We start from the raw sequence: 72,089 nt of genomic DNA on the forward strand, positions 1-72,089 counted from the left end.
TTTTTCGAAAATAGAGAAAATGATAATCAAAGACAAAAGTTATAGTGTCAGACTTTTCCGAGGTCAAATGTCTAATCAAAATTAACAATTTGATATTTTCTCTCGAGACGTTTGTGCGCATGGTGCTTGAAAAATCTCACCCTTCACTTTCCAAAGTAAAAGATTTTCCCTAACAAATACTGTCAGTGCCCTCAGTAATAAAGTAAACCTTTACACTGGGGCAAATCGGTCTGGCCAGAAGTTTTCTCGCTTGCACTAGTAGGTTGATCCCTAAATCCATTGAAAAAAAAGGGGAGAATAAGTCAACTAGATTCAAAAACCCGAAAGGGTGATAAAAAAAAGGATTTGGAAACGAATAATGTCTCAAGGATAGGGAACCTCTCTACCAACCAGCCTAAGCATACAAAAGAAAATCGAACCCATTTGGGCCATCCTTTTAGCCGACCCTTTCATACCCACTACTTCTTCCAAACAGAGCCCCATGCCAAAAAAAACAACAACAACAAACACTAGGACAGCTTTGCGGATCTTATTTGAATTTTTTTCATCCGAATTATCATGGATTCATCATCATACTCATTACACCAAACCGGGGAAACTGTTTAGGTACCTCGTGTTTCGCTTTGGCACTCATCTACTTTACAGAGCGTATGAGGTGACATGTTAGCATAGCTATCCCATTATCTTCCAAACCATTCTAAACAACTCCCATTCTTCACTTGCGAGTGAGTTCAAGCATATGTACGTTGATGTCTCGGGAGAAAAAGTCAAAATGTATTAATCTCAAAGTTAGATCTCGGATGTATGACATTTCTCACTTTTCTAAGCATTGAAAATAATGACCAATTTGATGACTGCAAGTAAGACAATTGACTCGAAAAAAAACTGAAATCGCTTTTTTTAAAAGCTTTTGCTTGAGTCCGATTTCATTACACAAAAAAAAAAGGATTTTTTTTTAAAAAAAAAAAAAAAAAAAAACATTTGTTTTTCAAATGTTTTTCTGAATCAAACTTTCTCATATCAATTTTTGTCCCACAAAGCCCACTGTCCACATTCGCCCGCAAAAGCCCAGTTTCTACATCGACCCAAAAAGCCCAGTTCCTTCACTGGCCCAAAAAGCCCAGTTCCTTCACTGGCCCAAAAAGCCCAGTTCCTACACTGGCCCAAAAAGCCTAGTTCCTACACTGGCCCAAAAAGCCCAGTTCCTACACTTGCCCAAAAAGCCCAGTTCCAACACTGGCCCATAAAAGCCTAGTTTCCTACACTGGCCCAAAAAGCCCAGTTCCTACACTGGCCCAAAAAGCCCAGTTCCTTCACTGGCCCAAAAAGCCCAGTTCCTACACTGGCCCAAAAAGCCCAGTTCCTACACTGGCCCAAAAAGCCTAGTTCCTACACTGGCCCATAAAAGCCCAATTTCCTACACTGGCCCAAAAAGCCCAGTTCCTACACTGGCCCATAAAAGCCCAGTTTCCTACACTGGCCCAAAAAGCCCAGTTCCTACACTGGCCCAAAAAGCCCAGTTCCTACACTGGCCCAAAAAGCCCAGTTCCTACACTGGCCCATAAAAGCCCAGTTTCCTACACTGGCCCATAAAAGCCCAGTTTCCTACACTAGCCCATAAAAGCTCAGTTCCTGCACTGGCCCAAAAAGCCCAGTTCCTACACTGGCCCAAAAAGCCCAGTTCCTACATTGGCCCAAAAAGCCCAGTTCCTACACTGGCCCGCAAAGCCCAATTTCTACACTGGCCCGCAACGCCTAGTTTCTACAATGGCCTGCAAAGCCCAATTTCTACAATGGCCCGCAAAGCCCAATTTCCACAATGGCCCGCAAAGCCCAATTTCCCTAATGGCCCAGTTTTCACCTTTGCCATCAAACCGAATTTTCTCTAATTTTTTTTTCAGCTAGTATCATCATTTTCACTTCTTATTACTTTTCTTCATTCATAAAAAAATATATGGAAAAGTTGAGTCAATTATTTTCGATGCAAATCATCCATTTTATGAGATTTCAAAAAAAAATGTAATGGATGTCATAATCTCTTATAGTCAAATGATTAAATCACATTTCCTTAAGAAATATCTGTGTGTGCGTCGCTTGAAAACATCATCCGTCAGCCATTGCTATACCAAGAGATTGACCCAATCATGTTCTTGAGCCCAAATAATAAACACAAAGTTTTACACTGGGGCAGATTTTCCATTACCCCCACTGGCTTTCATTTGGGAGATTCCTGAATCCGTTAGGACAAAACAAAAACAAGAAAAAATGAATGACTCTTGATGAGATCATTTAGTCTTGTCTCCTAATTAATCTGTTGAAGATAAAACAATCAGAATTTGAAATGATGTGTGGCCATCTTTCTTCATCCAAAAACAAAAAAAAAGATATATCCTTTGATACCAAATTTGAGCCAATACGAATTTTCTTTTCAAAATTTACCCAAACAAGGGTTACCATCACAGTAGAAGTCGACTCAAATTGCAAAAGAACACACTTAGTGATCAAACAAAGAGAGTTCATCAAAAGTGAAGCAAAAATAGAAAGAATCACGAAGTGATAAACAAAGAGTGAAATTTACAAATTAGCAAAGAAAGTCAAAACAGATTTGAAGAGTAGCTGATACAAGGTGCAGATGGTAACTTTTGTTTCAAATAAACCACAAACATTTATTTGGGCCTTTATATCTTTTCTTTCAATACCCTTCAGCCCAAGCCACATTACAAGCCCAATAAAAGTCCACACAGATTGAATAATGATTGCTTAAATTTTCATAAAGCTTAATTTTGAGACAAGACAAAATGGCTAACAATGGAGTTAAAAAAAAAATTGAAAAAAAAAACAACAAATGCCCTCGGAAGAAGGGAACTCCCTATTAATCAAGATTATACAAAGGAAAATCAACCCAATTGGGGCAATCCTTTCAAGCCAATCATTTTCATATACATCACAAATTCATATCCCATTCGAACTCTTCCCCGTTCTCCAAAACTAGGGGCAATTTTGTGAGTTTCATGTGTTTTGGCCCATTCAAAATATTGGGCAACTTTGTTAATCTTTCATCTGAATATTCAAAGCTCATACAAAGACTGGGGCATCCCTTGTTGGGCCTCGCATGATTTTGGTTCGCCCCGAACTTCAAAAATCCATCACCACCAAAATTGGGGCAATTTGTAAATCTCACATGATATTCTCACTCCCTGATTCATGACTTATTCTCTCACAATTCACAGATACATTTGTCCATACCTACCTTTTTACCATGCCCCAAACTGGAGCAGCTTCTGAGTATCTACTACCTCACATTGGCATTTGTAGCCGTTTTAAGGAGTAAGAGGCCCAAGTAGCCAACCCGATACTCTCCAAATCCTTCCAATCATCCTCCACACATTTATCCCAACCCTTGATATCAGGCGTGCATACACTGATGTTTCAAAAGAAAATGTTGAGCACACAAGTTTGGACATTTGACTTTTAGAATTTAACATCCATCGTAAAAATAAAATGAAGGTCTAAATCTTCATAAATTTGATGATTTCAAAGAAAACAAATTGACTCAATAAAAAAAAGTGTCATAGTTTCATAATCTTCCAGTAAAACAAAAACAAAAAATCACAAGTCAACATCATGTACATATTTTCATAAACTTTGAATTCATTTTCATGAATGTTTATCAAATCTTCTTCCTTCAAAAAGACAAAAAAAATCATCAACATACAACAAAGTTTTCTCCTCAAATTTCAAAATTTACATCCACCATATCTCTCTTACGTATCGAGATTTCAAATCCTTGTACAAAAATGCAACACTTTGTTTATTGATTTCAAAACTTTCAAAAAAATCATCAGAGTCAACATCATGTACATATTTTCAAAAACTTTGAATTTGTTTTCGTAAATATTTATCAAATCTTCTTCCTTCAAAAAGACAAAAAATCAACATGCATCAAAGCTTTCTCCTGTAATTTCCAAATTTACATCAACCATGCTTCTCATTTCAAAAAAATAAAAATGGACACTCATTTCTATCTCAAGAAAAAAAAATCAATAAATTTCAACATCTCAAAATTTCAACAAAATCCAAATTTCAAAACAATCAAACAATTTTACTTTCTGTCATTGGTATCTCGACCCTCTGCAAGGCAATGGTCGAGCCCAATTTTACTTTCTGCTATTGGTATCTCGGCCCTCTGCAAGGCAATGGTCGAACCCAACAATCAAACTCATATCATTCATTCCACAGGGTTTGTACACCCTCCACGAGGTTAGTACACCTCATATCATTCTTTCCACAGGGTTTGTACACCCTCGACGAGGTTAGTACACCTCACATCATTCATCCATAGGGTTTGTACACCCTCCACGAGGTTAGTACACCTCACATCATTCACGCATAGGGTTTGTACACCCTCCACGAGGTTAGTACACCTCACATCATTCATTCCACAGGGTTTGTACACCCTCCACGAGGTTAGTACACCTCACATCATTCATCCATAGGGTTTGTACACCCTCCACGAGGTTGGTACACCTCATATCATTCATCAACTTCATTGATAACAGTTGAAAAACTGTTATTTTTATGATAAAAATTGACACTAAAAGTAACCTTTATACTTAGAAACTAGCTTGAAATCATGCTTTTCTTCATATTTTTAGAAATAAGAGAGCTGGACAAGTTTATGCTTGATTTCAGTGTTTTTGTGCAGGTTTTAAGGTGAATTTGGTGAAAGAAGTGAAGAAGGAGAGAGATGAAATCAGAAAAGACATCAAAAAGTGCAAAAGGAGAAGTCGAAGTCACCGCTCAGCGGCAGTTTACCGCTGAGCGGCACTCAGGCACTCACGGGAGATCCGCTGAGGGGCAAAATGGCCGCTGAGGGGAGAAAGCAAGACACGCACTTACCGCTGAGCGGTATTTTACCGCTGAGCGGCACTTTAATGGGCTTGGACCTAAGTTTTTGTAATTTACGAATGGTATTTAAGCTTTAGGGTTTCCTAGGGTTAGGTATCTTTGGCTGGAACGAAGCAAACACTCTCTCTTCCACCCCTTTGAAGGAGGATCTTTGATGCTGAGGCTTTCTCTTCACCTTTTTAGGGTTTATTCTTTCATTCTTTCATTGTAATTCATCTAGGTTCACCATGAATATGGTGAACTAAACTCTGTATGTTTGTTGGGGAATCAATGTAATCTTGTGAAGCTCTCATATATGGAATCTGTTTTTACATCTTTTAATTAAGACTTATGCTTTCTTTCATCATTAGTTAGGGTTTTTCCTCTTTGCTTAATGCTTGCATTGTTTAACTCATTCGATGCATGATTATTGGTTTTGTCGATACGGGCATGTACGGGGAAGTCTAGATCCAGGGAATTTCTCCCAATATGATATTGGTTGTCGTTAAGCTCCTGCACTTATGAACTGATCATTAGGAATGCTAGGAATTGTATGAACTCGTGATTAGGGAGAAGCCTCCTAGAAAGGTACTTTAGAGAGTGGCATTAACAATGATGATTTGAAGTTTGAATTCCTAAAATATATGAGAGTGGATAAGATGAAATTGATCCCCAACAACATATTCATACATAAATTTCATTGAAAGTGTTTATCTTTTGCTTTTTGCCATTGATCAAAACTTCATGCATACATATTTAATTTTCGTCTTTTGCATATAAAACCCAAATATTTCGTCTTTAAGTCTTAGCTAATCAAGAAACCACACAACTAAACTAGGTCGTGAGTCCTTTGGGAAGAACGATACTTGGTCTTACCAAGTTTATTACTTGAACGATTCGGTCATACTTGCCGATTGAAAAACAAGTTTTTGACATCATATTTGGTGTTCATAAATTTGTCCATCAAGTTTTTGGCGCCGTTGCCGGGGACTCGTGGTTTAACTGGTTAATTTGTGTGATTATTGATTATCTTTGACTTATTTTTTTTTATTTATTTTTAATTTAAATTTCAAATTTTTTATTTTATTTTATTTTTCTGTTTATATTTTTTAGTTTGTATTTTATTTGATTTTATTTTATTTTACTTTTCTGTTTTCTGTTTTTATTTTCTGAATCTTATATCTTCTCTTATATCTTTTTGTGCTAACCAAATCTTTTCTAGGGTTTTGTGTTCTTGTGTATGCAGGAGGCAATTCGAACTAGGAGCAAGAAAACAACAGAACCTCTGCTTGAAGGATTAGAAGACAGTAGACGGAGGAGAAGAATCAGAACATCTAGAGAACTTTTCCCTCCTCCGGAAACTCTGTTGCAACCATCACCACAAGGTTCTGACAATAGCACAGAAAATATGGAGAACAATAATATTAGAAGAACTCTTGCTGATTACACCAATATAGCTGGACCTCAGCACTTTAACAGCATAGCTAGACCTAGAGTCAATGCAGCTAACATGGAGGTCAAACCAGCACTGATCCAACTGGTAAAGAGCAATCAATTTAATGGGTTATCTCATGAAAGCCCATATGAGCACCTTACTACATTTAATGAAATTTGCAACACAGTCAAAATCAATGGGGTGCCAGACGAAGCGATCAAACTTAGTTTGTTTCCTTTCTCATTGGGAGGCAATGCTAAGCTTTGGTTGAATTCTTTTCCAGAAGGAAGTTTCACAGAGTGGGAAGCAGTGGTAACAAAGTTTTTGAACAAGTACTTTCCACAATCAAAGGTGACAAAAGGCAAGCAAGAGATATCTTCATTTAAGCAGGGCATGGAAGAATCACTGGGGCATGCATGGGATAGATACAAAAGTTTGCTAAGAAAAACACCCATGCATGGTTTTGAAGAACAGGAAGTAGTCTTAACTTTCCTTGGAGGGCTTGGTTCACAAACCAAGATGATGCTTGATGCCTCAGCAGGAGGCAATATTAAATGGAAGACTCCAGAGGAAGCCACAGAAATTATAGAAAACATGGCTACTAGTGATAATGAGCTGCACAGTGAGAGAGAAGCTCCTATGCAACAAAAAGGGGTTCTCCAATTACAGACACATGACGCCTTGCTAGCTCAAAATAAAATTCTAACTCAACAGCTGGAGACTCTGACTAAAACTCTTGCACAATTACCTAAAGAGTTGAAAACTGCTGCACAGGTACAAACCCAGTTGTGCGAATTATGTGGAGGTGATCATATCAATGGTCAATGTGCTTTTCCAGTGGAAGCCGTGGAGGATGTTAATTTCATGGCTAATCAATTTCCATACCGTCAAGGGAATTACAATCAAGGGTGGAAACCACATCCAAGCATTGGTCAAGGACAAACTGGGCAAGCAAATCAATATAATAAGCAGCAGCAGCAACCAACCTTTTGGCAACAGTTATCTATGCTTAATGAAAGATCAACAAGGTTGGAAGAAACTCTTCAGCAATTCATACAGAAAACTGAATCTTCTCAAAAGAGCACTGAAGCTGCTATAAAGAATTTGGAGATTCAAATGGGTCAGACTACCAAGCAATTGGAAGAAAGGCCAAATAGAAATTTTGGGGCTAATACTGAGGTTAACCCCAAAGAAGAGTGCAAAGTAGTAAAGAGTGTGAATGAAGAGATAATTGAGTTAGAAGAAGGAGAAACAGAAGAAAGAAGAGAAATAGAGAGCAAAAACATTTTTCCTTTTCCAATAAATCAAGAGAAACAAATGGACTTCACAGAATTATTCAGAATGGTGGATAATGAAGCACCTTGGGAACAAATTCTACAGAAAATTGCAGTTTACACAAAATCTGATGAAGAAATCTCTACAAAGAAGAAACGTAGAGATGATGAGGCAAAAGAGTGTATAACTGTTAAAAAAGAGTCATTCCCTCCTAAAGCATCAGATCCAGGCAGTTTTTCTATCCCTTGTACTATAGGGAAGAAAAAGGTAAAGAAAGCTCTTCTTGATTTAGGTTCAAGTGTTAACTTGATACCTTATTCTTTACTGGAGCAAATCGGCAATGTTAAAGTGAAACCTGCAAAGGTTAAAATAGTAATGGCCGATGGATCTTCAAAGGAGCCATGTGGGGTTGTAGAGGACATTATAGTTTGTGTTGGCAAACTTCAGTTCTTGGCAGACTTTGTGGTGATGAAGATGGAGACCGAGAAGATACCTATCATACTTGGAAGACCGTTTATGAAAATGGCCAGGGCTATCATAGATGTAAATGAAGGTATAGTGGTGCTCCAGGACAGAGAGGAGAGAGTGGTGGTAGATGTCTTCAAAGATGAGACGCAAGCAAAGGAGGAAGAAGCTAGTTATAAAGCTGCATTTCGAGATGCACCCATGACTAGCCGTAAAGATGAAAATCTTGAGGTTTCAGGTAACCATTGTTTGTTGTTTCAGGTACCCCAGGAAGAAGAGATTGGAAGAGGAGAAGAAATTCCTAGAGACTGGAAGAAAAGAAGACTCCAACTTGGCACACCTGTTAGAATCAAGAACAAGTTGTGGGTTGTGAAGGGCTTTAAAGAGAAGGAGATGATAGAGATAGAGTCTCCATATTCTAGAAGAACCAAAACAGTTCAAAGGAAACAGCTGAGGAGTTGGTGGAATGACAACATCAACTATAAAGAAGATGGAACTTGAACTTTATTGGGTCAAGCTAATGACATTAAAAGAGCGCTTGCTGGGAGGCAACCCAGTGAATTTTTGATTTGATTTTGTAATTTTTAATTTGTGAACATTATTTTTGTATTTATTTTGTTGAATATAGCATCTACTGAAGGATGCTAGGTGGTTAAGTATCTACTGAAGGATACAATGGCTGTAACACCTACTGATGGGTGTTGGTAAGAAAATTTTGCACCTACTGATGGGTGTTGGTGGATTTTGGGTCAGGCTCGTGACGTTAAACAAGCGCTACCTGGGAGGCAACCCAGTTGATTGAATATTTCTGTTTGTTTGTTTTAGTTAGGGTTTGCATAAGCATTTTGAACATTGAATTGCAGGAAGCCAGTGGGGGGCATGTTTAGGAGGCACGTAGGTTAAGAAAAGAAGGAGAAGAACACATCACGAAAGTGCCGCTGAGCGGTACTTTACCGCTGAGCGGTACTCTCGCAGATTGGGTTTTAGTTCCCCTTAGCGAGACCCGAGCCCATTAGGGTATTTTTAAACCCTAAGCTGCGTATTCTTTCACACTTTCAGATTTTTCTCTGCACAAACACTCCCACATACCTTCTCCAAGGTTTTCCACATCTTTTCACTCTTCCCTCTTAAGAAAATTTCTCTTCCACTCACTTTTTCACTAGTGTGCCATCTAAGTTTGGGGTTGGAAGAGAGCATTCTAGCTTGGAAGCATTCTCATTGCATCTAGTATCTCCACCCAAGTAAGTAAAATGCATTTTGTTCATTCTAGGGTTTTTGATTTTGAATATGATTGTCAAAGCATGAAGATTTAGGGGTTTTGATTTCTTGGCATGATTTGATGATATATTTGATGTTTGAACCGATTAAACTGTATGATTATGAACTGGAAAACTGAAAATTGCATTTGGGTGGAGTTAGGAAAGCTTTAAAACAGGTTTTTCAAAAATCTGCAGAGTTACCGCTGAGGGGTAAACTGCCGCTGAGCGGCACTCTGCTAGATTTGATTTTTCTGTTTTTTTGATCTGGAATGTGGTACTGGTGGCGCTGAGGGGGAATTCTGGCCCTCAGCGGTGGCTTAGTTTCGAAAGGAGTTGTGTTCTGTGTTTTACTAATGATTAACATCATGTTCTGTGGTTTTGTATTTGTGTTTTGAATGTAGAAATGGCATCCTCTTCAGGAAAAAGATTGAAAACCATGGCAACCAAGAGAAAGGAAAAGAAACCAGAGCAACCCCACTCCAGCAGGTTCCTCTCTAGGAAACATGAGAAGCACTTTAAAGTGGTTCAGGACAGGAGACTTCTGATGGAGAGAAAGGTTGGAATGATACCTAACTTTGCTCCTCAATTTGGAGAGCAAGTGTTAGGGAATGATTGGGGAAAGCTAGCCACTTATCCTGCACCTGCCAACATAGTTGTGGTAAAGGAATTTTACACCAATGCAAAGAAGATTGGTGATTATCCAGCTGAGAATTATTTGGGCTATGTCAGAGGCCATGCTATTAGGTATGATCCTGATTCTATTAATAACTTCCTGGACACTGTGTGGGCTGGTGAGCAGTGCCAGTTTGCTCTTTGCATGGAGGAAGGTGCTGATTATAAGGATGTGGAGAGAGTATTGTGTGTACCTGGAGGACACTTCCAAAGGAATAGATCTGGCTCAGTGGTTAACATTAGGAGGACGGATTTGACTCCTCTTGCAAAGTATTGGATGGCGTTTTCTCATGCCAACATTCAGCCCTGTTCACATGTGTCAGATATTACTCTCAGCAGGGCATTCTTCATCTACTGTGCTATCAGAAACTTGAATGTTAATATTGGGCAGGTGATAGCTGATGAGATTAGTGTGTGCGCCAATACTTCAAACAACAAAGCACCACTAGGACATCCTTCTTTGATCACGCACCTTTGCAAGATAGCTGGGGTGGAAAATTCTGCTCCACCATTTGAGAGGCCAAGAAAAGCTATTGATGAGGCCTATTATAGACAGTACTGTGGAGGTGATGATGTAGCTCAGCCAGTTCCACCACGCCGGGCTCGTAGAGAGAGAGGGCCAGCACAGAGCCAGACATCTGCTGATACACATGAAGCAGAACCATTCCAGATGAGGGACATGTATATGTCTCTTATAGGTGCTCAGTTGCAGTCCATTCACAGAGGGCAGGTGGCCACTGCTGAGATGATTGTGGGGATGTATGATACACCTCCAGCCCACAGGTGGACTATGGATGAATTCCATAATGTGGTAGCTTGGCCAGAGGAGCCAGTGCATGGAGGAGGAGCTGGAGCAGCTGAAGCTTCGGCTAGAGAGATGGAAGAAGATGAAGCTGATGATGATGATGCATTTGAAGATGCTGAACATGAGGAAGAAGAAGAAGATACAGAGGACAGCTCAGACTGATGAGGAGCTGAGATAGCATTTACTGATAAATGCTATCATATGATTATGCTTTTGTGGTTTAAGTTTTCTGAACTTATTTGTTTTTGTTTTTAGATTAGGGTTTGATGTACTATATTTGAAACCTGGTTTCCTGTGATGGTTTGCTATTAACTGTGATTGTGTGATAAGTAATGCTGAATGATGCTTATGATTAATTGATGTTGAGATGATGTGCACATTAAAATGCTTATACAGGTGATTCACAAGCTTTGTGAACAAATGCATGATATCATGATTGTGATTGTGGAATTAAGCAGGATGTGTATGTCAAATGTGAATGAGCTTATATGTGAGATTTTGAGCTCCAGAGTTGTTATTGTTGAATGCTATTACTTTGAAAGCATGAATGATTTTGCCCAGGTTTTCTATGATTGAATCAATTGCTTGTTTTGCATCATATGATCAAGGCCATTTGTTGGAAACCTTTTTATTGGCCAAATTTGTAAAAATTAGCCCACTACAAGAGAACACTTTGTGTTCAATCCTTTTGAACCCTTAGCTTTGAACATACACTGAAACCTTTGATTGAAAAATCTTTACCTTGAGTTAAGTAGAAGATCTTGTGTGGTATTATTAAATGTTCAAGTTTGGGGTTGTTGGGAAAACATGAAAAGCATTGAGCTAAGAGCTAAAAAGTAAGAATATGCAAAGAAAAAGAAAAGAAAAGAAAAAGAAGCAAAGCTCAATGCAAAGGCAAAAGAAAGTTGGGAATGAATAAGATGATTGTGTTGTTATGATTCTCTTAACTCAAGGATTTTGTGATCCAGAAAAACCAATTTTCTTGTTAGCCCAGCCACATTATAAGCCATAGAAAAGTCCTTGTGCTGATGCATGGTTGTGAATGTTTTTGATTGTGGTAAAATGAAAGGCAAAGTTGATTCATATGACATTGTGATAGTAGAGTGAATGAGTGATCATCTCTTATACACTTGAGTGTGAGTGAAACACTTGACTTAGTGAGGAAATATTACATGAACACATGAACATCCATGCTTAATTGATTGATCATTCATGAAAATAGCATTTGTCGGAATTTAAATGACTTTGTGAACGCTAAAGCATGTGCACATCTTGATTAAACTCTGGGTCATAAGTTAGAGTGAAGTTGTTACTTATCTTGAAAAAGAGGATTTTTGAATGAGTGAACCATCATATGAATTGGTTTAAAGATGGAGTTACATCTTATTTGCTTGAGAACAAGCACAGTTTTAAGTTTGGGGTTGTGATAACAGTTGAAAAACTGTTATTTTTATGATAAAAATTGACACTAAAAGCAACCTTTATCCTTAGAAACTAGCTTGAAATCATGCTTTTCTTCATATTTTTAGAAATAAGAGAGCTGGACAGGTTTATGCTTGATTTCAGTGTTTTTGTGCAGGTTTTAAGGTGAATTTGGTGAAAGAAGTGAAGAAGGAGAGAGATGAAATCAGAAAAGACATCAAAAAGTGCAAAAGGAGAAGCCGAAGTCACCGCTCAGCGGCAGTTTACCGCTGAGCGGCACTCAGGCACTCACGGGAGATCCGCTGAGGGGCAAAATGGCCGCTGAGGGGAGAAAGCAAGACACGCACTTACCGTTGAGCGGTATTTTACCGCTGAGCGGCACTTTAATGGGCTTGGACCTAAGTTTTTGTAATTTACGAATGGTATTTAAGCTTTAGGGTTTCCTAGGGTTAGGTATCTTTGGCTGGAACGAAGCAAACACTCTCTCTTCCACCCCTTTGAAGGAGGATCTTGGATGCTGAGGCTTTCTCTTCACCTTTTTAGGGTTTATTCTTTCATTCTTTCATTGTAATTCATCTAGGTTCACCATGAATATGGTGAACTAAACTCTGTATGTTTGTTGGGGAATCAATGTAATCTTGTGAAGCTCTCATATATGGAATCTGTTTTTACATCTTTTAATTAAGACTTATGCTTTCTTTCATCATTAGTTAGGGTTTTTCCTCTTTGCTTAATGCTTGCATTGTTTAACTCATTCGATGCATGATTATTGGTTTTGTCGATACGGGCACGTACGGGGAAGTCTAGATCCGGGGAATTTCTCCCAATATGATATTGGTTGTCGTTAAGCTCCTGCACTTATGAACTGATCATTAGGAATGCTAGGAATTGTATGAACTCGTGATTAGGGAGAAGCCTTCTAGAAAGGTACTTTAGAGAGTGGCATTAACAATGATGATTTGAATGTTGAATTCCTAAAATATATGAGAGTGGATAAGATGAAATTGATCCCCAACAACATATTCATACATAAATTTCATTGAAAGTGTTTATCTTTTGCTTTTTGCCATTGATCAAAACTTCATGCATACATATTTAATTTTCGTCTTTTGCATATAAAACCCAAATATTTCGTCTTTAAGTCTTAGCTAATCAAGAAACCACACAACTAAACTAGGCCGTGAGTCCTTTGGGAAGAACGATACTTGGTCTTACCAAGTTTATTACTTGAACGATTCGGTCATACTTGCCGATTGAAAAACAAGTTTTTGACATCATATTTTGGTGTTCATAAATTTGTCCATCATTCATCCACAGGGTTTGTACGCCCTTCACGAGATTAGTACACCTCATATGATTCATCAACTTCATCCATAGGGTTTGTACGCCCTTCACGAGGTTAGTACACCTGATATCATTCGTTCATAGGGTTTGTACACCTCGTTCCCCTCAAGCACGGTTTTGGTTCAGCGTTTCAAGCCCAGTCTTGTCTGGCGCCTCTAGTTTTTCTGTGATTTTGGGCCCTCTGCTAGGCAATGGTCGAATCCAGGTTTTCGTTTTATGTTGTTGACCCTCTACTCGCAATGGTCGACTCCAGGTTTTCGCTTCGTGTCGTTGGCCCTCTACTAGGCAATGGTCGAATCCAAGTTTATGTTTAGTGAATCGCCTCTCTTTGGGCATTGGCCAAGTTTTTTTGCTGCGTTGTAATCTCCTTCCTGAATTCGGTCATTATATGCTTGAATTGGTTGTTTTTCTCTCTCATTCTCTTTAAAATCCAGACGAAATTAGTATTTCTATCTTTGCTTATCTTTTACTCTGATAATATAAAAACGTTGTTTGTCATATTATCTAGTAAAATCTAAGTAAAGAGGGGCAGCTGTCAATACCAAATTTCGTCCGGATTGGTTTTGGCTTCATCGTATTCTATTGTCTTATATTCTATTATTTACTCGTTTTCATTTACATTGTCATTTTCATTCCTTTTCTTTTATTTTATTCTTATTCTCTTTTTAGTATTCCATTTTTATTTTATTTTACTTTTCCTTTCATAATTTCCATTTTTTAACTTTGTTTTACTTTTATTTTTAGTTTTAGTTTTGTTCTAATATAATTAATATGGTTAATTTGAATTAACAGTTTTAAAAAAAAAATGAAAAGGAAAAGGCTTGGAACGTACCATTTTGTCTTTAGTGAAAAATAATAATAAACAATAAATAAATGTTTTATCGCGTGTATGTGTGTTAAAGGGGGGAGGGGACAGAAAACGGTTTTATGTAGGTAAGGACTACAGAGCGGGGCGGAGGCAGCACCACGCACACTGACAGACGCCCCTGTTTGCTCCCCTCGTCCGTAACCACTCCCAACCACATTTCCCTTTCACTCCCAATTCCTCACCTCCAACAGATCCACCATTGACCTCAGACCCTTTTCTCTATTTTCCATCATCACCACACACACAACTCTGGATTCCTCTATTCAATGGCATAGAGAAGCGCCTTCCTCATCATCAGTGCATCTTCATTTTCCCTTTCATCTTCTTCAGCACACTCAAAGCCAGAAAACCCATCATCCACTACACCTCTGATCTCCAAAAAAGGATAGGCTCATTCTTCGTCCAGGCGTGAGGGAGAAAGCCGCCGTCTTCCTTCTCCATTTTTTTTGTTCCACGCATTTCCGTCTCTCCAGTAGCTACCCCCACTCGTCATTTCCTCCCTCACGCATATCACTCTGAACATTTTTTTCTCCATTGCCTCCAACACCCATCATCTTCATTCACTCATTTTTTCCTAGCCCCTGCCCACTGTAACCATAAAAACCTCAACCTTTGACCCCTCTCACCCGTAACCACCTCAACTCAACGCCTTCATCATCTATCATACACTTCTCACACTACCCACCTGCATTCACTAGGAACCATCAAAAACCACCAAAAACAGAGACCATCATACTCGCACTAGCCATCACGATTCATCCTTCATTTTTGCCAACGTATTCTTCAAACCATAGACGAACCCTGATTCCATCTTCACCTAATTGCAACCTTCATCCAACAGAATCACAAATAATTCAACAGTAAAAAAAAGGGAACAGTGAGAAGCACGGTGAGTTTGGTTGTTTCCGGTAACGCTTCAGTCATGTCAGAGGAGGAGGCATCGGATTAGCGGAGCTAACGACAACCAGTGGAGCTCCAAGAGGTAAGTAGACTTGCTCACTCGTATAGTCATAAGTCTTGGATGTATTACGCTTCATACTGGATGTTGTTCCATTGATAATGCATTGTTGTGTGAATGTCCGTGTTTCTCCATCATCATCCAATGTATAATTACATGTTGTCTTCGATCTGAAACCTCCGATATCGTCCGCCACTCACTAACCTCCCCTTCCATTCATTCTCTGTTTCACCACCCCAGCCTCATCCTACCCTTAACCATCTTCACCCATTTCCCTACTCCAACCTTTGTCTCCCTCCCTCGCAAGCTTCCATCAACCCCTTTGATTCTCCACTTCTCTGATCGTGTTTCTCTCCTCCAAGCAAATCCATTTCTCAACTTCACTCATCATTTTCTCATGACCCAATCAATACTCAGAGCAGGACAAACTCTTCATTCACGATTCATAGTCATACGCACACAAACACATTCCAATGCATAATGAAGCTATAGAAATCCATTTTCGGTCTCTCCTTTTCAAAGACATGGAGCAGCACGAGCTCTGATTTTCCACAGTCTTCAACGTTTCTGTTCCTCAACCAATTCCATGCAAAATCAGATTTGAACCAGGACGGAGAGGGAGGAAAGTGACACTGGTGGCGCCGGTGAAGAAGCGCGCTCCAGCTAGAGGCGACGGTGGCCGGCTCTGGCAGAGGCGGCGGCAGGAGGTGCCCAAGGTGGAAAAGCCTCAACCCTAGGCTAGTGCGAGAGAGAAGGGGAGAGAACGCCGTGGTTCCGGTGGTTCTTGGGGTCGCCGCCGACGCCGAGACGGGTGGAAGGTGGTGGCGCGGTGGCTGGTTGGAAGAAGTAGTGGCGCAGGTGTTCAAGGGAGGCAATCCCAGCCCTAGGCTAGTCCGATCAGAGAAAGGGACCCTGGGTTTCTCATGTGCTGATTGTGAATGAGAATGGGAAGGCAGAACCCCTAAGGGAATTCTAGGTTAGAAACTACCCCGGTGGGCCGGGCCCATAAATAAACGCACGTTTTTAGGCCTTTTTTCGAACGTTCGTCATCTACCCCCTCTCCGAACATCCGTCTGACCACTTCTTGGACAGACCGTTTGGGTGACCATCTCCCCAACGAACGCTCGTCAACAACGAGCGCTCGTCTTTCAGCCTCGTTTCCCAGCGTCCGTTCGCCAATTCCCCAACGAACGCTCGTCCCCCAACGAGCGTTCGTCATTCAGCCCGTTTCCCAGCGTCCGTTCGCCAATTCCCCAACGAACGCTCGTCACCAACGAGCGCTCGTCATTCAGCCCGTTTCGCAGCGTCCGTTCGCCATTCCCGAACGAACACTCGTCCCCAACGAACGCTCGTTCACAACGAGCGCTCGTCATTCAGCCCATTTCCCAGCATCCGTTCGTCATCGCCCAACGAACGCTCGTCCCAACGAGCGCTCGTCATTCAGCCCCTTTCCCAGCGTCCGTTCGTCATTTCCACCAACGAGCGCTCGTCATCCACTCTCCTGTTCTAAATGTCCGCTCGTTCTCTCCACCAACGAACGCTCGTCATCCAGGCTCCTTTTCTCAACGTACGTTCGTCAACTTCCACCAACGAGCGCTCGTCATCCACTCTCCTGTTCTAAACGTCCGCTCGTTATCTCCACCAACGAACGCTCGTCATCCAGGCTCCTTTTCTCAACGTACGTTCGTCAACTCTCCCCAACGAGCGCTCGTGATTCTGAATCCTTTCCCAACGTACGTTCTACCTCTACCACGGACTGCACGGTCGCCTGCGACGGAACGTTCGACACCCCTTTTCTCGGACCCCTTATTATTTGCTTTGTTTTTATTTACTTATTTGTTTTTTTATTTTTATTTTATCCTATTTTATTTATTTATTTTATTTTATTTCTTATTTAGTTTTATTGTCTTATTTTATTTTATTTTGTTCTAGATATCTACTTATCCTAAAATATATATATTTAATAATGCAATATTTATAATTTAAATAAAAGAATTTACAAAAATATGTTATAAAAGGTTAAGCACATGTGTGATCGCACGCATCGTCCTTGTGCTAAAACCTTTTCTTCTTCTTTTCTAAAATTATAACAAAAATATTTTAAAAGGTTTAGGCACATGTGTGATCGCACGCATCGTCCTTGTGCTAAAACCTTTTCTTCTTCTTTTCTAAAATTACTAAAAATATATTTAAAAGGTTTAGGCACATGTGTGATCGCAAGCATCGTCCTTGTGCTAAAATCTTTTCTTCTTCTTTTCTAAAATTACAAAAATATATTTTAAAGGTTTAGGCACATGTGTGATCGCACGCCTCGTCCTTGTGCTAAAACCTTTTCTTCTTCTTTTCTAAAATTACAAAAAATATATTTTAAAGGTTTAAGCACATGTGTGATCGCACGCATCGTCCTTGTGCTAAAAACCTTTTCCCTTTCTTAAGTAAAATTACAAAAATATGTTTTAAAAGGTTAAGCACATGTGTGATCGCACGCATCGTCCTTGTGCTAAAAACCTTTTCTCTTTCTAAAAAAAAAAACAAAATACAAAAAAAGTATAAAATCTTCAAAAAACCCAAAAACATCAACAATTTTAAACAACAAACCAGAACTACGTGACCCTTGATTCTCCATCGAAAGTGGAGATACGTAGGAGCAAGGCTAGCCCTTGTCAGGTTCACTTTCCCAAAAATCCAAATTTATCCGTAATCATTTTCTCAAACAAATCTTTCAATCATTTTCTCAAACAAATCTTTCAATCAATTTCTCAAACAAATCTCTCAAACATTTTCAAAAAGAACTACGTAACCCTGATTTCTCATTTTTGAATGAGAATACGTAGGAGCAAGGTCAATCCTTGTCGGGCCCAAAAAACTAAAAAAATATGTTTTGTTTATTTATAACTTTATTTTAGGGGATAGTTAAACATTTTGAAAACCACATCATATTCGTGCATTTAGTTAAAGGTACTGCCTTAGGGCAGGCGTTGTGGGGTGCTAACACCTTCCCCACGCGTAACCGACTCCCGAACCCAATCTTTGGTTTTCGTGGACCGTGCTTTATCGTTTTATGGTTTTTCCGTAGTTTTCCATAATAAACTATGGTGGCGACTCCAAAATCTCTTTTGTAATCCCGTTTCCTTTTTTGGATCGTCGTCCCGTCGCGATTCCGGTTGCGACAACCGAGCTCCTCTCTTTTATTGACACTTTTGAGCTTAATGAGAATTTGAATTTCTGACCATCAGAAATAATTCTCTCTTGAAAGTCACATGCTAGAGAGTCCAAAGACTCCCTCTAGCCACCTTCCTTGCACACTGCCTCCATTTTCATTTTTCTTGAATTCCACCATGCTCCACCTTATTTCTCTCACTTCCACGACACTGCTTTCATACGCGTCATCCATTCCTTCATTGACACATCCTTGCGCACGCATCAACATTCACATTGCCTCATCATTTTTCTCTCTTGCGCATTCCAGAGCACTTCATTTTCTCATATCAGAGAGCCTCACTCTCATTTCTCTCCATTTCAGTTTCTCGCGTCTCCACACTCCAAATCAGGTTATCTTCTTCACAGATCTACATTTTCTCCCACCACTTCTTCCTTGTTTCATCCATTTTCGTTCACAGTACATCATCTTCACCGAACAGTGCTTCGTTCTATGGCCTCCCCTAGGTTTTCCTTCTTCTTTCATCATTTTCTCTGATTTTAGTCGATTAAAATCACTCTAGATTCGTTCCAAACCTTTTCCACCGTTCAATCTTCATTTTGAACCGATTAATCAGTTCATATTGGGTTTTCTTCCATGTCTAGGGTTTCTATCGAGTTTAACCCTATGTTTCTTGTTCTTCTTCGAGTATTTTTTCATTTTCTGCTGCGTTCATCTCTAGAGAGGCTTCGAAGGAGCTCGCGACACGCTCATTCGTTATCTCCTTGGAGGCTCGTCCATCAAGTGGTATCAGAGCTAGGTTTCGTCCACGTCCACGCGTCAAAGGTAAGTATCATGTTTCTGTTTCCTTCGTTGTTTGAGTTTTGTTTTCTTGATTCACGTCTCTGTTTTTGTTTCAGTTTGATTCTATCTTGATTCTGAGTTGTTCTTCCATTTCCGCGTTGTTTCGATTAATATCACGTTATCTGTTTCGAGTTTTATTATGTTCTTGCGTTGTTTCGCCTCTCTGTTGCGTTTTCTTCATTTACGTGTTGTTCATCATTTTCCCTTCAATGTCTTGATTTGTTTTTCTGATTTAAGTTGTTGTAAATCTTGTTTGTGTTTCGTGTTTTGATTCTCTTCATATCTGTTTAGGTTTCCAAGTTGTGTGTCCTGTGCTTGAGTCATTATTTTTGAGTCTTATTATCATTTTAATTCGGTGCAAGTTTTTTTTTGTTTGAGTCATTTTATTTGAGCATCATATTTTGTCTTATCTATAGTCATGTTAATTTGGTTATTTGTCTTTTAATTCAGTTGTAATATGTTCTTAAGGTTTTTGTTGCATGTTAGCTATTTGATCAACATCAGCACACCATATGAGCAATGACAAATTCATTAAGAGCTCGGGTGCTTAGTGTTTGACATGAGATGCAGCTTTGCATTGGTTCACAACACTTATTTGGTGCCTAATCTGTTTTTGGTTATTTTGTGCACTTGATTGAGAATTTGGCATTGAGATGCATCTGATTGATTGAGCCAGTACCATGTGCATACCATATAAACAATGAATTGCTTTGGCAAAGCTTGGTTGCACTGAGAAAACTCCAATAAAGTCTCATTTGCAGTTGGCCGATCTGCATTGCTTTGCTTGAGTCTAGTTATTTTTTGTTTCAAATCTGGTTTAGCACATAGATCATTGCTAAACATCTTTCATTGTTGATTTAGTGTCTTGTTCAAGTTTGAGTTGTTGTTTTTGGTTCAATTTAAGTGTTCAAAGGTCATTTGATTCATTAAGTCAAAATTTGAGTGGAAGAGTTGCTTAATTTGAGTAATTTGGGGCTGACTAAGTCAAATGTTGAGATAATGTGTTTTTGCATCCAGTTGCTTTACAAACAAGTTTGTTTTAGATATTTGAAACTGATGATGCAAAGAAACCATGAGTTAATAGCTGCCCTAAGCCTTTTCATTCTTTAAACCACCAAACTTTTGGCATTTTTCATTCACAAGTTGCTAGTTGTTTGCCTTTTCTGAAATTTGTGGAATTGGTGCATTTGAAATTGAGTTGTCATTGCAGCAAAAGCTTGGTCATTCTGTTTACATGTAAAACAATTCAAAAGAAACATTTATATAGTTCTAAAAAGCGGACAGACCAGTGCAATTGACTTTTATGAAAGCTGATGCATTTGAAAAGCCTTTTCTCTTAGGCATTTTATGGAACAATTTCAACCAATTCTGAACTGAATTTGAATTTGGTGCAAATGCAACTTGTTTGGGTTTTTTTATTGCTTTTAACATCTACTCTAGAACTAATCTTAGGATCCTGTTTGAGTGCTCACATTACTCATTACCTTGTTTCTTATTTGTCTTGATTGACTTTCCTGGTTTTGTCTCAATGCATGTGCATTCTATTATGCTATTTTTAATTTGAAGCTTTTAATTGCTTTATTCATCTGATCTAGAGTTGTCTTAAGCAATAGATCTGCTGTGTTGTGATTATTTTGTGGCTGTCCTGCTTTGTTCTGCATATCACTTTGCCTTAGCCTAGCCATTCTTGTTTGAGAAGCTGTTATACTTTGGTTTCTGGAATTTGAAGGAAGGTTTGTGTGCTTGGTAGCATCTTAGGTGGTGGTGGTCTGAAAGACTCTCAAGCCTTGAACTGCCAAGGGAGAATCTCCCTTCCAAACCTTTTCATTTATGTGCTTTAAATTTCAAAAGAGAAGCCTGAGTGTTGTGAGTTTTGTAAGGCTGACTTGGCCTAATTCCTTGGCAATTTGAAATAGAGAATTTTATTGTTCATCTAACTGTGTTGCTGACTGTTAATTATGCAGGAAAACGAGTTTGAGTGATCAAACTAGAGCAACTGTGATTGTACTCATTTTAATCTGCACTTGCATTCATTTTTAACCTTAATTTGTTTGCTGAATCACTGCTACTTTACCTGTTTTGATTGCATTTTGAACTTCTTCATTTCTGCATCAACACTGTTTTAACGGCCAATTTCTGCATTACATCATGTTAATCTTTCTCCATTGATTTGATTAGCTTGGAATGATCGTTTAATCAGTTTGGTTTCAGCCTTGAATTACACCCATTTGCATCTGGTTTAATATCCATGTTTATGTGTATTTTGCTGGAATTGGTGTAATTTTGGTGTGTAGATTTGAACTGAATCAGTGCAGGGAGAAAGTGTAGAATAGGTGTGTTGTTGTGTGCAGAGTTGATAAATATTTGGAGTAGAGAATTTTAAGTAGTAGCAAAATCTCAGTAGAGTTTAGAGCAAGCTAGACAACCATTTAATTAAGGGAGTTGTTTAACTTTGTTACCTCTGGATTGCTTAACTGTTTCTGTCTTAGCTGGAAATTAATAGCATTGTTGGATTGCATGATCTGCTGAATTGGTGTGAATTATCTGTGCAGAGTTGCTTTCATTGGAATTCAATTTGTGTACGAGTTTAACTGAGCAGCAACAAAATTTCACTAGAAAGATTGGAAAGCTTGTGTAGCCAAGAGAAAGGGAAGTTCTTACTACCCTATATCTTTTTGTGCAATATGCTTAACTAAGGGTTTTTAAGTGACATAAACTTTGTGCAATTGATTGTAGGATGAGATTGGCAAGGAGATTCAAGAGAATTGATTCCAGCAACAACAAAGTTGAGCAACAAAGCTGAATGAAGTGGACCAGGACCATAGCAGCTTAGCATAGTTGTTTTCTTTTGTAATTGTTTTCTTCAAATTGTTTATAATAGGCTTGTGTTAGCCTACTGTTAGCTTTAGCTTGTTTTGTAAAAGGGCCTTTTATAAAGTCCAATTGCCTTGGAAGAGTCCTTAGTGCTCTTTCAAACTCTTGGCAACTTTACTTGCTTTAATTTTAGCATAGCTAGACATGTGAGTGTGTCTTGTTAGACAAAGCAACAAGCCTCACCATAAGAGTAGACTTTAATATTGATTTGCTTTGTGTTTTACGTTTAGGGGTGATTTAGGCTAAAAGGGATTAAACTCTAAGCCTTTTCACATTAGAGTCCGAAGAGTCTAGTCTTTTAGTGTTTAATTGTTTGTGATTGTTTGAGTTGTGTACTTTGTTTGTAAAGGTGATTTTAGTTTAAGGGGTAATTAGTTAGTAGCCTAAGACATTTCTGGCAAGGCAAGACTTGGTACTTAAGCAGCTCTTTAGCTCACCTCTCTTACCTGGGACTTGTCTAAGTGAAAGTTTTGAACCCTTTAGATTAAGAAACCTTTTAAAAACAAAGATGTCTTCTTATAGTTCATATAGGTCTTCTAGGTTAGATAAAGTTGATGAAATGTTTAAACAAGCTAGGAATCTTCCATCCTTTGGTAAAGACATAGGTGCATTAACATACCTAGCTTGGGAAAAAGAAATTGATAAAAATAAATCCTTGGTTTTATGAAGAGAGTGAATATTATGTTCTTAGTATATATCTCTCTAAGTTAGAAGTGCATGCAAGAGAGTGGTGGAATGAAAGACAATATCATGTTAGGAAAGGTAGAAAGTCCTCCATACGTGATTGGCGTGATTTAAAAGCTTGCATGAGAAGAAAGTTTGTGCCTTCAAGCATTAAAAGAAACCAAGAACTAATTAGGGATTGCATTGATGATGGAAAATTATTTCTTAAGCGTTTAAATGATCATGGGTTTCTTCGTAGAGAATTAGAATTTGGGGCAAGATTAAAGAGATCAAGGATAAGAAAAGAGAAAGAGAGATTGAGAGAAAAGAAAAGGAAGAAAGGAAAGAAGAGAAGAGAGAGAGAGAAGAAATAAAGAAAAGAGAAGAGAGAAAAAGAGAGGAATTAAGAAGAGAAGAAGAGAGAAGAAGAAGAGAAGAAAAAAAGGAAGAAAGAGAAGAAGATAAAAGAATAGAAGAAGAGAGAAAAGAAGAAGAAAAGAGAGAAAGGCAAGAAAGAGAGAAGAAAGAAAAGGAGAAATTGTTACTGATGACAAATCCTATTCTTTTAAAGACCATGGAACCTAAAAGGGAAGGTTTCCAAATCTTTACTTCTTTTCCAATAATTGAATATTTTTCAATTTTTAACTTTTCTTTCAAACAAATTGTCATTTCATATTCCATGCAAACCTTTTCAAAATATGGCAATTCATATCTTGAGTTATTCTTATATTTAAGGAAAGAAATAACTCAAGACAAAAGTGAATTTGGACTTCTAAAATTTACAAAGACTACAAAACAAAATATTAGAAGTCCTTATTTCCTTGTTTTTATAGAAAAGTTCTTTCTTCGATTGATATTAATTGAAAATATATTTGATGTTTATTGCAGATTTGTGTTTGATCCAGGAGGAAGAAAAAGTGAATATAAAAGAATAAGGCCACTCCAAGATGGTCATGCTCCCAAAGATTGTGTGGAGCTTCTTCATAAGGCGATTGCCAGATTTGAGGACAAATCTTTTTTTTAAGAGAGGGTATGATGGAATCCTGTTTGACGTAGTCCTCCTTTTGTATTTTTTTTACCTTTCATAGCTTAGCTCTTAAGGAGCATGGGTTACTATAAATACCCAGCTCCTCTCTTGTATTTACACTTTTGAGCTTAATGAGAATTTGAATTTCTGACCATCAGAAATAATTCTCTCTTGAAAGTCACATGCTAGAGAGTTCAAAGACTCCCTCTAGCCACCTTCCTTGCACACTGCCTCCATTTTCATTTTCCTTGAATTCCACCGTGCTCCACCTTATTTCTCTCACTTCCACGACGCTGCTTTCATACGCGTCAGCCATTCCTTCATTTTGAACTGATTAATCGGTTCATATTGGGTTTTCTTCCATTTCTAGGGTTTCTATCGAGTTTAACTGATGGAGAACCATCTAAGCTTAACATAGGACCTTTAACAAGAGCCATGTCCAAGAGAATCCAAGAGGAAGAGGGAGCACTCACTACCTTACTCTTATGGAGTATTACTTACTAAGTTCTCTTTCTCTTTGCTAAATACTTTTACATTGCTTTTGTAGAATATTAATAAAAGGGAGGAACCATGTCTATGCAAATTAAAAGGGCTGCCACGTAAGAAAAGCAAAGAAGCACAAATGGATGGTGCCCACGGCTTTTGCATTACGTTCAACACCAAAGACAACAACTCCATCTTCTTCAATTGCTTTGCTGAGTTGGCAATTATAGCTTGCTGCCCAAGCTTCCTCTATCTGTTTTACAGCATGTGCACATTTAAAATAACTTGCACAATACGTTTTAGAAGCTCTCCTTCTTCTATAAATAGAGAGCTTCATCACTTGTAAATGTAACTTGATTTGTAGTAAAGAAATGCTGCCAATTTTCAACTTTCACTCTCAAGTTCAACCTTGTGCTTTGTTATCTAGCACCTCCTCTAGCTTCTTTCCCCTTTGCAAAGCTTGCTGAGCTAGAATTCTACCAAACACAACCACTCAAACACCTCCAGCATATTATCAAACACCTTCCGTGCATCCAGAAATTCCACTGCATTCTCTCAATCCGCTGCCACTTCTCTGAGTTTTGGAGCTTCTTCTGCATATCCTGGAGTAGCTTCCATCATTTGGTATCAAGAGCCAGCACGTCCATGCTGTGCTTCAACGAGCTAAGTTGCTCTTTTCTTCATTTTTTTTTTCTGTCATGTGCTGTCAACTCTGTCACTGTTTTATCAATTTTTTTTTTAATTCTGTTTGGCTTAATTCGTACTTGAGCTTGCTATTTGTGTTCATTCAGTTGTTCCTTAGAGTTTCGTCATCATTTTAATCGGTGCACTTTGTTTGTTTGAGTTCAAATCCAGCTTTATTCATCTTTTCCAGTTTTGTCTCAGTCATGTGCCTTATGTGCAGTGTTGTTTCTGTTTCAAATGTTTGATTATGTTCTAGCTTTCAATTTTCATTTTCACACTGTGTATTAGATGCACGTTTAGCAATGAATCAATCCACAAAGGCAAAGAGACAATGTCTAGCTTGGATTATATGAGCTAAAGCATCCAACATTTGCGTCAATTTTCACAAAATTCTGCATAATCTTTTCAAATCTGGTATCTGTACTTTAATCTGTTTCAGACCAGATTTCTTGCTTCTAAAGCTTTGTGCAAGTTTCCTTGGTGTTGTTAAGCATTGCTACAAGTGTACAAACTCATATTAAACTCAGAAAAGCAAAATGTGTGGTTGAGTTCATAAAATCTAGTTTCAAATTCTGCATCAGAATTCATTTCTACATTGATTTGGTGCATACTGTTTCTGCCAGTTTTGTTGTATCTAAAACTTGAGACAAGTTTCTTTTATGATTTTAAGCATGTTTCAAGTGATAGTAACTCCAATCAATCACATATTTGCAAAATGAGTTGTTGAGTTGTTTCAAAATTCACTAAACAATGCTGTCACAGTTTTTGATCAGATTTTGCACCGTGCTTGCTGTCTTTGTGTGGTTTTAGGTCACTTTAAATCTTCTAGCTGATTGTACCGCAGTCAAATTTTATTGCATATTAAATAATGCAGTATAGACTAGGAAGTGACTCCTAAGTCGTCTCTCAAGGACCAAATTGGGTTCAGTCTCAGATCAACACGTAGTGGGGGGGGGGGGGTTTGAAAATGTTTTTGGTTGCGGATAAATTGAAAAGCATCGAAATAAAATTCAAGCCAAATAATCACCTCATTGATCACTTTTCCAGAACCAGCACGCGTAGAACTAGACATAACCAAGCATCTTGCATATGTTTCCTTTATCTTCTTTTAGTAAAATTGTGCAAAGAAAGACCAAAGTGCAGCTTACACTTTTCGGCCGTGTATTGCTTCCAAAACGCACCAAGTGTTTTTCTCCTATCAATCAACCACTTGCCTCCATTTAATTCTCCCAAACTGAGACAACACACCACTCCTTCGTGCTTCCCAAACAAAACCTCTTAATTGAATTACTTCTCAAATTAAATCATTTCTTTATTTCTCAACAATTGGAAAAGCCAATAACTTTTCTTCCAGCAGCCGTGGCACTTCAACTAAGAAAGAATTTAAATAGAAACAAGCTAGCTACACTTCACGTGACCACACTACATTCTTTAAATAAAGATTTCACAATTCTCATCCAAAAAGAAGATGCTCCCTTCTACTCCAAACCAATTGCCGAGAAACTCTCTGGAAGAAGGGGTAAGAACCGTGCAGAATTCAAAAACCAAGACCCCTCTTCCTTCTTCCTTTCAAAACCGTGACACCTAATACCATCTAGTTTCCACCTTCATTACTTTTTAAATCCATCACGACATGTGTCACACTTCTAGAGAAACGTTTTCTGAATTTTCAATACAATGATTTACTCTTCAATGACCACTCACTGCCACCGTTCAACACTTCATCATTTTAGCAAAACCGAACAAACTTATCCCTCCTATTGAAGCTAAACTCCATTCTCTGTTGCATGCCGTGCTCATCAAAACTCAACCAGAACTCTTCTTTAATCAGCCTTCCAGCAGCTTGCACCGTGCACACCACTCTCTTCTAGCTCAACAACGTGCCCGTGATAGCTGCTGCCCATTCTCCATTCAACACCGCTTTAAACTTCAAAATGAAATCAGCTCCTCCTCTCCATTCTAGCATCAGCGTGGACTGCTTCTGCTCTCCAATACGTTGCCTTGCTGGACCGAAAGCTTCTAAAAGAATTCACCTAATGCTCTACTGCTGGACCGTGCACACCATTCATTCCAGCCCTTCTCTTTTCTCCAACTCAACAACGTGAATGTTGTACCGACCGTGTGCTTCCTTCAAAGTTTCCAACCATCACCGTGCAGCTACTGGAATCAGCGCCTCTCTTTTTGAAAAGTGAATACTAAAAAAAAACGTTCCAGCCCCTCCCCAAGTTAAATCATCATTTCTCCAAGCTAAGAAAAATAACGTGCATAGTGTAGCAGAATAAAACAAGGGCACAACATTTTTTTACTTGAAGATGAAATCACCCATCACACACAATGAATCACTGTTTCATCCTCCAAGAAAAAGAGAATTTTTGTTCTTCATTCATTATCAAAACAGCGTTCTCGGAAAAAAAACCAAGGTCAAGAAGAAAAATGAAAGAGTAAGTGGTCCGTGTCAAGTGGCGGCCTAACCTAAAGGCCGTGTGTCTCCCCCTTTAATGAGGGTGGGGTCCACACAAAAACCCTAAGGTGCCAAGTCATTTTTCCTTCACATTTTGGGTCTAGTCTACTTTACCGAAAATTGTCCCAAAATATAAAAGTTGATACAGAAATTCTAAACTACTGAATTACAATTTAATTAATTCTAAAATGTCTATATGGAGAGTCTTGAATTTATTTTGGCACTCTTCCTGATGTCCCAAAATGTATTTCCGAAATTTTCCTGCACTTCAAAAATGCACTTAATCAGCTCAGAAAACCCAAATTAGCACAATTACAAATTTCCGACCAAATTAAGCAGAATTCGGAAAACGAGGAAATAACAAACAATTAAACACAATTCCCTGGTTTATTTAAGTGCAATAAACTAAATATAGTTCAAGAAATAACGACTCATCAAAATAGACCACACTTAGTCTTTTGCACTCCTGGGCAAAACTAAGACGAAAACCAGGGAACTACTTAAACATCAGGGAGGTGACACAGACTCGACAGACACACAACAAAGACTCCAAAACAGAAACATAGTTGCACAATTCTCACAAAATATGGACAGTAAAAGGTATAGGCAGAATCCTACACAGAGTCCATGAAAGCAAATACTCAAAGAATCATCCAAACAGTTCAGTACAAGGAAAACATTCAATCAGTTCAAGAGATGAATCAAAAGCAACAGAGCCTCACAGATGCACACAATCAGTGTTTCTCTCAAGTGTTTAAGGTAAATCAATGTCACTCAATGCACTCAAGAAAGCAATCACAAATAGACTTGGCAAGCCTCTAATATCAACACTCAAGCACATACGCATGTTCAAATCAAAAGGTCTTTTCATGGTTGTAATGGGGCCAAGGACAAGGGAGGATATATCTGGATAAGAAGCTACAAACCATAAGGAACAAAGGAGCAATGGGGAACAAGTGTAAACACATTCAAACACACCCACAACCTCTAATTCAATCCTCTTCTTGACTCCATTATTCATAATTGTTTTTTTTATTTTTCTCATTCATTTTTTTTTCATCCTATCTCTTTTCTTTTCTCTCTTTAGCACACAACTATAAGAGATAAGATATAAATCATATTTATAAAAACAAAACAAGAAGAGGAACCAACTAGCCAATTCATCAGAATCCCCAGGAAGACCACACTTGTTCCCAAGACACTTCCAAAGCTCCAAAATTCCCTAAGGTTAAGGTAATCATGGTTTTTCACTTAGGGCTAGTGTATGAGCTTCAAAACAAAGAGATGAGCAAAGTATAGGCTCAAAAGGGGTTATCAAAGGATTAGAACAAGGTAAGCTTATTTGGCTAGAGAGGCTCAAGAACAAAACTGCCTTTATCACTTCCAAACATGCATATCAATCAAGGATTATCAACAAGAGTCAAGCCAAGGCATATGTGCAAGCAATCAAGAGACATATCACACACAAGAAAGAACATAAAGTGGCTCAAATTCTCACACAGGGCATTTGTGTCACAATCAATTCAACTCTCAAACATCATGATCATCTTCCAAGCAAAGAAAAGCAAGGAATCGAACATCTCAGAGTATCAATGAAGTGAAGGAAAACTGACATCCTAACCACAATCAAGAAATTATGAGAAATATGTAAAATTGTACACAAAACAAAACAAAAACTACCTAGAAAAGAAAAAAAAAATTAACACGAAAAACAAAAACTAACAAAGAAAAATCAGAATCTCCCCCAATAGACCACACTTAAACTACACAGTGTCCTCAATGTGCCATAAGCATAAGATCAGAAATCAGAACAATCAACACATCATGGACAAGTGCAATAAAAGTAGGAAAAGGAGGAGAAGAGAAAAAGAAAACTCCCCTGATCATGGTGGCAGTTGCCAATTTTGGACTTTCAGGGAGATGTCTTCCACCATTGTATCCAGCAAGGAGGTTTGGAGGAGGACCAACTTCATCAGTACTGCCATATCATCCAAAATGAGATGTTTCTTCTTTCTTCTCCCAGCAAACTGTTCCATCAGTAGCTTTCCTTCCACTGGTAGTTGTTCAGTGTGTGACACCGGAATGGAGATCTCTGGCTCAGTCAAAGAAGTAGCAGTACACTCTCCTTCATTAATCATGATTTCCTTAATGTCAGCACCTGTATTCTCATTTAATTCTGCAGCATGGTCATCAAACTCACAATTAATAGCATCTGTTATACGCTTAGAATCTGTCTGTAACACATAATCAATTTCAATACAGATCGGGCAAGAACCAGATTCACAATCACATTCAAAGTTCTCAGAGAACTGTGTCAGATCAAAGTTCAGTCCTAACTCTATAGAGTTATCAGATTGCATAGTTTCCACCTCAAAATCAATATTGATATATGCATCATCAACAGAATCAAAGGTCAGTTCAAGGCTATTATCATTCAAAATTTCATCACGGCAATCATGTCCATTCAAAACAACCCTTAGACCAATGGGTTCAATGGCTGATACTGAATCAAAAATTTTAGAATGGACAATCAAATCTGTATTAGTATCAGTCATGAATCCTATAGAATCAGTGTGCATCAAATCACAGGCATTTGAATGCATAAGCAAATCAGGTAAAGTGTTTGGAATCTCAAGTTCAGAATAAACCTGTTTTTGCTCATTGAAACTTCCAAAAACAACAACTAAATGCACAAAATACAAAAAATGATAAAAATCTAAAAACACAAAAATCGATAAAAGAAGTAAACCCAAACAAGACTAACTAAACATCCTAAAACACATCACACAACACAACACTAACACAACAAAAGACCTAAGACTGAACCATTGGTCCCCGGGAACGGCGCCATTTTGATGAGAGGGTCACACCTCTCACAAAAGTTGTGCATAAAAGAATGCAGTATAATGCTAGGAAGTGACTCCTAGGTCGTCTCACAAGGACCAATATTGCGGTTCAGTCTCAGATCACACACGGAAAAAGGGGGGGTTTTGTGATTTTTTTTTTTTGGTTGTGGTAAAATTAAATTAAACTGGAAATTAAATAAAACACGACCGAATATAATTGAAAGCATTAAAGTGCATGCAAACTTTTAAAGAAAATAATACAATAGATAAATATTCAAACACAATTCACCACCAAAAAGAAGAAAATCATTTCAACATATAATATAAAATATTTTAAGGCAAAAGAAATAAAAGAAAATAAACTTCTCTACCATTAACCACTCATTCATCTATCAAAAGAAATTGAAATTGGCAAATGCTTCTAAAACATACTCCTTGGCCGTGACACTTCCATGTGTTCAGCATGGTGCCACCTCCCTACCTAACGTGTTGCTGCGTCTCCAACCATCTACGTCCGCGTGTTCCTTCACTCAACATAATCACCGCTGCTCGTTTTACAACAAAGAAAAATATCGTGTTGCTCCATGGTCCACTTCTTTCAACTAGACGACACATGCACTTTTTTGCTCCCATCAATCAACGCTTTTCTCTTAAAAGAAAGTGAAAGCTAAATGTGATAAAAAGAATCCCATCCAAAACCGGAAAACCTGTGCTTCATTCTCCTCGAAGGCCGAGACACACCCTCCTTACATTTCTCAACCATTCTTTCTTTCTAAAAAAAAATGAATCATCATAACATCCCTGAAGCTGGAATAATCAAAATGAGCGAGAGTGGTTGCTGCTAAAAAGCTCCCTTCCAGTGAGCGTGCTTCTCCTTTCTCCACGTTTCAGCACACCACCTACTCCCATCACCTCTTCATTCCAACCGTGGCACATCAATCCTCCATCCAATCTCAAATCACCGTGCTTGTTTTCTAAAGAAAGAGAAAGCCCATCCAGCCAGCAATGATACTTCCTACTGTCCGTGAATCACCATGTGCACACTACCTACTCCCATCAATTCAGCTTTCAACTTTATAAATCCAAAAACAATTCTATTTCCTTCCAGCAGCCGTGAGACAACCGAGACATCACTTCATTCTCCTATTCCAAGCTCACATAATGCGAGAAAAGATTGAATAAAAGTGCACCAAAACCAAATGGAAACTTCAATCAGCATTCAGCAAAAAGAATAATCATTACAACTGTTCATTCATTCCATTCAAAGACCACGTTCAACTCTCCGAAAAAAAATTTCAACATTCCAAATAGCATAAAAACTAAAAACCAAGAGTGTACCGTGCAAATGGCCAGTGACGGCTGGACAACGGCCGTGTGTCCCTTTTTAATAAGGGTAGGGTCCACACAAAATATTAAAAACCCTAACCTAAAAGGCGTATGTCCTACAAATGATATTTTTTTACAAAATTGTCCCTAAAAGGGTCCAAAACACCTAATTCTAATTAAGGGCTTCTAGAAAACGAAATTACAACTTTAATTAGAATCTAAATGACTAAATGTTGAGCCTTTGAGTGTGTCACTCCATATCCCAATGCTCCAGATGATGTTTCCACAACTTCCCTGCAACCAGAAATGCACTTAATCAGCTCAGAAAACCCAAATTAGCACAATTACGAATTTCTGACCAAATTAAGCAGAATTCGGAAAACGGGGAAATGACAGACAATTAAACACAATTCCCTGGTTTATTTAAGTGCAATAAACTAAATATAGTTCAAGAAATAACGACTCATCAATGTTGAATTCCTAAAATATATGAGAGTGGATAAGATGAAATTGACCCCCAACAACATATTCATTCATATATTCCATTGAAAGTGTTTGTATTTTGTTTTAGCCATTGATCAACCTCATGCATACATGTTTATTTTCGTCTTTTGCATAGTAAAATCCAATTATTTCGTTCTTAAGTCTTAGCTAATCAACGAATCACATAACTAAACTAGGTCGTGAGTCCTTTGGGAGAACGATACTTGGTCTTACCGAGTTTATTACTTGAAACGATTCGGTCATACTTGCCGATTGTTCAACAAGTTTGTGACATCATATTTTGGTGATCATAAATTTGTGCATCACATGTCCCGGCATATTATGCTAGAGAAGTCATGGACAAGCTCCATCGACTTCAACAAAGAAACATGAGTGTTGAGGAATACCGGCAAAAGTTAGAATTACTCATGTTAAGAGCTGGGACAAAAGAAGAGGAGCGATTCACCATAGCTAGATTCCAGAGTGGATTAAACTATGAGATTAGAGATAAGGTTGAACTCTTACCTTACTTAGATCTAAATGACTTTGTCCAGCTATGTGTGCGAGTGGAAGAACAAAATAGAAGAAAAGCTTCCACAAATAGATCCTACCCTACTACATCTTCATATAGGCGAGTGATGTGGGCTGTCGCGGCCCATCAAATTTGATGTGCATTAATAATGTAGTATAGTGCTAGGAAGTGACTCCTAGGTCGTCTCTCAAGGACCAATTTTGCGGTTCGAAAATTGAGTCTAACACAAAAGGGGGGGGGGTTTGAAAAGGTTTTGCAAAAATTAAAGAACTTAATAAAGACACAATTGCAAACAAACTAATTTAGCATGGTTATTAAACTAGCACTATTAAAAGCCTTAGACAACATTCAAACATCAAACACTGTTACAAACTGATTAACAAACACAGTTAAAAATAATTAAATGCAACACTAACTCAAACACATAAACTCAACCTATTAATTAAATTAATTAAAAACCAAAGAAACCAACAAGCCTAATTTAACCCTAGCAAATTACTTATCATAATCGCAATTAACAAATGAATTTAAAAGTCCAATTGGCCAAAGAAAGAGAACATGGCCGTGAGTCACCATGCACCCAAGTCAAACTTCAATTTCACCTTAAATAAGCCACAAAATGTGTTGACTTCTTCTCCCATGTGCACCATTTCTCAAGAAATTAAGCATATGCCTTCCACACTCTCCAAGACCGTTCCCTTTCTCCTTCCATGCAGCAAAGAAATGATTTTATACACCAAAGCACACAATTTACGTGAACCACCAAGTGGAAATGCCAAAGAATGCTTCAAAGACCAATGTGCAAAAGACTAAGTGTGGTCTATTTTGATGAGTCTTTATTTCTTGAATTATATTTAGTTTATTGCAATTAAATAAACTAGGGAATTGTATTTAATTGTCTATTATTTTCCCGTTTTCTGAATTCTGCTTAATTTGGTCGGAAATTCGTAATTGTGCTAATTTGGGTTTTCTGAGCTGATTAAGTGCATTTCTGGTTGCAGGAAAGTTGTGGAAACATCATCTGGAGCATTGAGATATGGCGTGACACACTCAAAGGCTCAACATTTAGTCATTTAGATTCTAATTAAAATTGTAATTTCGTTTTCTAGAAGCCCTTAATTAGAATTAGGTGTTTTGGACCCTTTTAGGGGCAATTTTGTAAAAAAAACCCATTTGTAGGACATGTGCCTTTTTGATTAGGGTTTTTAATTGATTGTGGACCCCATTTGGAAGAGAAACTCTCGGCATTTTAGAGAGCCTTAGCCAACCACACAAAAAGACTCTTACACACTTCATTTTTTTCACGTTTTTGAGCTTTTCTCTCTTAGGGTTTCTTGTATGAACACTCTTATGGAGAGCTTGACTTGGGTGTCTCTTTTTTGGCCATTTCAATGAGCAAGATGCAGATTTTCTTCTTCTCTTAATTTACTCTTGGTTGTCTTAGCTTATTGGTGGTGAAAAACTATTCATTTCCACTTCCATTTGCTTGTTCTTGATGCTTGGAGTTTGAGTTTTGGAGCTTGTCTTTGCATTTCCATGGTGGATGTTGGGTTTGAGTAACTTTATATTTCGTTTTCCTCTCCCTTTGCTGCTGTTCCTCTCGGTTTTTATCTCATTCTATATGGTTGGATGATAAAAATGAAGTTGTATGTAGTTTTAGGTTGAAGAGAGCTTAAGATGATGTGTGGGTGTCGTGGGTTTAACTCTTTTCTTGCATTTTTCGGTTTTGATGCTTGAGACAAGGTTGGGATCAGATCTTGGTGATGTTATGGAGGCTGGACAGAACTGGAATTAATGGTCTAAGTATTATTTTCGTTTTTGCAAAGAAACTTGAAGAAATGGTAGTGTTAAAGATGGGTTGATGAGTAGAAGTTTGGGTTTATTGTTCTTGTGTTCATTTGAAACTTTAACTTTGGTTTCTTGAAGTTGTTCTCTGTATTGAAGAGTGGAAGAAAGCTTTTGGATGCATAATTCTTGAAGAAAAACCGTTTGGAGTTTGTAGGAGAGAGGAAATTGCTTCATTTAATTTTTACCACTTTTGGACCAACACAAAAGATGCTTGTTTTGACCCAAGGAATGTTTCCACTTTGAGATTTGGCCTTTGCTTGTTCCAACCGTGAATTGCAATGAGAAATGGAGGTTTTTAGAGTTTGTTTTCATTTGATTTAGCTTACTTGGCACATTGGTAGGAGCACCCATGGTATCTTCCATTTGCACATTGGTCTTTGAAGCATTCTTTGGCATTTCCACTTGGTGGTTCACGTAAATTGTGTGCTTTGGTGTATAAAATCATTTCTTTGCTGCATGGAAGGAGAGAGGGGACGGTCTTGGAGAGTGTGGAAGGCACATGCTTAATTTCTTGAGAAATGGTGCACATGGGAGAAGAAGTCAACACATTTTGTGGCTTATTTAAGGTGAAATTGAAGTTTGACTTGGGTGCATGGTGACTCACGGCCATGTTCTCTTTCTTTGGCCAATTGGACTTTTAAATTCATTTGTTAATTGCCATTATGATAAGTAATTTGCTAGGATTAAATTAGGCTTGTTAGTTTCTTTGGTTTTTAATTAATTTAATTAATAGGTTGAGTTTATGTGTTTGAGTTAGTGTTGCATTTAATTATTTTTAACTGTGTTTGTTAATCAGTTTGTAACAGTGTTTGATGTTTGAATGTTGTCTAAGGCTTTTAATAGTGCTAGTTTAATAACCATGCTAAATTAGTTTGTTTGCAACTGTGTCTTTATTAAGTTCTTTAATTTTTGCAAAACCTTTTCAACCCCCCCCCCTTTTTTGCGTTAGACTCGATTTTCAAACCGCAAAATTGGTCCTTGAGAGACGACCTAGGAGTCACTTCCTAGCACTATACTACACTATTAATAAGAGTCAATTTGGAAGTGTGTAAGAGTCTTTTTGTGTGGTTGGCTAAGGCTCTCTAAAATGCCGAGAGTTTCTCTTCCAAATGGGGTCCACAATCAATTAAAAACCCTAATCAAAAAGGCACATGTCCTACAAATGGGTCTTTTTACAAAATTGCCCCTAAAAGGGTCCAAAACACCTAATTCTAATTAAGGGCTTCTAGAAAACGAAATTACAATTTTAATTAGAATCTAAATGACTAAATGTTGAGCCTTTGAGTGTGTCACGCCATATCTCAATGCTCCAGATGATGTTTCCACAACTTTCCTGCAACCAGAAATGCACTTAATCAGCTCAGAAAACCCAAATTAGCACAATTACGAATTTCCGACCAAATTAAGCAGAATTCAGAAAACGGGAAAATAATAGACAATTAAACACAATTCCCTAGTTTATTTAAGTGCAATAAACTAAATATAATTCAAGAAATAAAGACTCATCAAAATAGACCACACTTAATCTTTTGCACTCCTGGGAAAAACCAAGACGAAAACCAGGGAACTACTCAAACATCAGGGAGGTGACACAGACTCGACATACAGACACCAAAGACTCCAAAACAGGAACACAGTTGCACAATTCTCACAAAATCTGGACAGTAAAAGGTATAGGCAGAATCCCACACAGAGTCAATGAAAGCAGATACTCAAAGAATCGTCCAAACAGTTCAGTACAAGGAAAACAGTCAATCAGTTCAAGAGATGAATCAAAGGCAACAGAGCCTCACAGATGCACACAATCAGTGTTTCTATCAAGTGTTTAAGGTAAATCAATGTCACTCAATGCACTCAAGAAAGCAAACACAAATAGACTTGGCAAGCCTCTAATATCAACACTCAAGCACATACGCATGTTCAAATCAAAAGGTCTTTTCATGGTTGTAATGGGGCCAAGGACAAGGGAGGATATATCTGGATAAGAAGCTACAAACCATAAGGAACAGAGGAGCAATGGGGAACAAGTGTAAACACATTTAAACACACCCCACAACCTCTAATTCCATCCTCTTCTTGACTCCATTATTCACAATTTTTTTTTTCATTTTCTTTTTACTGTTTTTCTGCTCTCTTTTTTTTTTCATCCTGTCTCTTTTCTTTACTCTATTCAGCATACAATTTCAAGAGACAAGATACACCACATATTTACAAAAACACGATAAGAAGAGGACTCACTAGCCAATTCCTCTGAAACTCCCAGGAGACCACACTTATTCCCAAAACAATTCCAAAACTCCAAAATTCCCTAAGGCTAAGGTAATAATGGTTTTTTTTTCACTTAGGGCTGGTGTATGAGCTTCAAAACAAAGAAATGGGGCAAAACATAGGCTCAAAAGGGTTATCAATGGATCAAAACAAGGTAGGCTCATCTGGCTCTAGAGGCTCAACAACAAAATGCCTTTATCACTTTCAAATATGTGTATCAATCAAGAATCATCAAAAAGAGTCAAGCCAAGACATATGTGCAAGCAATCAAGAGACATATCACACACAAGAAAGATCATCAAATGGCTCAAATCTCACAGGTAATATGGTCACCATCAATTCAACTCTCAAACATCATGATCATCTTCCAAGCAAAGAAAAGCAAGGAATCCAACAAATCAGAGTATCAATGAAGTGAAGGAAAACTGACAACCTAATCACAATCCAGAATTCACGAAAAGCATGTCAAACTGTACAAAAGACATAACAAACTACATAAAAACCGAAACATGAACAAAGAAACAACCTCCCCTAATAGACCACACTTAAACGACACAATGTCCTCAGTGTGTCACAATCAGCAGATCAAACAATCAGAACAGTCATCAGATATCGACAAAGTGCAATAAAAGTGAGGAGGGAAGGAGAAAAGAAACTCCCTGAGTCAGATGGGAGGATAGGTGGGGTGGACCAAAGACGTCTCCTGATAACAGTTGAAAAACTGTTATTTTTATGCTTAAAAGTGATACCAAAAGCAACCTTTAAGACTTAGAAACTAGCTTGAACTCATAGTTTTGCTTTAGTTTTGTGAATAAGAGAGTTGAAAGTGAATTTAATGGTTTTTTGCAAGATTCCCTTTATTTTGTAGGCTAATTGAATTATTTGAAAGAAGAATTGAAGTACAGAATGATTGGAGTGCTGAAAAGTCAACCAGAAACCAGAAAAGTGAACCAGTCAACCAGAAAAGTCAACCAGTCAACCAAAAAAGTCAACCAGTCAACCAGAATACGAAAAAAGTCAACCAGACGAGTTTTGGGCCAGTTTTATGCGATTTTATGATCTGTTTGGGCCTGGACCGGTTTTCTATTATTTTTATGTCCTATTTAAAGACCTAGATGTCTTAGGGTTGGTATCTTTGGCAGAAACGAAGCAAACACTCTCTCTTCCACCCCTTTGAAGGAGGATCTTGGATGCTCAAGCTACCTCTTCACCTTTCTAGGGTTTTATCCTTCATTCTTTCATTATTGTTCATCTAGGTTCACCATGAATATGGTGAACTAAACTTTGTATGTTTGTTGGGGAATCAATGTAATCTTTTGAAGCTCTCATATATGGAATTTGTGCTTGCATCTTAATCTAAGATTTATGCTTTCTTTCATCATTAGTTAGGGTTTTTCCTCTTTGCTTAATGCTTGCTTTGTTTAACTCATTCAATGCATGATTATTGGTTTTGTCGATACGGGAACGTACGGGGAAGTCTAGATCCGGGGAATTACTCCCAATAGTATATTGGTTGTCGTTAAGCTCATGTGCTAAAAGAACTAATTATTAGGAATGCTAGGAATCGTATGAACTCGTAATTAGGGATAGGCCTTCTTGACAAGGTAATTTAGAGAGTGGCATTAACAATGATGATTTGAATGTTGAATTCCTAAAATATATGAGAGTGGATAAGATGAAATTGACCCCCAACAACATATTCATCCATATATTTCATTGAAAGTGCTTGTCTTTTGCTTTTGCCATTGATCAAAACTCATGCATACATGTTTATTTTCTGTTTTGCATATTAAACTCCAATTATTTTGTTCTTAAGTCTTAGCTAATCAACAAACCACACAACTAAACTAGGTCGTGAGTCCTTTGGGAGAACGATACTTGGTCTTACCAAGTTTATTACTTGAACGATTCGGTCATACTTGCCGATTGTAAAACAAGTTTGTGACATCATATTTTGGTGATCATAAATTTGTCCATCAAGTTTTTGGCGCCGTTGCCGGGGACTCGTGGTTTAACTGGTTAATTTGTGTGATTATTGATTATCTTTGACTTTAATTTTGAATTTCTGTTTTTATTTTCTGTTTTTATTTTTTCGGTTTTTATTTTATCTTATTTTATTTTATTTTATTTTATTTGATTAGATTAGATTTTATTTTATTTTATTTTATTTTATTTTATTTTATTTTATTAGATTTTATTTTATTTTATTTTATTCTATCTTATTTTATTTTATCTTCTGAATCTTTTATCTTCTCCTATATCTTTTTGTGCTAACAAATATTTTCTAGGGTTTTGTTTTCTTGTGTATGCAGGAAGCAATTAGAACAAGGAGCAAGAAAACAACAAAACCTCTGCTTGAAGGTCTAGACGAGAGTAGACGGAGGAGAAGAATCCGAACATCTAGAGAACTTTTCCCTTCTCTAGAAACTCTCTTACAATCATCACCACAAGGTTCTGTTCATAGCACAGAAAATATGGAGAACAACAATGTTAGAAGAACTCTTGCTGACTACACCAGTATAGCTGGACCTCAGCACTTTAACAGTATAGCTAGACCTAGAGTCAATGCAGCTAATATGGAGGTCAAACCAGCACTGATTCAACTGGTGAAAAGCAACCAATTTAATGGGTTATCTCATGAAAGCCCATATGAGCACCTCACTACCTTCAGTGAGATTTGCAACACAGTAAAGATTAATGGGGTGCCAGACGAAGCTATCAAACTTAGCTTATTTCCTTTCTCATTGGGAGGCAATGCTAAGCTTTGGTTGAATTCTTTCCCAGAAGAAAGTTTCACAGAGTGGGAAGCAGTGGTCACAAAATTTTTAAACAAGTACTTCCCACAATCTAAGGTGACAAAAGGCAAGCAAGAGATTTCTTCATTTAAACAGGGCATGGAAGAATCACTAGGGCATGCATGGGACAGGTATAAAAGCTTGCTAAGAAAAACTCCCACGCATGGCTTTGAAGATCAGGAAGTAGTCTTAACTTTCCTTGGAGGGCTTGGTTCACAAACCAAGATGATGCTGGATGCCTCAGCAGGAGGCAATATTAAATGGAAAACTCCAGAGGAAGCAACAGAGATTATAGAAAACATGGCTACTAGTGATAATGAGCTACACAGTGAGAGAGGAGCTCCTATGCAAAAAGGAGTTCTCCAATTACAGACACATGATGCCCTGCTAGCTCAAAACAAAATTCTAACTCAACAGCTGGAGACTCTAACTAAAACTCTTGCACAATTACCCAAAGAGTTGAAAACTGCTGCACAGGTACAATCCCAGTTGTGCGAATTGTGTGGAGGCGACCATATCAATGGTCAATGTGCCTTTCCAGTTGAAGCCGTAGAGGATGTAAACTACATGACCAATCAGTACTGTTAAGGAAGCTACAATCAGGGGTGGAAACCACACCCAAGTATTGGTCAAGGGCAAACTGGGCAAGCTGGTCAATATAATAAGCAGCAGCAGCAACCCACCTTATGGCAACAGTTATCTATGCTTAATGAAAGGTCCATGAGGATGGAGGAAACTCTCAACAATTTCATACAGAAGACTGAGTCTACACAGAAGAGCACTGAAGCTGCTATCAAAAATCTGGAGACTCAGATGGGGCAGATCACCAAACAGGTGGAAGAAAGGCCAAATAGAAATTTTGGGGCTAATTTTGAGGTTAACCCCAGAGAAGAGTGCAAGGTGGTAGAGAGTGTTGATGATGAGAAAGTTGAGTTAGAAACAGAAGAGAGAAGAGAAATAGAGAGCAATAGCACTTTTCCTTTTCCAATCCATCAAGGGAAACAACTGGATTTCACAGAATTATTCAAAATGGTGGATAATGATGCACCTTGGGAACAGATTCTGCAACAGATTACGATTTACACTAAATCTAATGAAGAAATCTCTACAAAGAAGAGACGTAGAGATGATGAGGCAAAGGAGTGTATAACTGTTAAAAAAGAGCCATTCCCTCCTAAAGCAACAGACCCAGACAGTTTTTCTATCCCTTGTACCATAGGGAAGAAAAGGGTGAAGAAAGCTCTTCTTGATTTAGGTTCAAGTGTTAACTTGATACCTTACTCTTTACTGGAGCAAATCGGCAATGTTAATGTGAAACCTGTAAAGGTTAATCTAGTAATGGCCGATGGATCTTCAAAGGAGCCATGTGGGATTGCAGAGGACATTATAGTTTGTGTTGGCAAACTTCAGTTCTTGGCAGACTTTGTGGTGATGAAGATGGAGACAGAGAAGATACCTATCATACTTGGAAGACCGTTTATGAAAACGGCCAGAGCTATCATTGATGTAAATGAAGGTATAGTGGTGCTCCAGGATCGAGAGGAGAGAGTGGTTGTAGACGTCTTCAAGGATGAGACGCAAGCACAGGAGGAAGAAGCTAGTTATAAAGCTGCATTTCAAGATGCACACATGACTAGCCATAAAGATGAAAAGCCCAAGGTTGCAGGTAACCATTGTTTGTTGTTTCAGGTACACAAGGAAGAAAAGATTGGAAGAGGAGGAGAAATTCCTGATGACTGGGAGAAAAGAAGACCCCAACTTGGCACACCTGTAAGAATCAAGAACAAGTTGTGGGTTGTGAAGGGCTTTAAAGAGAAGGAGATGATAGAGATAGAGTCTCCACATTCTAGAAGGACCAAAACAGTTCACAGGAAACAGCTGAGGAGTTGGTGGGATGACAACATCAACTATAAAGCAGGAACTTGAGCTTACTGGGTCAAGCTAATGACGTTAAAAGAGCGCTTGTTGGGAGGCAACCCAGTGATTTTAGAACTTTTAAATTTTACTTGGGTTTGTAATCTTTAAATCTGTTGAACATTATATTACTGAACATAGCATCTACTGAAGGATGCTAAGTGTGTAACACCTACTGATGGGTGTTGGTAAGTTTGAAGCACCTACTGATGGGTGTTGGTGAGATTTTAAACACCTACTGATGGGTGTTGGTGGATTTTGGGTCAGGCTCGTGACGTTAAACAAGCGCTACCTAGGAGGCAACCCAGTTGATTGATTGTTTTTGTTTGTTTTATTTTAGTTAGGGTTTGCATAAGTATTTTAAACATTGAATTGCAGGGAACCAGTGAGGGGCATGTCTAGGAGGCACTTAGGTTAAGCAAAGAAGGAGAAGAGCACATCACGAAAGTGCCGCTGAGCGGCAAATTACCGCTGAGCGGTACTATCGCAGAGTGGGCTTTGGTTACCCTTTAGCGGAACCCGAGCCCATTAGGGTATTTTTATACCCTAAGCTGCGCAAATGCTTTTATTTTCAGGCTCTTCTCTGAACACACACTCCTACATACCTTTTCAAAGGTTCTCTACAACTTTTCCCTCATCTCTCTTTAGAAAATCTCCCTTCCATTCACTTGCTCACTAGTTTTCCATCTACGTTTGGGGTTGGGAGAGAGCATCATTGAAGGGACTGATTTCTTCATTGTGGTTTACTAATGCTTAACAATGTATCTTTTGGTTTTGTGAATTATGTTTGATGCAGGGATGGCCTCCTCATCAGGCAAAAAGAATCAAAACTATAAGATCCAAGAAGAAGGAAGATACAGAGGACAACTCAGACTGATGAGGAGCTGAGATAGCATTTACTGATGAATACTATTATATGCTTATGTTTTTGTTGGTTTAAAGTTTTCTGAACTTATTTATTTTTGTTTTAGATTAGGGATGATGTACTCTATTGGAAACCTGGTTTGTTATGATGGTTTGCTATTGACTGTGATTGTGTGATAAGTAATGCTTGATGATGCTTTGAGATTGATTAATGTTGAGATGATGTGCACATTATATGTTTATACAGGTGATTCACAAGCTTTGTGAACAAATGCAGGATATCATGATTGTGATTGTGAAATTAAGCAGGATGTGTATGTCAAATGTGAATGAGCTTATATGTGAGGTTTTGAGCTCTAGAGTTTTTAATGATTGAATGCTATTACTTTGAAAGCATGAATGATTTTGCCCAGGTTTTCTATGATTGAATCAATTGCTTGTTTTGCATCATATGATCAAGGTCGTTTATTGGAACCCTTTTTATTGGCCAAATTCATAAAGTTAGCTCACTAAAAGAGAACACTTTGTGTTCTATCCTTTGAACCCTTAGCCTTGAACATAAATTGAAAATCATTGTTGAAAAGCTTTACCTTGAGTTAAGTAGAAAATCTTGTGTGGTTTTGTTAAATGTTCAAGTTTGGGGTTGTTGGGAAAGCATGAAAAAGAAACAGGAAAAGCATTGAGCTAAGAGCTAAGAAATAAGAATGTGAAAAGAAAAGAAAAAGAGAAAGAAAAGAAAAGAAAAAGGCAAAGCTCAATGCAAAGGCAAGTTGGGAAAAATAAGAATAATTGTGTTGTTATGATTCTCTTAACTCAAGGATTTTGTGATCCAGAAAAACCAATTTTCTTGTTAGCCCAGCCACGTTATAAGCCATTGAAAAGTTCTTGTGATGATGCATGCTTGTGAATGTTTTTTATTGTGGTTAAATGAAAGGCAAAGTTGATTCATGTGACATTGTGATATTGGAGTGAATGAGTGATTACCTCTTATACACTTGTGTTTGAGTGAAACACTTTACCTAGTGAGGAAATATTCCATGAGCACATGAACATCCATGCTTAATTGATTGATCATTCATGAAAAATAGCATTTGTTGGATATTAAGTGACTTTGTGAACACCAAAGCATGTGCACGTCTTGATTGAAATCTTGGTCATAAGCTTGATTGAAGTCTTTACTTATCTTGAAAAGAAGATTTTTGAATGAGTGAACCATTATATGAATTGGTAGAAGATTGAGTTACATCTTGTTTGCTTGAGGACAAGCAAAGTTCTAAGTTTGGGGTTGTGATAACAGTTGAAAAACTGTTATTTTTATGCTTAAAATTGATACCAAAAGCAAACTTTAAGACTTAGAAACTAGCTTGAACTCATATTTTTGCTTTAGTTTTGTGAATAAGAGAGTTGAAAGTGATATTAATGGTTTTGTGCAAGATTCCCTTTAATTTGTAGGCTAATTGAATGATTTGAAAGAAGAATTGAAGTACCAAATGATTGGAGTGCTGAAAAGTCAACCAGAAACCAGAAAAGTCAACCAGTCAACCAGAAAAGTCAACCCGTCAACCAAAAAAGTCAACCAGTCAACCAGAATACGAAAAAAGTCAACCAAACGAGTTTTGGGCCAGTTTTATGCGATTTTATGATCTGTTTGGGCCTGGACCCGTTTTCTATTATTTTTATGTCCTATTTAAAGACCTAGATGTCTTAGGGTTGGTATCTTTGGCAGAAACGAAGCAAACACTCTCTCTTCCACCCCTTTGAAGGAGGATCTTGGATGCTCAGGCTACCTCTTCACCTTTCTAGGGTTTTATCCTTCATTCTTTCATTATTGTTCATCTAGGTTCACCATGAATATGGTGAACTAAACTTTGTATGTTTGTTGGGGAATCAATGTAATCTTTTGAAGCTCTCATATATGGAATTTGTGCTTGCATCTTAATCTAAGATTTATGCTTTCTTTCATCATTAGTTAGGGTTTTTCCTCTCTGCTTAATGCTTGCTTTGTTTAACTCATTCAATGCATGATTATTGGTTTTGTCGATACGGGAACGTACGGGGAAGTCTAGATCCCGGGAATTACTCCCAGTAGTATATTGGTTGTCGTTAAGCTCATGTGCTAAAAGAAATAATTATTAGGAATGCTAGGAATTGTATGAACTCGTAATTAGGGATAGGCCTTCTTGACAAGGTAATTTAGAGAGTGGCATTAACAATGATGATTTGAATGTTGAATTCCTAAAATATATGAGAGTGGATAAGATGAAATTGACCCCCAACAACATATTCATCCATATATTTCATTGAAAGTGCTTGTCTTTTGCTTTTGCCATTGATCAAAACTCATGCATACATGTTTATTTTCTGTTTTGCATATTAAACTCCAATTATTTCGTTCTTAAGTCTTAGCTAATCAACAAACCACACAACTAAACTAGGCCGTATGTCCTTTGGGAGAACGATACTTGGTCTTACCAAGTTTATTACTTGACGATTCGGTCATACTTGCCGATTGTAAAACAAGTTTGTGACATCATATTTTGGTGATCATAAATTTGTCCATCATCTCCTCCACCACTACATCCAATAAAGAAGGGTTGCTGAGGAAAGGCTTCAGTCTATGCCCGTTCACCTTGAAGCTTTTAGCTGTAGATGGACCTTGGATCTCTACTGCACCATAAGGATAAACATTAGTCACAACAAAAGGTCCAGTCCATTTTGATCTCAACTTACCACCCATGAGGCCGAGTCTAGAGTTATACAATACAACAAAACCTGTTGGCCAACCTCGAAGTCCTTTCTAACAATAGAACTATCATGGAACTTCTTTGTCCTTTCCTTGTAGAACTTCGAGTTCTCATAGGCCTCCAATCGGATCTCATCCAATTCATTTAATTGCAACTTTCTTTCCTCTCCAGCTTGGTCCATGGAGAAGTTGCAAGTCTTCACAGCCCAATATGGCCGATGCTCAATCTCAACCGGTAGGTGACATGCCTTTCCGAAGACAACCCGGTAGGGAGACATCCCTATCGGTGCTTTGTAGGATGTCCTGTGGGCCCAAAGAGCATCGTCCAACCTATTGCTCCAATCTTTCCTGTTGGGTTGGACAATCTTCTCCAAAATCCTCTTAATCTCCCTGTTGGAGATCTCAGCTTGCCCATTTGTTTGGGGGTGGTAAGGTGTAGAGACTCTGTGCGTCACCCCATATTTCTTGAGCAAAGCTTGCATGGATCTGTTGCAAAAATGGGTTCCCTGATCACTAACAATTGCTCTAGGCACTCCAAACCTGCAAAAGAGGTGAGATCTAACAAAATCTACAACAACCCGAGCATCATTAGTCCTGGTGGCTCTAGCTTCCACCCATTTTGAAACATAATCCACAGCAAGGAGAATATAAGAGAAACCAAAAGAAACAGGAAAAGGACCCATGAAATCTATACCCCATACATCAAACACCTCACATAACAACATAGGTTGTTGAGGCATCTCTTGTCTCTGTGAAATTGATCCTCCTGCTCTCTGACAAAGCTCACAAGTGTTGCAAATCTTCTCCGCATCTTTGAAGATGGAAGGCCAATAGAAACCACAGTCAAGCACCCTGCGAGCTGTTCTTTGTATCCCTAGATGACCACCAGGTGAGGAGGCATGACAAAACTGCAGGACCGAGTCAATCTCATGGTCCGGAATGCATCTCCTAGTAACCTGGTCACTACACAACTTCCACAGATATGGGTCATCCCAAACATAATACTTAGCATCACTCTTAATTTTAACAATCTGAGCACGTGATGCTAAGGGAGGAAAAACAGAAGCAACCAAATAATTTACAATGTGTGCAAACCAAGGAGTGGGGTGCGAGTAAGAAATCATCAACAAACTCTCGTCAGGAAAGGCATCCTAGATGGGCAACACATCAGCTTCATTCCCAGCTTTTTCAATCCGGCTAAGGTGGTCTGCAACCAAATTTTGTGCTCCACTCCGGTCTTCAATTTGCAAGTCAAACTCCTGGAGCAGTAGCATCCACCTGATCAATCTAGGCTTTGACTCAGCCTTTTTCAACAGAAACTTTAGAGTTGCATGGTCAGTATACACAATAACAGGTGATCCAAGCAAATATGACCTAAACTTATCAAGGGCAAAAACAATTGCCAACAACTCTTTTTCAGTGGTGGTATAATTTGATTGGGCAACATCCAAAGTGCATGAAGCATAGTAGATCACTCTCGGCAGCTTGTCAATTTTCTGTGTCAAGATAGCCCCTAATGCATAATTAGACGCATCACACATGAGCTCAAATGGGGCTATCCAATCCGGTGCCTGAATGATAGGGGTGGTGGTCAAAGCTTCCTTCAGGCAATCAAATGCCTGCTTGCATCTGTCATCAAAAGAAAAGTCAATATCTTTCTGCAGCAGTCTGGACAAGGGGAGCGCCTTCTTGCTGAAATCTTTGATGAAGCGCCTGTAGAAACCTGCATGTCCAAGCAAAGATCGCACCTCTCGCACGCAAGAGGGGTAAGGCAACTGCGAAATCACAGATATCTTAGCAGGGTCTACCTCTATTCCCTTTCCAGAAATGATATACCCTAGAACCAAACCTTGTCCAACCATGAAGTGACATTTCTCAAAATTGAGAACAAGGTTTGTTTCTATGCATCTTTTCAAAACATTTTCCAGACTGTCTAAACATGCATCAAAAGAGGATCCATAGACAGTGAAATCATCCATAAACACCTCTATGCAACTCTCAACAAAGTCGCTAAAAATGCTAAGCATGCACCGTTGGAAGGTACCAGGGGCGTTGCATAGACCAAAAGGCATCCTCCTATAGGCAAAAGTGCCAAAGGGGCAGGTGAATGTGGTTTTCTCTTGATCCTCACGCGCCATATTTATTTGAAAGTAACCAGAAAAACCATCAAGAAAACAATAATGAGATTTACCTGCCAGGCGCTCCAGCATCTGATCAATGAATGGCAAGGGGAAATGATCTTTCCTGGTTGCTTGGTTAAGCCTCCTATAGTCAATGCAGACTCTTCAACTGTTCTGCACTCTAGCTGGGATAAGCTCATCCCTTTCATTCTTTACCACAGTGAGGCCAGTTTTCTTGGGCACAACATGGATGGGGTTAACCCACTGACTATCTGAAATAGGGTAGATGATCCCAGCTTGCAAAAGCTTGGTCACCTCCTTCTTGATGACGTCCATGATCACGGGGTTTTGCCTTCTTTGTGGCTGTCTCACTGGCTTTGCCCCATCTTCCAAAAGAATTCTATGCATGCATGTGGATGGGCTAATACCAGGTATGTCAGCCAAACTCCAACCAATGGCCTTCTTGTGCTTCCTCAACACACCAAGCAACTTCTCCTCTTGAACAGAATCAAGGGAGGTAGAAATGATCACCGGTTTCTTCTCATCATCCTCCAAGTACACGTACTTAAGGTTGTCTGGAAGCTGTTTCAGCTGAAGAGTGGGTGCCTGCAAGTCAGATTCAAATGTACTTCCTGCAACGTGGTTAATGCATTTTGACTCTAAAGAGTGTACAGGTAAAGGCAGAACACTCATCTCATCACAATCCAAATCAATGTCCATCACAGATATGTCAACAACATCATCAATATCATGCATAGCATCAACATCTTGGACATCACAATCCTCATCAAAATCCACAACATTATCAACATCATTCTCAAATCCTGATTCGAATCCAGATTCAATGCATGAATGCAAAGAAGATAGAAAAGAATGCTTCTTCTCATGCAAAGAATGGAAGTCATCAACAACAAATTCATCAACAATGTCATCCAATGCATCGATCCTAAACAGAGAATGGTCCTCAGCTGGAAATTTCATTGCATCAAGGATATTAAAATGAACAACAATATTAGCAAATTCCATAGACAAAGTTCCAACATACACATCAATCTTAGTTCGGGCAGTTTTCAAGAATGGCCTGCCTAAGATAATGGAAGCGGATCCATGAGAGAATCCCTCCTCCATTTCCAAAACATAAAAGTCAGCAGGAAAAATCAATTCACCAACCCTAACCAAGACATCCTCTATGAAACCTGTTGGGTGGGTAACACTCCTATTGGCCAACTGAATGACCACACCCGTGGTTTGCAAAGGACCAAGAGACAAAGATGCATATATAGACAAAGGCATGACATTAACAGAAGCACCCAAATCAAGCATGGCATTCTCAAATTTATTGTTTCCAATCACACAAGGAATGCAAAATATACCTGGGTCCTTGCACTTTTCAGGGATGTGCGGGACCGACTTACCAATAAGCGCAGATACATTCCTTCCCATGCTAATCCTCTCATTTCCCTTCATCTTCCTCTTGTGTGTGCACAACTCCTTCAAGAATTTGGCATACTTCGGTATCTGCTTGATGGCATCGAGTAGAGGTATGTTCACCTCTACCTTCCTAAAGGTCTCCAGAATTTCCCTATCCACCTCTTCCATCTTTTTGCTAGGAAGTGCTCGTGAAGGAAATGATAGAGGGATAGGTCGGTCAACCAATGGAGAAGGTGCGGTAGCGGTGGTGGTGGAAAAGGGAGAAGATCCACCTGAAGAAGAACCACCGGCTGGAGAAGAAGATTCACCCACCTCAAATGCCCTGCTCGGACCGTCATGGTCGTTCTTTCTAGGACAAGTGGCAGGCACGGGTGTAGGTGTAGAAGCGGGCTCTGAAGGCACAACAATCTGCTTCCCTGATCTGAGAGTTATGGCACTCACATTCCTTGGATTCTGCACAGTCTGGGATGGTAACTTATCAGAATTCTGAGACTGCGCTTGGTTTATCTGAGTAGCCATCTGACCCATCTGGTTAGTGAGACTCTGTATGGAAGCTCTAGTCTCCTGCTGAAATTGCATGTTATCTTTCTGAAACTGCAGGTTTTGCATAGTCATCTGTCTCACTAACTCTTCCAATGAAGGTTCAGACGAAGTAGAAGGGTGGGCAGCTGGTTGGGCAAGTGCCTCTTGTTGCTGCTGTTGTTGTTGCCTCTGGTGTTGTTGCATAGGTGGAGGCACATATTTGTTAGGTGCTCCAGCATTCTGGAAAGGTGGTGCCTGCTGTTGATGTTGTGACGCATTGTTCCATCTTAGATTGGGGTGATTCCTCCACCCTGGGTTGTACCTGTTGCTGGATAAGTCATGATTTTGCTGTTGTGCCTACCTGTTGTTGTAGATGTTTGTAGCATAAGCCTAAGGCGCATCAGAGGCAGCAGGGTGCTGCAAAGAAGGATAAGCATCTGTATAGTGGTCACTGGAAGGGCAAATAACACATAGTCGTGCAACAGATGCAGATGGAGCTGCAGATCTCTGGTTGGTAGTCAACTGTGTCACCAACTTTGCAAAAGAGTCAATCTTTCCTAATCTTTCCTTCCAACTTGCTTTCAACAGCTGATAAAGACTGGGCAACAACATCATGTACTCCCCTCACCACAATGGCATCATTCCTGGTGCTAAACTGCTGGGAGTTGGAGGCCATCTTCTCAATCAATTGCCTGGCCTCAGCAGGTGTGGTGTCTCCAAGAGCTCCACCACTGGCAGCATCAATCATACCCCGATCCATGTTGTTCAAACCCTCATAGAAATACTGGATAAGGAGTTGTTCAGGTATCTGATGGTGGGGACAGCTAGCACAAAGTGTCTTAAATCTCTCCCAATACTCATACAAGCTCTCTCCACCAAGCTGCCTAATCCCAGTTATATCTTTTCTGATAGCTGTGGTCCGAGATGCTGGGAAAAATTTCTCCAAGAACAACCTCTTCAGATCATCCAGCTAGTGACAGATCTAGGCGCCAAACCAAACAACCAATCCTTAGCAACACTTTCCAATGAATGAGGGAATGCCTTCACGAAGATGTGCTCTTCAGGAACATCATGCGGTTTCATAGTGGAACAGACAATATGGAATTCCTTCAAATGCTTATGTGAACTCTCACCTGCAAGACCATGAAACTTGGGCAACAAATGGATCATTCCAGTCTTGAGAACAAATGGAACGTCCTCATCAGGATATTGGATGCACAAGCTTTCAATATTGAAATCAGGTGCAGCCATCTCCCTAAAAGTCCTCTCACGAGGTGGAGGTTGTGTCATATTGTTCTCAGTGTGAAAAACAACAGAATCAGAATCAGAATCAAGTGTAGATGCAACAGATGCAGTAGATGCAGTATGCACAAAGTACTCAGCAGTGGGATGCACAGTATTCAATGGAACAGACTCAAAAACAGACTCTAAAGACAAATTCCTCGAATGCCTAATTAACCTATGAAACGTCCTATCAATCTCAGGATCAAAGGGTGGTATGAATCCAGGATTTCCTCTAGTCATGCACTAAATCACAACACCCTGTAATCATGAAACAATAGCACAAAAAAAATATATTCAAACCACAGAAATCAACACAAGATAGCAAAACGACACTATCACAACACAACACAACACAAATCACACAACACAAACACAAGACTCAAAACTGAACCGTTGGTCCCCGGCAGCGGCGCCAAAATTTGATGCGGGTTGTCGCGACCCATCAAATTTGATGTGCATTAATAATGTAGTATAGTGCTAGGAAGTGACTCCTAGGTCGTCTCTCAAGGACCAATTTTGCGGTTTGAAAATCGAGTCTAACACAAAAAAAGGGGGGGGGTTTGAAAAGGTTTTGCAAAAATTAAAGAACTTAATAAAGACACAGTTGCAAACAAACTAATTTAGCATGGTTATTAAACTAGCACTATTAAAAGCCTTAGACAACATTCAAACATCAAACACTGTTACAAACTGATTAACAAACACAGTTAAAAATAATTAAATGCAACACTAACTCAAACACATAAACTCAACCTATTAATTAAATTAATTAAAAACCAAAGAAACTAACAAGCCTAATTTAATCCTAGCAAATTACTTATCATAATGGCAATTAACAAATGAATTTAAAAGTCCAATTGGCCAAAGAAAGAGAACATGGCCGTGAGTCACCATGCACCCAAGTCAAACTTCAATTTCACCTTAAATAAGCCACAAAATTTGTTGACTTCTTCTCCCATGTGCACCATTTCTCAAGAAATTAAGCATGTGCCTTCCACACTCTCCAAGACCGTCCCCTCTCTCCTTCCATGCAGCAAAGAAATGATTTTATACACCAAAGCACACAATTTACGTGAACCACTGATAACAGTTGAAAAACTGTTATTTTCATGCTTAAAAGTGATACTAAAAGCAACCTTTAGACTTAGAAACTAGCTTGAAATCATGCATTTTGTTTATATTTTCAGAAATAAGAGAGCTGGACAGGTTTATGCTTGATTTAAGTGTTTTTGTGCAGGTTTTGAGGTGAATTTGGTGAAAGAAGTGAAGAATAAGAGAGAGGACATTAGAAAAGACAAGAAAGAGTGCAAAAAGGAGAAGTCGAAGGCACCGCTCAGCGGCAAACTACCGCTGAGCGGCACTCAAGAGGTGGCGTTGGAACCGCTGAGGGGCAAATGGCCGCTGAGGGGAAGAAAGAAGACGCGTAACCACCGCTGAGCGGTAAATGGCGCTGAGCGGCACTTTTTGGGCTTGGGCTTTTGTAATCTTTTGTAACTCTAGATTAGTATATAAGGGCTTGCACGTCCTATAGTTAGGTATCTTTGGCAGAAACGAGGCAAACACTCTCTCTTTCACCCCTTTGAAGGAGGATCTTGGATGCTCAGGCTACCTCTTCCACTTTATTGGGTTTATTCTTTCATACTTTCATTGTTATTCATCTAGGTTCACCATGAATATGGTGAACTAAACCTTGTATGTTTGTTGGGGAATCAATGTAATCTCTTGAAGCTCTCATATATGGATTTGTTGAATACATCTTTGAATTAAGACATATGCTTTCTTTCATCATTAGTTAGGGTTTTTCCTCTTTGCTCAATGCTTGCATTGTTTAACTCATTCTAATGCATGATTATTGGTTTTGTTGATACGGACACGTACGGGGAAATCTAGATCCGGGGAATTTCTCCCAATATTTTACTGACAACATTATATTGGTTGCCTTAAGCTCCTGCACTCATGAACTAATCATTAGGAATGCTAGGAATTGTATGAACTATTTGATTAGGGAGAAGCCATCTAGAATGGTACATTAGAGAGTGGCATTAACAATGATGATTTGAAAGAGGAATTCCTAAAATATATGACAGTGGATGAGATGAAATTGACCCCCAACAACATATTCATTCATTTAATTCATTGAAAGTGTTTATCTTATGTCTTTGCCATTGATCAATTCATGCATACATGTTTATTTTCGTCTTGCATATTAAAATTTCAATCATTGTTTTCTTAAGTCTTAGCTAATCAAGAAATCACATAACTAAACTAGGCCGTGAGTCCTTTGGGAAGAACGATACTTGGTCTTACCAAGTTTTATTACTTGAACGATTCGGTCATACTTGCCGATTGTGAAACAAGTTTGTGACATCATATTTTGGTGCTTACAAATTTGTCCATCAAGTTTTTGGCGCCGTTGCCGGGGATTCATGGTTTAACTGGTTAATTTGTGTGATTATTGATTATCTTTGACTTATTTTTTATTTTTAATTTAAATTTCGAATTTTTTTAATTTTATTTTATTTTTCTGTTTATATTTTTCAGTTTGTATTTTATTTGATTTTATTTTATTTTTTTCTGTTTTCTGTTTTTCTGTTTTCTATTTTTATTTTCTGTTTTTTATTTTTCGGTTTTTATTTGATTTGATTTTATTTTAGGTTAGATTAGATTAGATTTTTTTTTTAGGTTAGATTTTATTTTTATTTTTTTTAGGTTAGATTTTATTTTATTTTATTAGATTTTATTTTTTTATCTTTTTAGGTTAGATTTTATTTTATTCTTATTCTATCTTTTAGGTTAGGTTAGATTTTATTTTATTTTATCTTTTAGATTAGATTTTATTTTTTAGATTAGGTTTTATTTTATTTGATTCTATCTTCTAAATCTCTTATCTTCTTATATCTTTTCAATCTTTATTTTCTTTTCTCTATCTTTTTGTGCTAACAATTGTTTTTAGGGTTTTGTGCCTAATGTCTGCAGAATGCAATTTGGTCAAGAGTTTAACTATAGGGGCACTCAATTCTACCAAAGTAATCTCAACCAATGGTGGGAACCTCACTCAAGCATGGATCAAAGCCAATTTTGGCAAGCTGCTGGACAATTTGAGAACCAACCACAACAACAATGGCAGCAACAACCCTTTCTATCAGGAAGTTTGGATAGGTTGGAGGACACCCTTCAACGATTTTTGAAAAATTCCGACTCTACTCAGAAAAGCATTGAAGAATCATGTAAAAGAATGGAGATGCAACTTCGTCACATTAGTCAGATATTAAATGATGATGTTAATACTGATGTTAACCTTAAGGAGGAAGGGCAAGTCATTATCACTGAAAGTGACAAGATTCTTGATGAGGAAAAATTAGAGGGAGATGAGGAAAGGGTAGAGAGAAAAGAGAAAGAAGAGTTGAGTGAGAAAGATAAAGATGAAGAAAAAGAAAAAGAATTGGTTGAGAGAGAAGAGAGAAAGAAAATTTGTGTGAAGATAAAGAAGTTGAGGAGAAAAAGAGAAAGGAAGAAAAAAATAAAAGAAGAGAAAAAGAGAAAATTTAGGGAGAGAAAAAGGAAGAAAAGAAGATGAGAGGAAAGAAGAAGAAATCACATGAAAAATCACATCCTCATCTAAAGAAGAATCATAGGAAGGAAAAGAAATTTAAGTGCTTCATGGAAATCTTCAAGAAATTGGAGATTAAAGTTCCTATGATTGAGACACTGCAACAGGTTCCTGGTTTGATCAAATTTCTGAAGAAGTTCAGTAGGAAGAAGAAGAAAAAGAAGAAGGAACTTGAGCTCTCATGGGTCAAGCTAGTGACGTTAAAGAAGCGCTTGCTGGGAGGCAACCCAGTGGATTTACAAACTTTTGATTTGGTTTTGTAATTTATAATTTGTGAATATTATTCTGTAATTATTTTTGTTGGATTTAGCATCTACTGAAGGATGCTAGGTGGTTAAGTATCTACTGAAGGATACTAAGTTTGTAACACCTACTGATGGGTGTTGGTGAGAAGATTTTGCACCTACTGATGGGTGCTGGTAAGTTTGAAACACCTACTGATGGGTGTTGGTGGATTTTGGGTCAGGCTCGTGACGTTAAACAAGCGCTACCTGGGAGGCAACCCAGTTGATTGATTGTTTTCTGTTTGTCTATTTTAGTTAGGGTTTGCATAAGCATTTTTAACATTGAATTGCAGGGAACCTATGAGGGGTATGTTAGGAAGGCACGTAGGTCAAGAAAAGAAGGAGGGGAGCACTTCACGAAAGTGCCGCTGAGCGGCAATTACCGCTGAGCGGTACTATCGCAGAGGGGCTTAAGTTCCCCTTAGCGGGACCCGAGCCCATTAGGGTATTTTTATACCCCAAGCTGCGTTTTAGGGTTTATTTCCAGACTTCTCTCTGCACAAACACTTCCACACACCTTCTCCTAGGTTTTCCACATCTTTTCACTCTTCCCTCTTAAGAAAATCTCTCTTCTATTCACTTTTTCACTAGTGTGCCATCAAAGTTTGGGGTTGGAAGAGAGCATTCTAGTTTGAAGGCATTCTCATTGCATCTAGTATCTCCACCCAAGTAAGTAAAATGCATTTTGTTCATTCTAGGGTTCTTGAATTTGAATGTGATTGTCAAAGCATGAATATTTAGGGGTTTTGATTTCTATGCATGATTTGATGATATATTTGATGTTTGAACCGATTAAACTGCATGATTATGAACTGGAAAACTGAAAATTGCATTTGGGTGGAGTTAGGGAAGCTTTAAAACTGATTTTTCAAAAATCTGCAGAGTTACCGCTGAGGGGTAAATTACCGCTGAGCGGCACTCTGCCAGATTTGGTTTTTTTTATGATTTTGCGTGTTGGAATGTGGCGCTGGTGGCGCTGAGGGGAAATTCTGGCCCTCAGCGGTGGTTTAGATTCGAAAGGAGTTGTGTTCTGAGTTTACTAACGATTAACATCATGTTCTGTGGTTTTGGATTTATGTTTGAATGCAGGAATGGCATCCTCTTCAGGAAAGAGATTGAAAACCATGGCAACCAAGAGAAAGGAAAAGGAACCAGAGCAGCCCCATAATGGCAGGTTCCTCTCTAGGAAACATGAGAAGCACTTTAGGGTGGTTCAGGACAGGAGACTTCTAATGGAGAGAAAGGTTGGAATGATACCTAACTTTGCTCCTCAATTTGGAGAGCAAGTGTTAGGGAATGATTGGGGAAAGCTAGCCACCTATCCATCACCTGCCAACATAGCTGTGGTCAAGGAATTTTACACCAATGCAAAGAAGATTGGTGATCATCCAGCTGAGAATTATTTGGGCTATGCTATCAGGTATGATCCTGACTCCATCAATAACTTTCTGGATACTGTGTGGGCTGGTGAGCAATGCCAGTTTGCTCTTAGCATGGAGGAAGGTGCTGACTTTGAGGATGTTGAGAGAGTATTGTGCATACCTGGAGGACACTTCCAAAGGAATAGATCTGGCTCAGTGGTTAACATTAGGAGGACAGATTTGACTCCTCTTGCAAAGTATTGGATGGCATTTTCTCATGCCAACATTCAGCCATGTTCACATGTGTCAGATATTACTCTCAGCAGGGCACTCTTCATCTACTGTGTTATCAGAAACTTGAATGTTAATATTGGGCAGGTGATAGCTGATGAGATTAGTGTGTGTGCTAACACCTCAAACAACAAAGCACCACTGGGACATCCTTCTTTGATCACTCACCTTTGCAAGCTAGCTGGGGTGGACACTTCTGTTCCACCATTTGAGAGGCCAAGAAAAGCTATAGATGAGGCCTATTACAGACAGTACTGTGGAGGTGAGGAGGCAGCCCAGCCAGTGCCACCACGCCAGGCTCGTAGAGAGAGAAGGCCAGCACAGAGTAGGACTTCTGCTGATACTCATGAGGCAGAACCATTCCAGATGAGGGACATGTATATGTCTCTTATAGGTGCTCAGTTGCAGTCCATCCACAGAGGGCAGGTGGCCACGGCTGAGATGATAGTGGGGATGTATGATACCCCTCCAGCACACAGGTGGACTATGGATGAATTCCATAATGTGGTAGCGTGGCCAGAAGAACCATGGCATGGAGGAGCTGAAGCAGCTGAAGCTTCAGCCCGAGACATGGATGAAGATGAAGCTGAGGAGGAGGATGCATTTGATGAAGATGATGATGAAGAGGAAGAGGAAGATACAGAGAGCTCGGACTGATGAGGAGCTGAGATAGCATTTACTGATGAATGCTATCATATGATTATGCTTTTGTGGTTTAAGTTTTCTGAACTTATTTGTTTTTGTTTTTAGATTAGGGTTTGATGTACTCTATTGAACACCTGTTTTTTTATGATGGTTTGCTATTAACTGTGATTGTGTGATAAGTAATGCTTGATGATGCTTATTGATTGATTGATGTTGAGATGATGTGCATATTAAATGCTTATACAGGTGATTCACAAGCTTTGTGAACAAATGCATAATATCATGATTGTGATTGTGAAATTAAGCAGGATGTGCATGTCAAATGTGAATGAGCTTATATGTGAGGTTTTGAGCTCCAGAGTTGTTATTGTTGAATGCTATTACTTTGAAAGCATGAATGACTTTGCCCAGGTTTTCTATGATTGAATCAATTGCTTATTTTGCATCATATGATCAAAGGCCGTGTTTTTGAAACCCTTTTTATTGGCCAAATTCATAAAGTTAGCCTTCTAAAAGAGAACACGTTGTGTTCTATCCTTTGAACCCTTAGCCTTAAATATACACTGAACACCTTTGATTGAAAATCTTTACCTTGAGTTAAGTAGAAGATCTTGTGTGGTATTGTTAAATGTTCAAGTTTGGGGTTATTGGGGAAACATGAAAAAGGAAAAAGCATTGAGCTAACAGCTAAAAAGTAAGAATATGCAAAGAAAAGAAAAGAAAAAGAAGCAAAGCTCAATGCAAATGCAAAAGCAAAGGCAAAAGAAAGTTGGGAATGAATAAGAAGATTGTGTTGTTATGATTCTCTTAACTCAAGGATTTTGTGATCCAGAAAAACCAATTTTCTTGTTAGCCCAGCCACATTATAAGCCATTGAAAAGTCCTTGTGATGATGCATGCTTGTGAATGTATTTGATTATGGTTAAATGAAAGGCAAAGTTGATTCATGTGACATTGTGATAGTGGAGTGAATGAGTGAAACACTTTACCTCTTATACACTTGTGTGTTGAGTGAAACACTTTACCTAGTGAGGAAAGATTCCATAAGCACATGAACATCCATGCTTAATTGATTGATCATTCATGAAAAATAGCATTTGTTGGAACTTAAATGACTTTGTGAACACTAAAGCATGTGCACATCTTGAATTAACTCTTGGTCATAAGTTTGAGTGAAGTTATTACTTATCTTGAAAATAGGATTTTGAATGAGTGAACCATCATATGAATTGGTTGGAGATGGAGTTACATTTTGTTTGCTTGAGGACAAGCAAAGTTCTAAGTTTGGGGTTGTGATAACAGTTGAAAAACTGTTATTTTCATGCTTAAAAGTGATACTAAAAGCAACCTTTAGACTTAGAAACTAGCTTGAAATCATGCATTTTGTTTATATTTTCAGAAATAAGAGAGCTGGACAGGTTTATGCTTGATTTAAGTGTTTTTGTGCAGGTTTTGAGGTGAATTTGGTGAAAGAAGTGAAGAATAAGAGAGAGGACATTAGAAAAGACAAGAAAGAGTGCAAAAAGGAGAAGTCGAAGGCACCGCTCAGCGGCAAACTACCGCTGAGCGGCACTCAAGAGGTGGCGTTGGAACCGCTGAGGGGCAAATGGCCGCTGAGGGGAAGAAAGAAGACGCGTAACCACCGCTGAGCGGTAAATGGCGCTGAGCGGCACTTTTTGGGCTTGGGCTTTTGTAATCTTTTGTAACTCTAGATTAGTATATAAGGGCTTGCACGTCCTATAGTTAGGTATCTTTGGCAGAAACGAGGCAAACACTCTCTCTTTCACCCCTTTGAAGGAGGATCTTGGATGCTCAGGCTACCTCTTCCACTTTATTGGGTTTATTCTTTCATACTTTCATTGTTATTCATCTAGGTTCACCATGAATATGGTGAACTAAACCTTGTATGTTTGTTGGGGAATCAATGTAATCTCTTGAAGCTCTTATATATGGATTTGTTGAATACATCTTTGAATTAAGACATATGCTTTCTTTTCATCATTAGTTAGGGTTTTTCCTCTTTGCTCAATGCTTGCATTGTTTAACTCATTCTAATGCATGATTATTGGTTTTGTTGATACGGACACGTACGGGGAAATCTAGATCCGGGGAATTTCTCCCAATATTTTACTGACAACATTATATTGGTTGCCTTAAGCTCCTGCACTCATGAACTAATCATTAGGAATGCTAGGAATTGTATGAACTATTTGATTAGGGAGAAGCCATCTAGAATGGTACATTAGAGAGTGGCATTAACAATGATGATTTGAAAGAGGAATTCCTAAAATATATGAGAGTGGATGAGATGAAATTGACCCCCAACAACATATTCATTCATTTAATTCATTGAAAGTGTTTATCTTATGTCTTTGCCATTGATCAATTCATGCATACATGTTTATTTTCGTCTTGCATATTAAAATTTCAATCATTGTTTTCTTAAGTCTTAGCTAATCAAGAAATCACATAACTAAACTAGGCCGTGAGTCCTTTGGGAAGAACGATACTTGGTCTTACCAAGTTTTATTACTTGAACGATTCGGTCATACTTGCCGATTGTGAAACAAGTTTGTGACATCATATTTTGGTGCTTACAAATTTGTCCATCAACCACCAAGTGGAAATGCCAAAGAATGCTTCAAAGACCAATGTGCAAATGGAAGATACCATGGGTGCTCCTACCAATGTGCCAAGTAAGCTAAATCAAATGAAAACAAACTCTAAAAACCTCCATTTCTCATTGCAATTCACGGCTGGAACAAGCAAAGGCCAAATCTCAAAGTGGAAACATTCCTTGGGTCAAAACAAGCATCTTTTGTGTTGGTCCAAAAGTGGTAAAAATTAAATGAAGCAATTTCCTCTCTCCTACAAACTCCAAACGGTTTTTCTTCAAGAATTATGCATCCAAAAGCTTTCTTCCACTCTTCAATACAGAGAACAACTTCAAGAAACCAAAGTTAAAGTTTCAAATGAACACAAGAACAATAAACCCAAACTTCTACTCATCAACCCATCTTTAACACTATCATTTCTTCAAGTTTCTTTGCAAAAACGAAAATAATACTTAGACCATTAATTCCAGTTCTGTCCAGCCTCCATAACATCACCAAGATCTGATCCCAACCTTGTCTCAAGCATCAAAACCGAAAAATGCAAGAAAAGAGTTAAACCCACGACACCCACACATCATCTTAAGCTCTCTTCAACCTAAAACTACATAGAACTTCATTTTTATCATCCAACCATATAGAATGAGATAAAAACCGAGAGGAACAGCAGCAAAGGGAGAGGAAAACGAAATATAAAGTTACTCAAACCCAACATCCACCATGGAAATGCAAAGACAAGCTCCAAAACTCAAACTCCAAGCATCAAGAACAAGCAAATGGAAGTGGAAATGAATAGTTTTTCACACCAATAAGCTAAGACAACCAAGAGTAAATTAAGAGAAGAAGAAAATCTGCATCTTGCTCATTGAAATGGCCAAAAAAGAGACACCCAAGTCAAGCTCTCCATAAGAGTGTTCATACAAGAAACCCTAAGAGAGAAAAGCTCAAAAACGTGAAAAAAATGAAGGGTGTAAGAGTCTTTTTGTGTGGTTGGCTAAGGCTCTCTAAAATGCCGAGAGTTTCTCTTCCAAATGGGATCCACAATCAATTAAAAACCCTAATCAAAAAGGCACATGTCCTACAAATGGGTTTTTTTACAAAATTGCCCCTAAAAGGGTCCAAAACACCTAATTCTAATTAAGGGCTTCTAGAAAACGAAATTACAATTTTAATTAGAATCTAAATGACTAAATGTTGAGCCTTTGAATGTGTCACGCCATATCTCAATGCTCCAGATGATGTTTCCACAACTTTCCTGCAACCAGAAATGCACTTAATCAGCTCAGAAAACCCAAATTAGCACAATTACGAATTTCCGACCAAATTAAGCAGAATTCAGAAAACGGGAAAATAATAGACAATTAAACACAATTCCCTAGTTTATTTAAGTGCAATAAACTAAATATAATTCAATAAATAAAGACTCATCAGCGAGATCTTAAGAGGGAGTGTAGTTTTCCAAGATATGAAGAATCAAAAGAGAGAGAGTGTGAACGAGAGAGAGATAAGATCAAAAGCAAGGATAGAGAGCTAAGAAAAGAAAAAGAGAACTCTAAAGGAAAGGAACAACGGTCTCCAAGAGAGCAAACTAGAGATTCCAAGGGTAGGGAGACTAGATGTTTTAAATGTGGGGCTAGAGGACACTATTCAACTGAGTGTCACTTCAAAAAGTCAACCTATATCCTTGAGCATGAAAATCATAGTGAGGTATCAACCTCCAGTGCGTCTGAGTTGTCCTCATCTGAAGAGGAACATGAAGCTCCACCTTGTGATGGAGATCTTCTTATGGTTAGGAGACTCCTTAAAGCAAAGCATGTGGAGTTAGAACAATCTCAACGAGAAAACCTATTCCACACACGCTGCAAAGTTTTTGATAAAACTTGTTCTATGATTGTGGATAATGGTTCTTGTTGTAATTGTTGTAGCTTTAGAATGGTGGAAAAGCTAGGCTTAACTCCTACTCCTCATCCTAACCCTTACAAACTTCAATGGATAAAAGAGGATGAAGGAATAGTTGTTAAGGAACAAGTAAGTGTACCAATTTCCATAGGCAAGTATGAAGATCAAATCATTTGTGATATTGTTCCAATGGAAGCAGGTCACATCTTACTTGGGCGACCTTGGCAATATGACAAACAAGCTTTGCATGATGGGGTCACCAACAAGATCCCCATTCAACACAAAGGCAAAAAGATTATCTTGAGCCCTCTTACACCATCACAAGTACGAGAGGATCAAATAATACTTAAAAAAAATTAGATGGTGAGAAAAAGCTCAAAAATAAAACAGTTTCAAAAGAGAAGAATTTGAGTTTGTTAGAAAGTGCCTCAACCAATGTAGTTGTCCCAACAAAACAATTTACAAATCTTTTTCTTGGACAACCTCACTTTCTTCTCTATTGCAAAGAGGCACTTTTTTCCATAAATCATCCACTTGATTCTCTTCCCAAAGGGTTACAAAAGCTTTTGAAAGAATTTGATGATTTATTTCCTAAAGAGGTTCCAAGTGGTTTACCACCTCTTAGAGGAATTGAACATCAGATTGATTTGATCCCTGGAGCTAGTCTTCCTAATAGGCCAGCTTATAGGACTAACCCTACAGAAACCAAAGAGATAGAGAGGCAAGTCCATGATTTATTGGAAAAAGGGTGGATACAAAAAAGTCTTAGCCCTTGTGCCATGCCAGTTTTGTTAATCCCAAAGAAAGATGGTTCTTGGCGAATGTGTACAAATTGTAGGGCTATCAACAACATTACAATCAAGTATAGGCACCCTATTCCTCGGTTGGACGATATGTTAGATGAGTTACATGGAGCAAACATGTTCACCAAGATTGATCTTAAAAGTGGATATCATCAAATAAGAATCAAAGACGGAGATGAATGGAAAACCGCTTTTAAGACCAAATTTGGCCTCTATGAATGGTTAGTCATGCCTTTTGGCTTAACCAATGCTCCTAGTACATTCATGCGACTAATGAATCATGTCCTTCAGGAATACATCGGCAGCTATGTTGTAGTCTACTTCGATGACATTCTAATCTATAGCAAAGGTCTTAAAGAACATCTTCACCATGTGAGGAAAGTTTTGATTTTACTTAGACAACATCACTTATTTGCCAACTTTGACAAATGTACCTTTTGTCAAGAAAGTGTCATTTTTCTGAGATTCAAAGTTGGGAAAGAAGGTGTACATGTTGATCCTAGCAAAATCAATGCTATCCAAGAGTGGCCTGTCTTGAAAACAGTGGGAGAAGTAAGAAGTTTTCTAGGTCTAGCAGGTTTCTATAGACGATTTGTAGAAAATTTCTCTACTATTGCTGCTCCCCTCAATGAACTTTTAAAGAAAGATGTGTCATTCAAGTGGGATGAAAAGCAAAGTCTAGCCTTTGAGACCTTGAAGCATAAGTTAACACATGCACCCATTCTACATTTACCTGATTTTTCTAAAGCTTTCAAGTCGAATGTGATGCATCTGGGGTAGGAATAGGAGCTGTCCTAATACAAGAAGGTCACCCCATAGCTTATTTTAGTGAAAAACTCAGGGGACCTACATTGAATTATCCTACCTATGACAAAGAACTATATGCCCTTATTTGAGCATTGCAAACTTGGGAGTATTACTTGGTGTCTAGAGAATTTATTATCAATACTGACCATGAATCTCTCAAGTATATTAAAGGGCAAGGAAAGCTGAACAAAAGACATGCCAAGTGGATAGAATATCTCAAGCAGTTTCAATATGTCATCAAACATAAAAAGGGAAGTACTAATGTTGTTGCGGATGCTCTATTTAGACGTCATGCATTGTTAGTTACTTTAGGATCACAAATACTAGGTTTTGATGACATTAAGCAACTTTATGAAACTGATCCTACATTTGCATCCACTTATGCATCTTGTCTTAAGAAGCCATTCGACGGATTCTATATTTCTGAGGGGTATCTTTTTAATAAAGGAAAACTATGCATACCCCAAGGATCCATTCGAAAGCTTCTTATCAAGGAAAGTCATGGAGGAGGACTCATGGGCCATCATGGAGTTGATAAACTCTTCATACTTTAAAAAGCAAATTTTATTGGCCACACATGAGAATAGATGTCCAAAAGCATTGTTCTAGTTGCATAGCTTGTTTACAAGCTAAATCTAAAGTCATGCCTCATGGACTCTATCTTCCTCTTCCAATAGCTAGCACCCCTTGGGAGGACATTAGTATGGATTTTGTCCTAGGTCTACCGAGAACTCAAAAGGGGTTTGATTCAATCTTTGTGGTAGTTGATAGATTTAGTAAAATGGCTCATTTCATACCTTGCCACAAAGTAGATGATGCTAGCTATATAGCAAGACTTTTCTTCAAAGAAGTAGTCAAATTACATGGCTTACCCAAAACTATAGTTTCTGATAGAGATGTTAAGTTCCTTAGCTACTTTTGGAAAACACTTTGGGCCAAGCTAGGAACTAAACTACTATTTTCTACTACATGTCACCCACAAACTAATGGGCAAATAGAAGTAGTAAATAGATCTCTATCAATTCTATTAAGGGTAATGTTAAAGGGCAATATTAAAAATTGGGATGATCATCTACCTCATATAGAGTTTTCTTATAATAGAGTAGTTCACAAGACTACTAAACTTTCTCCTTTTGAGGTTGTTTATGGTTTTAACCCTATCACACCGCTTGATTTACTTCCTCTTCCAGATTCATCTTCTTTTCTTCATAAAGAAGGTATTTCTAAAGCGGAATTTATCAAAAAGTTACATGAAAAGGTTAAAACCCATATTGAAAAACAAACTCAAAAATATTATGACTACAACAACAAAGGGAGAAAACAAGTAATCTTTAAAGAGGGAGACTTAGTTTGGCTTCACTTGAGAAAGGAAAGATTTCCTTCTCAATGTAAATCCAAATTAAGCCCAAGAGGTGATGGTCCTTTCAAAGTGGTCAAGAAAATGAATGATAATGCATATCAATTAGACCTTCCTGAAAGTTATGGCGTCAGTCCTACTTTTAACATTTGTGATTTAATTCCTTTCACAGGAGATGCCCAACAGGATTCCCAAGATCTGAGGACAGATCTTTTTCAAGAGGAAGGGACTGATGGAGGACCATCTAAGCTTAACATAGGACCTTTAACAAGAGCCATGTCCAAGAGAATCCAAGAGGAAGAGGGAGCACTCACTACCTTACTCTTATGGAGTATTACTTACTAAGTACTCTTTCTCTTTGCTAAATACTTTTACATTGCTTTTGTAGAATATTAATAAAAGGGAGGAACCATGTCTATGCAAATTAAAAGGGCTGCCACGTAAGAAAAGCAAAGAAGCACAAATGGATGGTGCCCACGGCTTTTGCATTACGTTCAACACCAAAGACAACAACTCCATCTTCTTCAATTGCTTCGCTGAGTTGGCAATTATAGCTTTCTGCCCAAGCTTCCTCTATCTGTTTTACAGCATGTGCACATTTAAAGTAACTTGCACAATACGTTTTAGAAGCTCTCCTTCTTCTATAAATAGAGAGCTTCATCACTTGTAAATGTAACTTGATTTGTAGTAAAGAAATGCTGCCAATTTTCAGCTTTCACTCTCAAGTTCAACCTTGTGCTTTGTTATCTTGCACCTCCTCTAGCTTCTTTCCCCTTTGGGAAGCTTGCTGAGCTAGAATTCTACCAAACACAACCACTCAAACACCTCCAGCATATTATCAAATACCTTCCGTGCATCCAAAAATTCCACTGCATTCTCTCAATCCGCTGCCACTTCTCTGAGTTTTGGAGCTTCTTCTGCATATCCTGGAGTAGCTTCCATCATTAACCCTCTGTTTCATGTTCTTCTTCGAGTTTTTTTTCATTTTCCCCTGCGTTCATCTCTAGAGGAGGCTTCGAAGGAGCTCGCGACACGCTCATTCGTTATCTCCTTGGAGGCTCGTCCATCATATAGCTAATCCAAGTGAAGAACAGAAAGGACGACCGCCAAAGAACAAACGCAAAAGAGGCCGGACGAGACTGAACAACCAAAAGACCCGAACGTTCATAAGAACGCACAATAGTGAAGGTTGGATAGTTGAGTAAGGAGCTGAATGGTGACGTTTAAATAAAGAGGTAATGATTCTGAAACGTGAACCGAACGATAACATAAATACTGAACGGGAAAAATTATATTATAAAGAGTCACAAGTCTTTCAAGAGGAAAAGAATTAATAGGAAAGTTTGTTACTGTTTAAGGAAGAGAGTATAGATAATTGGTGAGTATTTTACCGCTGAGCGGCACACTTATGGGCTTGGGCCTAGATTTTCTGTAATTTTAGAATAGTATATAAGCTTTAGGACGTCCTAGGGTTTGTATCTTTGGCAGAAACGAAGCAAACACTCTCTCTTCCACCCCTTTGAAGGAGGATCTTGGATGCTCAGGCTACCTCTTCACCTTTCTAGGGTTTTATCCTTCATTCTTTCATTATTGTTCATCTAGGTTCACCATGAATATGGTGAACTAAACCTTGTATGTTTGTTGGGGAATCAATGTAATCTTTTGAAGCTCTCATATATGGAATTTGTGCTTGCATCTTAATCTAAGATTTATGCTTTCCTTCATCATTAGTTAGGGTTTTTCCTCTTTGCTTAATGCTTGCTTTGTTTAACTCATTCAATGCATGATTATTGATTTTGTCGATACGGGAACGTACGGGGAAGTCTAGATCCGGGGAATTACTCCCAATATTATACTGGTTGTCGTTAAGCTCCTGTGCTAAAAGAACTAATTATTAGGAATGCTAGGAATCGTATGAACTCGTAATTAGGGATAGGCCTTCTTGACAAGGTAATTTAGAGAGTGGCATTAACAATGATGACTTGAATGTCGAATTCCTAAAATATATGAGAGTAGATAAGATGAAATTGACCCCCAACAACATATTCATATATATATTTCATTGAAAGTGCTTGTCTTTTGCTTTTGCCATTTATCAATGCATACATGTTTATTTTCGTCTTTTGCATAGTATAATCCAATTATTTTGTTCTTAAGTCTTAGCTAATCAACGAATCACATAACTAAACTGGGCCGTGAGTCCTTTGGAAGAACGATACTTGGTCTTACCGAGTTTATTACTTGAAACGATTCGGTCATACTTGCCGATTGTAAAACAAGTTTGTGACATCATATTTTGGTGATCATAAATTTGTCCATAAGGGGGCCACCACATACGGTTTTCTCCATTCTTTTGGTGCAGCTCACGTAAAAAAAATAGGAGAGGGAAGTGGAGTTGATGGCCTGTCATGCAAAGTGCTGAATTTGTTGAAGTGACATTGCTACAAAATAATAATAGCACATAGCCCCTCATTGAACGTCCAAAGAGCATTTGCTAGAATAAAAGTGGGAGCCACACAGTTTTGTTGAGAGGATTTAGTTGATGGTTTCACATTGGAAGCAACACATACTGGGCTTGAAGTGAACTAATAAAGGGGACAACCATGGGCCACTTACGGTTTTCTAATGGAAAGTGAGCTTGGAAACAAAAGGGTGCAGCACGGCATTAAGGGAAATCATGCCACATCAAGATTTTTGGTTGGAAAGAAAGGTTCACGTGATGTGTCATTTTGGGAAGTGCAATGCTTATTAATTGGGAGAAGGGGCTTTTCACGTAGGTAACAAATACCAACCAGCAACACACGGACATATGGCCACCTTCTCTTGGTTTTATCAAAAGTTGATTAAGAAAATGTGTAAAGGACAACCAAGCATTCAGCATGTTTGGAATAAAAAGTGGGAGCCGAACGTGGTTTCATTTGGAAGAGCTGCACATGAAAAAAAAAGCAACTCATAATGTACATCCAACTCACATTACAACAGCTTTCTTTACACAACACCACACGGCCTTATAAGCAGCCAGCCACAACAAAATAAAAAAAGAGCCACCCATCCTCACGGTTTTATTAGCTGCCACACACACCAGGAAAAAGAAGGGAAGCAACGTCCTTGTTGGAGAAGCTTACGAGCTTCAACATCCAGCAGCTTGGAAGAAACACTTCTCGGTCCAGCAGTGAAGGAAGGAGTACGTCCAACTCACATCCAAGGGAAGTAGCCCAGGTTTTCACGGACAGCAGCTTGGAGCTAGAGATGCACACACGGAAGAGAAGACAACCAAGTGTCCAAGCTTGGGCAGCAGCTAACATCCAAGGAGCTGGAAGAAGAGAAGCCAATGGAAAGGAGAAGGCACGTTGATGATAGCACACATAGCCACCTTCACGGTCCAGCAAAGAAAAAAGAGAAGGAGGTGTGCTTAGCTTTGGAAAGGAAAACAGCAGCTGCAATGTAATGGAAGAAAGGAGGTGCTCACGGTGATTTTTGTTTTAGAAGAAAGAATACACGTTAGTCTTGATTTAATTTGATGGAGAGTAGAGCTGGAATGTGGAAGCAAAGGGAGATACGACTGGAAGGAAATTCAAATTCATTCATTGGCAGCAAGTGAAGAAAACGGAGACTTGTGGAGGGCCCCACCCTATTTCTTTGGCACATCTAGGAGTAGAAGAAAGTCTGCAACCTACAGGGACAGAAGACAAAACTCAACTGGAAACATGGAGGCAGCAGACTAGGCTAGCAGACTACCTACGGAGACTTTGTCCAGAGAAGCTACGGGAGTTGCTCAGAGAATTTGGCTATAAAAAGGAGGCAGCATGCAGAGAAAAACTTGTTAGATTTTAGGAGTAGAGTTAGGAGTGCAATTTACGTTCTGGTTTTCTCCTCCCCTCTGGGGGAGGTTTTGTGTTTGATTCAATTTCCAGTTTCCAGAATTTCAGTTTTAAGGATTGAATGTTAATTGTAATTTCATGCTGCAATTTCCAATTGATGTTGTTGGATTTGATTTTTATTTACGCACTACATCCGTTTTCACGTTTAAGATTTTGAATGCAATTATTTTCAGTTCATGAATTTCAGATTTGCAATTTTAATTGTCAAAATTTCGTTTTTACCGTTTTCGGAATTTTACTGCTTAATCTTGTTTTTACAGTCAATTAATTTTACTGCTTTCCGTATTTTTCTGCACAACAACCTTTCAAACCCCCCCCCCCCTTCGTGTTTAATCTGAGACTGAACCACCCAAATTGGTCCTTGAGAGACGACCTAGGAGTCACTTCCTAGTTATACTGCATTATTTTCGTGCAATCAACTTTTGCGAGAGGCGCGACCCTCTCGTCAGTAACAACATTTCCCTCATGGTCTTGGTCAACCCCGTCCTCTTCACTTGTATCAGTTTCTCTTTTCTTGTCCCTATTGGTTGAATTTTGTCGTCCATATGAGAGTTTTTTTGGCTTTCTTGATGTATAGCAAACTATCTTTCAGCACATACCTACCCATTTTTTCCTTTTTCTTTCCTTTCATGATAGATTTCTCGCTTCTTTCTAAGCCTTTTATGTGAATCTTGATTTCCTATAACATTTCTTTTATTTCTTCGATATTTCTTCTACATTCAACCACACTCATTTTCTGTTCACTAGCCCTCCGTTCCAAGATATTGTCTCTTCCTTCCATGCTTCCACCCTTTCTTGATCACTTCTTGATCAATAGAGACCAATTTGATAGACTTCTTTGGTCAAGAAATTTATCTATCACTCAAAACAGAACACACTCACTCAGTAAATAACTAGGAACAAAACTGTATTATTAGTGTAACCAAAGAATACAAAATTAAGAGAGCACTCTCTACTCCAAGGTTTCCCTTCACAAAGAATCAAAGCTCAATCTACAAAATTATTCAAAAATCCCCTGACACATGACCTCCCTACCTTTTTATAAAGGTCCCCCAACCAACTAATTCCTAACCTGTTTTCTTCTTTTTTGTACAAGTTATATCCTATCACATTATATCTTATTATTATACAATCAAGGTTAATGCAAGAAAGGTTCAAGGTTAATGCAAGAAAGGTTCAATTAAACCATATAAAAATTCATCAATAAAATTATGGGAGTGTACTAAGCTTACTAGTAATTAGAATCTTATGCATATAGGTACTAAATTCTAACAAAAAGATCTGGAACAGAGATACAAACAAAAAATTTACATCTCAACTATCTTGTATGTACTCATACAAGGGCCATCAAAAGTGTACCATCTCAAGCCCTGCATAATTTTATCAAACATAATAATACCAAAACAAATTCTATTGGCTTTCATAAAGAATCGTTGTTCAGCAATGTCATTGACTTGTATTGCTCCATATTGGACATGTGGCGGAGGCGAGGGAAGGCAAGCATTAAATGACAGTAAATCTTGCTAGTATGATACCTACTAGACATCAAGCCCATAGTCTTCTCCAAAATATTTGTCAACTAGAGTATTTGCCATAGTCCTCAGATCTTCATTTTCATGAAACTGAAATCTTTCCATGGCTTCAATCCCATCTTCTTGCTCTACAAGCTTTGGGCCCTCGCCATTTGGCATCCCGCTCAGGACCTACGAACACAAGAAATCATAATCAACTAGCGGTTTAAATCTTAAAACTTGGTATGCTCTTGGTTGAGGTTTGATTTTGTCATGATTACACAAACCAATAGGCCTGATTTACTGACTAAACCATGTAATAGGCGTGTTCTAATCAAAATATATAGAAAGTGATTATTTAGACAACCATTGAAATCTCTTACGAGCTCTGTGAACTGAAGTCCAAGCCTTGCAGCTTCAATATCAGCAGATCTAATCAAATCAATAAAACCTGGCAAGCATCCTTTTTCAACAAGTGAAACCATGTGCTCCAGGATCAAACTTGGCTTGCCATCACCTTTAGTCGGGGCAACACAAAGGTTGCCTAATACATAAGCCACTTCTTTTCTTATATCAAATGGAGCGGCAGAAAGAAGTTCCAATAGCAAAGGCACTGCTTCACTAGAATATATCAACTGTTTGTGCTCAACAAGACCAGCAGCTATATTAGACAGCACCCAGGCTGCTTCCTGCATATATTATGAAGCTTCTCTTGATTAATCCAAAGGTAGATTCAAAAAATAAAAATTAAATTTTGTACCTTCTTTAAGACCCTGTTTTGACAGTTCAGACATTTTACAAGAACTTCTATTGCATTACCTGAAAATTCCATTAAAATACAGATGTGAGAATATCATCCATACTGTTTGACCAAAATGAATGCATTCATCTTAGCAAAAAAAGGAAAATTTACTAGCCTGTAATTTCACGTCCAGGAATGAGAACCGCATTAATTGCTTGGGAATCGCCAGCAATAAGATTACCTAAACTACGCAAAATCTAGAAGAATTTCCATTTATTATTAGAAACAACAGATCAATGAGAATAACATAAGCATTGTAACTTGTGTGTATTATTGATATATGCTAACCACAATGAAAAGTCACAGATGCCAAGAGACACACTTTTGCAACAACTGAACAAAAAAACATAATGCAGTAGAGATCATTACCGGAATCATTAATGGCAAACTGTTTGATGTTGATAATTTATTTACAAGTAATTCAAGTACATCACTCTTCACCAGCTTGTCGGTAGCTATATTTGAAAGGGCAGACAAATAAACAACCACCCATGCTACTTCAGTGGCTAACTCATCATCCCTGAGGTGAAAAAACTATTATTAAGACAGTAATCAGGACAGCTTCACAGGGTATGTATTCAATGAGTAGAAGAACTTAACACTTAAGGAAATAAGTTTTTCACAAGGTCATAATGTAAGAACTGAGAATTTATAAAGAAAATTGAAGAAAGATAGGTGTATGCACTGGATTGGACCGATCGGTTTTGTAAGTGGTATATAAATGAAAGTTTCAAATTTCGTTTCATTCTCTGCATGCACTCTCTCCAAAATTTTAATCTCCTCTTTTCTCCTCCTTCTCTCTAATAATCTCTCATCTTACATCATCTTATTTACAATCAGACCAAGCTTAAAGTAATTTTGGAGTCAAAAACATCCTTTTCCACCGATCAAAGTCTTGTTTAGAGTTGGTAAGTCTCGATTCCTTGATCTTCTGTGAAATTCCAAAACTTTTTGACACATGCAAGTCAAGTTTCTGGTTGCATGTGTTCATCAACTTCCTCTTCCCATTTCTGATCATATATTTGGTCTTTTGGTGGGTCTATTCTTATCAATCAGTGAATTTTAGGTTCTTAGGAATTTCTGGTGGTGAGCGAATTTTGCTTGAGAGTTTGGTTCGGTCAAAGAGGTAAGGGAAGCTAGTTAATTTAATTGCTTGGTTTATGATGCATGAAAATGTTGTTTGATGGTGTTGCATGTGTGTGAAACTGAATGATTGTGTGTTTGATATTGTTATTGAAGACTATTAAGTGTTGAATTCATGTTGATTGTGATATCGCATACTTTTGGTTGAGATCCTTAAGTCACCCAAAATTGTACTAAAACAGAGAAATCTGGTTCTCGGTCTTTGAGTTCACGATTTTGCAGAATTGACTCTCAAATCTGAGATGAAACTCTTTAAATAATGTGAGGAATGTTTAGATGTTCTTAAAGAAGTGTATAGGTCTGTATAATATAATTTGGAAGGATTAGAAGTTGGGAAGAATGAAGGAAATTGATAAAGATTGGTGTTGATCATAATTTTGCAGTCATTCTGCAGAATTATGTAGTTTGCTGAGGGTCCTTCGTTGACCGTTCGACTTTCTTCTTGTATACGGTCTTAACTGAGTTCTACTTTTGTAGAGCTTTTCAGTTAATGACCAATCCGTCTTGTACTAGTATTATGTT

The 72,089-nt window shown here is 38.3% G+C and overlaps 1 protein-coding gene, 1 non-coding gene and 1 pseudogene across 3 annotated transcripts in view; 1 reads left to right on the plus strand and 2 right to left on the minus strand.

Moving 5' to 3' along the window:
* Positions 1 to 15,187: 15,187 nt before the first annotated feature.
* On the minus strand, positions 15,188 to 50,801 carry LOC148191730 (uncharacterized; annotated as a pseudogene).
* LOC148191731 (small nucleolar RNA R71) lies at positions 50,084 to 50,191 on the plus strand. The gene has a single exon (XR_015782743.1). It is a non-coding gene; the product is annotated as a small nucleolar RNA R71 (small nucleolar RNA).
* Positions 50,802 to 69,404: 18,603 nt separating the features above from the next.
* Positions 69,405 to 72,089, minus strand: part of LOC124844197 (importin subunit alpha-9) — a 12,226-nt gene continuing 9,541 nt past the window's right edge. For both annotated transcript variants that reach the window (XM_088100485.1, XM_088100484.1), the window contains exons 7-11: positions 70,794 to 70,944; positions 70,540 to 70,621; positions 70,383 to 70,441; positions 70,006 to 70,311; positions 69,405 to 69,814 (exon numbers count right to left, since the gene is read on the minus strand). In XM_088100485.1, coding sequence (XP_087956611.1) covers positions 69,650 to 69,814; positions 70,006 to 70,311; positions 70,383 to 70,441; positions 70,540 to 70,621; positions 70,794 to 70,944 — 763 coding nt within the window. In that variant the 3' untranslated portion in view covers positions 69,405 to 69,649. The remainder of the gene's footprint in view (positions 69,815 to 70,005; positions 70,312 to 70,382; positions 70,442 to 70,539; positions 70,622 to 70,793; positions 70,945 to 72,089) is intronic.

This window comes from Vigna umbellata, chromosome 10 (assembly GCF_029865625.1).
Source record: "Vigna umbellata cultivar VRB3 chromosome 10, Vumbellata_1.0, whole genome shotgun sequence".
NCBI lineage: Eukaryota > Viridiplantae > Streptophyta > Magnoliopsida > Fabales > Fabaceae > Vigna > Vigna umbellata.